Below are 61,910 nucleotides of genomic sequence, written 5' to 3' on the forward strand. Positions count from 1 at the left end.
AGCAGGCTGGTGGCGTAAGATCAGCATTTTAATTTAATTTTAAATGACTCTTCTTAAACATTTTGAAAACCTTGTTTACTTTACATACAATAGTTTAGTTATATAATATAGACATAGAAAGAGACCTTCTAAAACCGTTAAAATGTATTACTGGCACGCAAAACCTTAAATTAGAGTGAATAAATGAAGACTCGGCACACCACTTCTGAAAGGTTGCCGACCCCTCGTCTACAGCGAAGCTCTAAGATATAACCACATTTGCTCCAATCCCTCAGACAGAGACAAACACCTACAAGATCTCTATCAAGCGTTCTTAAAACTACAATACCCACCTGCTGAAGTGAAGAAACACATTGACCGAGCCAGAAGAGTACCCAGAAGTCACCTGCTACAGAACAGGCCCAACAAAGAAAGTAACAGAACACCACTAGCCATCACATTCAGCCCCCAACTAAAACCTCTCCAGCGCATCATCAAGGATCTACAACCTATCCTGAAGGACGATCCCTCGCTCTCACAGATCTTGGGAGACAGGCCAGTCCTTGCTTACAGACAGCCCCCCAACCTGAAGCAAATACTCACCAGCAACCACACACCACACAACAAAAACGCTAACCCAGGAATCTATCCTTGCAACAAAGCCCGTTGCCAACTCTGTCCACATATCTATTCAAGGGATACCATCATAGGACCTAATCACATCAGCCACACCATCAGGGGCTCCTTCACCTGCACATCTACCAACGTGATATATGCCATCATGTGCCAGCAATGCCCCTCTGCCATGTACATTGGCCAAACTGGACAGTCTCTATGCAAAAGAATAAATGGACACAAATCAGAGGTCAAGAATTATAACATTCAAAAACCAGTCGGAGAACACTTCAACCTCCCTGGACACTCAATTACAGACCTAAAAGTCACAATTCTTCAACAAAAAAACTTCAAAAACAGACTCCAATGAGAACCTGCAGAACTGGAATTAATTTGCAAACTGGACACCATTAAATTAGGCTTGAATAAAGACTGGGAGTGGATGGGTCATTACACAAACTAAAACTATTTTCACATGCTACTTTTCCCCCTACTATTACTCACACCTTCTTGTCAACTGTTTGAAATGGGCCATCCTGATTATCACTGCAAAAGTTCTTTCTCCTGCTGATAATAGCCCACCTTAGCCCACGAAAGCTTATGCCCAAATAAATGTGTTAGTCTCTAAAGTGCCACAAGTACTCCTCGTTATTTTAGGGATTAGGATGGAGTTCTGGATCTGAAGTCTAAGGGAGGCAGGAGGGAGCCATCAGGAACAAAGGGAAGGGCAGGGGGAAGGAATGGAACCATTGACAGAGCTGAGCTGTCCGGTAACGCTGGGTGCCCAGATGTGTGTGGAATCTCACAGCTGGGTTAGGGATTTCGCTGCCAGCTGACTCTTTTACCCAGCGAGGGTCTGATGAGCTGTTAACACATGAATATTGTTGTTCCCTAGCCAGAACTCAGAGAGCCAGCTGCCAAAACCTTTCTAGGAATTCCAGTCATGCAAAAAACCCACCCACTCATCCGCCTGTCTCTGGAATTGGAAACCTGCGGTGCAGAGACAGGTCACATTTTTGTTTTAGCTTTGTAGCAAAGCAGTTAACTGAATATTATGGGATGGAGCCATGCTCCACTCCTGCCCCTTTAGTTAGTGGGAGTTTCCCTGTATTGTTACTTAGCTGAACAAAGCAGCACATTTCCAGCCTGCTGTGCTGTAAGTAGTGTTGTGTTCTTGTGCATGGAGTGGTCCCTTTCCACAATGGTTTAGATGGAAAAACTCCTCCCGGGGTAAGTTTTCAGTGTGAGACCTCTGAGGAGGGGAGAAGAAAATCCCTGAGGTTTTTATCCCTGCACTTTCGGGGGGGGGGGGGGGGGGAGGAGGAGAAATCAGGCAATATCCACAAGCCACCAGCAAGGGAAAGATCTGTCAGCGGTGCCTTGGCCTCCTGGGAAGGACAACATTGGGGAAGAACCTACAACATGTCACTAGAAGCAGGCAGGCCTGCAGAATGCCAGATACCCTGAGTCGATACTGAATGTCACAGATACCCACCCACATTCCTAATGTCCGCAGCAGTGAACTCCATCTCAGTTCCATTTAAACTGAGAGTCTCGTCTATAAACTGGCTGTAAAAGTAGCAATGTGGCGTTCCCACAACCATTGTCTCAGGGACTCCAGATTACAGCGGGGCAGGAAATGATTTTCTGATCCCATGAATATTTGAGAGTTTTGGACATTTTTCCCTTTTTGCATCAGGATGAAGCTGAAGCCACGAATGCTTTTTGCAGCTGGATGGGGAGGGATAGCTCAGTGGTTTGAGCATTGGCCTTCTAAATCCAGGGTTATGAGTTCAATCCTTGAGGGGGCCATTTAGGGATCTGGAGCAAAATAATCTGTTAGGGTTCTTTGCTGCTCACCCATCATCAGCAATAATAAAGATGTTGAAGGCTCAATTCTCCCTTTGTTTGGAGAGGAGCAACTGAGGGCAGAATGACAGGTTTCAGAGTAGCAGCCGTGTTAGTCTGTATCTGCAAAAAGAAAAGGAGTACTTGTGGCACCTTAGAGACTAACAAATTTATTAGAGCATAAGCTTTCATGGGCTACAACCCACTTCTTCGGATGCATATGAGGGCAGAATGTGGCACTGGAGGTGGACCTTGCTTAGAAGTTTTGCTGATGATGCATGAGAAAAGAGCCATTTGCATTTCCCTCTCCCACAGCCACCTTGACTCTGAACTGCTCACAGTGCTCGCAATGGGTAATAATGATTATTTTGGTCAATAAACCCATCAGATCTGACTGCGAATGCACATGTGAGGACGTGGGCTGGAAAAGAAGAGCTGATTTTGAGAGTCACTCTTCAGAGCGCAACCTACGTAAGAATTAGCTTCAAGCTATGGAGTTGCTTGTATTTTACTTTCCTGCCGGAGCTGTAAGTTCTGTATATAAATGTTTTATCTCAGTGCCTGGCTGAAAAGCATTCAAACCCGAAGCTCATTTAGCACTGACGCGGCTCATATCGAGACTGCAGAAACGGCACTAATGTGGGCCCATATTTGGAGTCTGTGGCTCCATGAAAGGCTCCCATGCAAATTATTGCTGCAAAGGGCAAGAGTCATATGAGTGAGCCATGGGCTGGAGGTGAGTGTGTGTGTATGCTAAACTGGGCAGAGCATGCCCTACCACCCCAAGCCCTGTCCCAGAAGGCCCTTCCTGTAGGGTTGCCAACTTTCTATTGGCACAAACCCAAACAGCCGCTGCCTAGCCCCACCCCCTGCCCCTTCCCTGATGACCCCCCCCCCCACTCAATACATTACACCTCCCTTGGTGGCTCGCACTCCCCCACCCTCACTCACTTTCACTGGGCTGGGGTTTGGGGTGCAGGAGAGGGTGGGGCCTCTAAATGGGGGTGTGGGCTCCAGGGTGGGGCCAGAAATGAGGGGTTCAGGGTGTGGGAGGGGGCTCTGGGCTGGGGTAGGGAGTTGGGGTGTGGGAGGGGCTGAGGGCTCCAGCTGGGGGTGCAGGCTCTGGGGTGGGGCTGGGGATGAGGGGTTTGGGGTGCAGGAGGGGGATCCAGGCTGGGGGTGGGACCGAGGGGTTGAGGCAGGGGGTTGAGGTGTAGGAGGGGGTACTGGCTCTGGGCTGGGGATGAGGGGTTTGGGGTGCAGGAAGGGATTCCAGGTTTGGGGGGGCTCAGGGCTAGGGCAGGGAGTTGGAGCTCAGGGTTGGGGTACGGGCTTACCTCAGGCGGCTTACGGTGCAGCGGGGCTAAGGCAGGCTACTTTCAACCTGTCCTGGGGCGCCGCGCTGTGCCCCGGAAGCAGCCAGCAGGTCTGGCTCCTAGGTGGCGGGCCGGGGGGGAGGGCAGGAGGCTCCACAGCGCGGTGCCCCAGGACAGGTAGGGACTAGCCTGCCTCAGCTCCACAGCACTGCCGACCGGACTTTTTACAGCCCAGTCGGCGGTGCTGACCGGAGCCGCCAGGCCCCCTTTTCGACTGGTCACCCTGCCTTCCTGCCCCACTGAACACAAGCCAAATGAGAATTGACCTGTGTATTTTCTGTAGCGTATGTTGTATCAGTAAAAGTCCTAGCAGCGTGAGACCTCAATACCACAATCAGATGCTGCTCATAGTTACACTGCTGTAAACGTGGGCTAATTCCTCTGACTTCCGCAGAGTAATTCCAGCTTTACACCAGTGTAAATGCCAGCAGAGATTGCCTCTGTACCTCCTCTGAGCAACAGGGAGAGACTGCGTGTGATGGCGTGAATTTAATTTGGACAAATTAGAAGAGCTCTATGGTCTAGATTTGTGTCTTGAAGGAACTCTAAGGGCATGTTTGCTGGGCTATGTTTGCCTGAAGAATTGTTACTTTGCATTTCTTTCATTGGGGCTGATACATTCACACCACTTAAGTCATTTTGTTAAACAAAAGAAACTAGATTAAACAAGACAAGACACTGCCCCTTTGCCAGCGGCCTGGGGCCCATCCGCTCTGCGCATGTACCAGCTGCGGCTGATGAGGGTGCAGACACTCCCTATCTAGCTGGGCTGTCATTAAGGATTAGTGGGCTCAGAAGGAGCAGGTGTGACAAGGCAACCTGGGGAAACCTGCAAAGCCAGAGAGGCCGAGGAGAGAGGATGAAAAGGTATCCAGTCTACAAGAGAGGGTGAGCTCTTTTTCTGGTTCAGGAAGACTAACCTGGCCAGATTCAGAGACTTTGATTGGGAGACCTGAACTAGGATCCTCGGGAACAGTTTGTAGTAATTGCTCCTTCCCCGAAATCTTATTAAAGGAGCCATACTTACTTTGATTGGTTTTGGTTTCTACTGGCTTAGATCCTTTATAGGGAATATTTTAATGCCCCAATTGGGGCGAAGTAAGGTGGGGCTGACCTGCAGAGCTGGTGTGCAGGGATGGCACATACCCTTTTATAACGTGCTAGGAGAGAGATATTTAGGCCACCCCCCCAACTTGAATGTATAAAGCCAGGCGCCCTAAAGTGTATTTGGACCGCAAAAGAGAAATGGACAGGATTTCGCAAGTGCTCAGTGCACACAATGCCCTTTCATTGCAGCAGGAGTTGTAGGCGCTCAGGACCTCTGAAAATCAGGTTGCACGGCCTTAACATGGTAACAAAAAGAGTCAATTAAAGATCAGTTGCAGCTAGAAAAGAACCAAGTCAGGAAAAAACTTCCCCTAGGATTCCTAGCTCCCCACATGGGAACTGTAGAGCAGAGGAGTTAAATTGACCTTAAATGGGTTAGAAATAGAGTTCTCGGTTTACTTTTTACACTATAATTAGGCTGGGCAGAATTCAATTTTTATTTTCTTATAATTTTGACATGTATTTATTTGGTGTTTGTTTTAAGCATTTTTTTTTTATCAATTTAAATTTTCAGTTGTAGGAGATTTTGGGGAGGGTCAGACAATAATTATTTAATGACCATGGATGTTGAGATTCAAAAAGTTAAAGCTTTATAAAGGCCAAAACACAAACTGTCAAAACATACACAGTAAATATCCTTAAAGCAAACTGGTAAGTTCTCAAGCAGCACTTTTCCTATCTGTACATTTTGATGCTGATTGACCAGACTATTGGTCAGTTTGTGTGTGTACATTGAAATTGATATTTGCAGACATTTACTGATAAAAATCTAATCCTGTTCCAACCCTAATTATAACCGTTAGGCCAGATTCATTCCCAAACAATGAAATGTCTGTTGTCAAAATGTTACGTCTGCTATTATTCCAGATGTTGCAACATTTGTTACTCCATACCAGTCCTGTACTGAATTCGTAGTGGCATATGTACACGTCACAGTCATCTGCTGAAGCGCAAGCTGGAGGCACCAGACACAGAACACAAGACTGCTGTCTGCACAAGTACTTGAGATAAGGGAAAATAGGCTGACTCGTTAGCAGTGGAAAAGCTTTTATCGTCTGTAGGCCTTGAGCCACGAGGGGGCAGAGGTACACGTGCACATTAGCCAGTTTCTTGCAGCACAGTTAGATTAATTCTGTCTCTTAAAACTGAAATTATTACAGAAATAATAGAGCACTCAATATTGCGGGCAAGCAAATTCAGCGCAGGTTTATTGTGTATACTACGTAGTAATGATTAAAAAAGGAAACAAATTCCAGCTTATGCAAAATGGGCTGTTGGGTCTCAGTGCAGTTCCTAGTGGACAGGTATATTGCAAAACAACCATCAGAATTGGCACTTTTCAGGCCAGTCTTAACAGCCAGGGAAAGGACTGATGCATGTAGCTTTGTAACTGTGATGCTTTGGATTCTGAGCACTTCAGGGGCAGCTGCCATTTTGTGAGGCGGACCTGACATGATGCAGCATGTTACAGAGGAGATGCATACACTGTGCTCTCTGAGGGAGACTTAACTTTTGTTCTTTCTTGTTTGGTTGTCCCCTACCCCCCAATCTTTAAAAGCAAAACCACTTGGATGGAAAGTGTATGGTTATTCTTTGTACGTGTGAAAAATGTAACAAGACTCCTCTCATCCCTCCAGGGAGCTCTTTCCAGCACTGGTCTGGGACATATTGGCTAAGCAATGTATGGAAGCTTGCATTGCTGCTGCCTATGCTGGACCTATGCTGTGGATAGGTACTTGGCTTCAGTTCCCCATGTTTCCTTTATTCCCTAAAGAAAGAGCACAGGTTCATATCCTTGTTTCACTAGATGATCACACCCTGATCAGATTGCCCAGTTCTGTTATTGGTTTTAATTATGCACTGGTAGAAGAAAATACTCCAATTCCTCATCCAAACTCCATTATAAATATACTGTCAGTCACGCCAAAGCATGAACCTGGCACAGATGATAGAGTATGTAATTGATCTGGGTGATGTATTTGTTATGAATTTAATAAATTATTTGGAGTCTAAATCTGTTGCCTAGCAATCCTAATTTCTACACAGGGATTTGTTCTTTGTAACGGATTCAGTGAGTAGTTTGAAACAATTGTCAGGTGACTGATCATTAAATTTTAATATTTGTTATTTATGCTGTGACAGCTGGTCATGCCAAGTCACATGATATTGTTTCTGATCTTTAATTGGATGAATGAAATTTGAAGAACAGTCAAATGATGATCTGGGTTTTTTAAATATTTTACCAGCTGTAGTTGTAATATGGATCTGCCCTTTAACTTGTATAATAATAGTGTATTGAAGTAGTGTCTAGGAGACAGACATGGACAGACCCCAATGTGCTAGGTGCTGTACAAACACAGAACAAAAAGATGATCCCTGCCCCAAATTGCTTATAGAGATATACAGGAGCTATACAGTCTAACCTATGGAATAACTGAAGATCCCTGTTCTGTACATTGGAAATGTGCATCAAGAAGTCAGAATTTACAGAAATTTCATCTAGCTGTTAGGGAATCTTTAAAAACCACTCGCTGTATCATGATTGTTCTCTGCTAATGCTCTCATCGTCTCTCCATTGCAGTCAATGGCACCACAAAAGCAGGTGCAGATTCTGCAGTGAGAAGTATTAGCCGAGGTCTCCCACCTTTTGGTGCAGGGGCCCATTATCACCTTTTTCTCCCGATTGGAAGAAAATGGGAAAGATGCAGCTGGACTGGAGTAACCTGCTGGCTCGTTAGGAGAATGGAGGCTCTTCTGAGCTACACATTGTGTATATGTGCTGTGCAGAAGTATCACGGAGGCAATGTACAAGCAAATGGATAATGGAAAGAAGAGATAGCTAAGACGCCTCTTATATAAAAAAATCCCCATTCATCTAAATTGAGCTGGATCCACCAATGTACATCACGTGAAGTGGTGCAAGTGGATTTTAACTCTTAGGCTACGTCTTCACTACCCGCCGATCCGGCGGGTAGCGATCGGTTTATCGGGGATCGACTTACCGCGTCTCGTGAGGACGCGGTAAAATCGATCCCTGATGGCTCTACCGTTGACTCCGGAAATCCACCTCGACAAGAGGCGGTAGCGGAGTCGGCGGCAGCGCGGCAGCGGTCGACTTTCCCGCGTCCTCACCGCCAGGTAAGCCGACCTAAAATACGCAACTTCAGCTACGGTATTCACGTAGCTGAAGTTGCGTATCTTAGGTCGGAAGTCCGCTGTAGTGTAGACCTAGCCTTACTGGTACGGTACTGACCCTGCCAGCCCTGCCCTGCACCCTCACAAAAAAATGTTCCATGACTAGAATCCTGCGTGGATGCAAATTTATATTCGCGGATAGAAACCGCAGGGCTCTCCCAGGAACCGCAGCGGCGAAAGGAGCAGAATGGGGGGCTGCCACTCCCAGGAGTCAGCGCCCTGTGCTGCCAGCTCCTTTGTACCACGCCCAGCCCATCCACACGGCTGCATCTCCTGTCTGGGGTCTGGACAGCCCTACTGGAGGACAGGGCTGGGGGCAGGGCTGTGGATGGTACAGCTGCGCCGGAGGAGCTGCTGGTGCAGGGTGCTGGCTCCTGGGAGTGGCAGCCCCACATTCTGCAGTTCGCCGCTGCGGTTCCTGGGAGAGCCCTGCAGTTCAGCAGATACCGATTTCTATCCGCATCCCCCTGTCTGTCGGAAGAAAGGAATGAATAATGAAAGTATTTTGTAAAGAGCTTTGGATCTGGAATGTTTCCAAGAAACATGTAAACTTGTGCATCTGTCTCTTTGGAACTTATTTTCCAGTTAAATGAGTCTCTTCAATTTAAGCATCAGGTGGATATTTAAAATGATCGTCAATGTTCCATGTAGCCACCAGATGGGCCCAGTACAGCAGGGATGGGGGAACTTAACAAGTTCAACTATATTTTAGAAATGGAGAGGAGACCAATGTGCAGAGAAATCCATGCTCACAGCAGGATAATACTGAGCTTTAAAGGACCAAGATACATGGAAACTGTGTGCCACAAAGTGTGAAGAGTCTCTTTTGAAAGAGGAAAGGGAGGCCACGAGATTGAAGGAGCGAGACAATTCTCAAAAGCAGGTAGGAGAATAGAGCCTGCTCCGTAGCCTGTTGAAGACAATGGGAGCCTTGCTATTGACTTCAGCGTGCTCTGGGACAGGCCTGTAATTCTAGATACCATCCATGGCTCTGGGGAGTGCAGGCCGCAGACGAGGCTCCACCACCCTTTCAAGGAAAGCGGGATGCCTTTCTTCTGCAGCAGCTCAGCTCTGCAGTCCCTTTAAGATCAGTGAGCCGGTCTGACAGTGCCACCAGCCTGGAACAGTGAGGATGGTTGGTACTCCACAGGGCTGTGCTAATGGGTGGCTCCTGGCCCCTGACCCTCTTGACTTCAATGGGACTTAGGCACATGTTTAAACACAAGCACTTGATTAAGTGCTTTGCTGAATCAGGAGCTAAGCAGGGGTTTGTTACACAGTGGGTCTGAGAGTCCTGATCCAAAATGTATTTAAAACATGAGGAACTAACCTCTCAACTTCATTTTTGGACACACAGAATCTCATAAATTGTGCATTTGATATTTCCAACGTGGGGATTAGTCAGATCCAGATAGCAAGTTTGTCTCTCGCTCACCTGGGCAGGTGTCCTCAGCCTCTCAAACTGCTGCTGCTAGACAGAGGGTTTGCTGGGCAGCTCTCCCCAGGGCTGGGGCTGGTCTCCGCAATGGCAGCTCTGCTCGTCTTCTACTCCTTGTTGCTGTGTTAGCATCTCAGCCCTGTGAGTGGGGTTTTTTTTTTCTTAAACTATATTTCAAAAATGAAATACACTTTGCTTCTGGACTGCCATCAGGCTCCATTCACTGGCGCCTGCTACCCAGCTGTTTCTCCTTCGCACTGTTGGATGGAAAGTTTCCCATCTTTAAAAGTGTGTAAACATCAGATTGTGTCACCTCTAAGATTCTTGCATAACTGTCAATGGATTAGGAGCCCGTATCCTCCTGAGTTCTCTTTAAGGGTTGGCTTCAGGGACTTTTTTCATTTAGATCCTGATCAAACTCTGACTGAGGTAAATGGAAAGACTCCCATTAACACTGATGGGAGTTGGATGCGGCTCCAAACTCCCTTATGCTGCGGAGTTAAGGTTTCATTCAGATGTGTCTGTGTGAAGGATCATTAACAGAACTGCAGTAATAAGGCATGGAAAGCAGGACACCAAATGACTAACCCCTGAAGAGAGATACTGAGGGATTCTGGGGCACACAAAGGGAGCTCTATACATGAGGTAACTAAATCAGGAAGGTCTTGTCCTTCAGCCAAATGAGGGGACACCTCAGACTTTAAGATTTCAGACCATGAACCTTGCCTACACCACACCATTGTAAGTCCCACTTGCCATGGGGACAACATAAATGAACTAATCTCCTTCAGAAGCCCCAGCATTTTTGCAGTAAATTTCCCCCCTTCCACAGGTAATTTTGTGGAAGTGCAAGTATATGACCAGGGGAAGAAGGAAAAATAGCTTCTCTTGGAACTCTGCGGGGTGGGACTCAGACTGCAGAATGGAGTTGGCCAAGTATGAATTTGGCCAGGGTGCCAGGGATAAATATTCTGTGCTTTAGGAAGGAGCCAGGGAGTCATTTACTCAACATGAGCTACCAGGGCCTCTGGTTTTTGTCTCATCCAAAAGATGGGCCCTTTGGAAGTACAGCGATTCTTCAAACAATACTCAGGCTTTGGTTCATTTCTAGACGTGTGGTCAGTACAGATGCAGAAAAATAGTTCTCTCATGCTTGTGCTGTGAGGAAAAAACCCCTAACGTGTAGACAAACTCACCCATGTTTATTGTACCTGGAGTGTGATGAGGGCATCAAAAACACAGGGCAAAAATACAGTCTTGATTATATGGTATTTACTGGTTCTTCCCTCCCACCAGTGTAATGCCTAGAGCTGGTTGAGAAATTATTTTGTCCACTCAAAAATGTTGAATTTTCCTTGAAAATTGTCATTTTCATCAAAAACACAAAAACTGAAATTGAACACAGGAAAAACTTTGGTTTTGGGATTTGACAAAAAAAGACAATTCTGACGAAACGGAAATATTTCCACCAAAATTTCCATTTGACCAAAAAGTCATATTCTGTCCAAAAAAACCCCCCAAAAACCCTAACATTTCCAACCAGCACTAGTCATTGCTTTGATATTGACAGTTACTCCTGACTTACACCAGTGTGAGGTGAAAATCCAGACCTATAGCTCAGGCAGGCCCTCACTCAAACACACCTGCTGCAGGGGTGTCAGGGGTTGTCTGTGTGCTCTGTGCTGGTAGCGGCAGTACCACCTAATGGCGATACTCCAGGGAGTCATGCGTCATAGCGAGAGTCCAAGGGTCAATTTACCTTGTAGTTACAGGGGTTCAGGGGAGTGTCACCCACTGGTGAGAGTCCAGAGGCCGCCTCGCATAGCAGCTATGATTCAGGATGCTGCTGCCCACCAGCGAGCGTCCAAGGGCCACTTTGCCTAACAGCTATAGTTCGAGATAGCGTCGCCTACTGGCAAGAGTGCAGGGGTTGGTAGGGGAAACCTGGCCCAACCTATCCACCAGGCTCTGATCAACCCTCACACAGGGCTCAGGGCCCGATACCCCTAAGTGTGCTCCCTGGGTCACTTCTTACCCTTGTTCCAGTCCCTCTGCCATTGTTATGAGTCAGACTTGGGGTCCTCACCGTGTTCCCCTCTGCTCCGTCTCCGAAGTCTCTTCCACTAGCCACAGCGAGTTATCACCTTCTGCTCCCGCAGTCGTCAGGCTTCCAGCGACTTGTTTATGAGGCTTGGTCCTGGCAGAGTGGAGCCCTGGTGGCTTCCCGGAAGGAGTCTGCTGCACTCTACTGCTCTCCTCCACCGTCAGCCCAGACTGAGCTGAATTGCTCTCTTTTAAATGCTCCCTCCACGGAGAGCATGCCCAGCAGTGGTGAGGGGGCGTGGCCTCTTGGGCCCAGATCAGTTCTTTAACCCTCGCTTCACCAGTGCAGGGTTGGTACATCTCATCACAAAAGTTAAAAGCATGAGGGAAAATAGGATGTTTTACACTCAAACACCTTTATCAGCTCATCCAGTCTGACAAGGGAACCTCTTCTCACATTTTCCTCAAGAGTCCTGGACAATGAGGACATTTTCCAGTTATTATCCCTTTGCTTTCCCCCCCCCCCTCTAGCTTTACTGATGAATTGGTGATTGGTTGATTAATATTGATCTCTTAGACCCCAGTGGACCATAAGGGTTTGGTGTCCTGATGGCTACAGCATCAGGAAAATTATTCTCAGTGTCATTAGAATGAAACCCTAGAAGCACACAAGAAACAATTGCAATTTAATCACATGTCCCTTTATTAACAAATCCACTTAGCAGGAAAATAATCCCACAAACACTGAAATATAATAGCAGAGAGAGAGAGAGAGGGCTGAACACTTCGAACTATGGCTGGCATCACTTGCATCTCCTGCTGGGGGACCATGGACTTTATTATCTTTCTCATCATCATCACTTGTGGGTGTCATCCTGGCATCTTTCCGGGCATGTTTCCTCCACAGCACACAGGCCAGGCAACACTTTCTTATCCTGAGTTATGCTCAAGCCTACTAAGGCTCATACATATACATAAGAACGGCCATACTGGGTCAGAGCAAAGGTCCATCTAGCCCAGTATCCTGTCTACCGACAGTGGCCAATGCCAGGTGCCCCAGAGGGAATGAACAGAACAGGAAATCATCAAGTGATCCATCCCCTGTCGCCCATTCCCAGCTTCTGGCAAACAGAGGCTAGGGACACCATTCCTGCCCATCCTGGCTAATAGCCTCCATGAGCGTATCTAGTTCTTTTTTGAACCCTGTTATAGTCTTGGCCTTCACAACATCCTCTGGCAAGGAGTTCCACAGGTTGACTGTGCGTTGTGTGAAGAAATACTTCCTTTTGTTTTTTTTTAAACCTGCTGCCTATTAATTTCATTTGGTGACCCCTAGTTTTTGTATTATGGGAGGAGTAAGTAACACTTCCTTATTTATTTTCTCCACACCAGTCATGATTTTATAGACCTCAATCATATGCCCCCTTAGTTGTCTCTTTTCCAAGTTGAAAAGTCCCAGTCTTCTTAACCTCTCCTCATACGGAAGCCGTTCCATACCCCTAATCATATTTATTGCCCTTTTCGGAACCCTTTCCAAGTCCAATATATCTTTTTCGAGATGGGGTGACCACATCTGCACGCAGTATTCAAGATGTGGGCGTACCATGGATTTATATAGGGGCAATATGATATTTTCTGTCTTATTGTCTATCCCTTTCTTAATGATTCCCAGCATTCTGTTCTTTTCTTTTTGACTGCCGCTGCACATTGAGTGGATGTTTTCAGAGAACTATCCACGATGACTCCAAGATCTCTTTCTTGAGTGGTAACAGCTAATTTAGACCCCATCGTTTTATATGTATAGTTGGGATTATGTTTCCCAATGTGCATTACTTTGCATAAGGGTTCCAATCCCTTTTTCCTTATCCATAGTTTCACACCCCACTAATTTAGGGGTGCCCCATTTCTCATGGGCTATCCCCTTAGTTCCACCTATTCTCATTAACATCTGTGTCAATGAGTTACCATAGAAACTTGAGGTTATTATAGAATCCCCATAAAATGTTACTACCGGCATATAGTGGTATTAAGTAGCACATTGCGGCATATTTTCCAGTCTATTGCTTCATAGTTTCCAGAACATCAGCACTTAACAAATCTTTTACTGTAATCTTACCAGGGCCGGCTCCAGGCACCAGCCGACCAAGCACGTGCTTGGGGCGGCACCTTAAAAGGGGCGGCCAATGTTGGGGTGGCGGGGGGCGCTCACAGTGTTTTGTTTTTGTTCGGTGGGGCGGTGCTCAAGGGGTTTTTTTTGTTTCGGCCGGGTAGCACGGGGGGTGTTTCGGTGGCGGGGCGCTGGGGGCGGGGGTTTGGGCGGCCCAGTCCGGCCCGGCGCTGCGGGGGTTTGGGCGGCCTGGCGCGGCGCTCGGGAGGGGGAGGGGGTTGGCTTGCCCGGCCTGGCGCGACGCTGGGGGGTGGGAGGTCGCCGGCGCGGCGCTTGTGTGTGGGGGGGTGTTACAGCGGGGCAGCGCTCTTCTTTTTTGCCTGGGGCGGCAAAAAAGTTAGAGCCGGCCCTGAATCTTACCCTACTGGTACAGGGTTATCTTTTGGCCAGGTAGTCATGCCAACCTGTTTCAGACCTAAGACATTGTGTGGCTAAGCTGTAGGCCCTGTGTTACCACATTCATTCTTATATTTAGGGTATAGAGATGAAATATACTTCATATCTTTTATTCTTGGCTACATCTCCTTGACTTGTTAACAGTGCTCCTGTGCTGACTCAGATTCCTAGAAGCATCATCCTCACTGGCAAAGTGAAAATTAGGTTTGGCAAAGAAAGTTGAAAATTAGACTTTATTCAGTTTTAAAACCTCCCAGAATCCTTTGGAGTTCTGGTTCCCCTGATTTTGACCAAGCCCTTTTCCAGGTTTATACAGCTCTCCTTGCCTCATGTAAGTAGTGTTTGCCCCTTATCTGCCTCTCCTCCCATTCCTCCTTCACATCACAGGACACCACTACAGACATGCTACTGTACAGCTTGTGGGCAAGTGTTTCCTTGAACGGATTCCCTGCTCTCGCGCTGATCCCAGGCCTGCTCTCTAATTGTACTTGATCCCTGGAAGAGATGGTATTTGAGCAAGGCAGCCCAGTAGCTACCAGAACATCACAAGAGGAAAAGGGAAGCCTTAAACCATGAGGAATCCAAGAGGCATCCAGAAAAAGTGTTGCCTGAGGAGATCCCTGAGGAAGCTTGGTCAACAGCCATTGGGGGTAAGCAGGGGAGAATGACTATTGGTGGGGAATGTTGTGGTCCTCAGAGACAGGGTAACCACCCATGGCTTGTTTTTCCTGTGGGGTGTTTTCCTGTTGACTTCACATCTCTTCGATAACATCTGACTTTGTATGTAAATAGGCATCCATTGTCTTAGCATACAATGCTCAATTTACATCCCAACAGAAAGACACATTACTGACCTTCTGTCTGGAAGAAAACCTGTTCTCCACCTCTGCTAGAGACTAATGCCTTGATACAGACTTTAAAAACATATTTTCAGTATACATACCTAACTCCTTATATAGTATCTGCACATACCTTTCACAATGATATTAATGACCAGTGTGACCCTGGTTTTGCTTGAAGACCTCATATGACATTCTCTGGCCTACCAGAATGTACGTACCAGAATCAAGATATTTTTGTAATGCCCTTGCCAGTTGGCATTAGGGAGTTCTTGGGTCATACAAAATTGGGTTTCCCATACAGAATGGATCATTAAAGGCTCTCCTGGGCTTGTTACCTGAGCATGCTAACTGCCTGATGAACAACAGTGTGAAGGTAATGCCAAATACATTGGAAGGGCTGGACTTTACAGGGAAATTAGTGAAAGGGCAAATGGGGATAGTCAAGTCAAAGGTCACGATGGCCAAAGAGAAGATGCACTTAAAGCGGCTGAGGGGATTTCTGGTAGAATCATTGTCTCATTTACTGGCCTGAGGCTGTGAGGGGCTAGAATCTGAGAATCTCAGGGGTCGCTGTTGACTGACTGAGGGACGGATTAACCATTTGTGTTACTCACTGTTGGAGTTCATAATGTTGTCCCCTGGCCTGCTCATCCTAAAAGCAGGAAGTAAAAATCTTGTCCCCACCTGTGTCTGGCCGCAATGTTCATAGGAGCAATGGGGCTCCCTGTATTGGATCTTTTTTATTGTTGCCACCCAGTCCCTAAGCAAATTACCGCACTGAACTCATCCGGGGGCTGTTGAACTTCTGCACAATGACACTGAGAACAATGCTCTGCTGCTGGAGGATTAGAAAGGTGGATAGTTAAGGAACTTTAACCATAGCAATGTGATATGTAACTGATCAGTGCAGAGAGATGGGAGGTGGGAAATGATCTAAATGGAAATACATATCTCATGAACGTAACTTGGAGAATGAGGCTTCCACTGCAAGTGTGAAGGCTGCAATCCAGGCCAACACACCCGTGACTGAAACAGGGACCTCCAGAGATAACAGCACGAGCTGCTATAGCTTGAACTAATGAGCCAAGGCTCCCCAGCCGCTGTTGTAACAGACTCTTATCCTCTGTGGGTTGGGCATGGAGAGGGACCTGTATCACACACTCACCAGTAGGTTACACAAGCACACATTGTAAAGTGGTTTTCAGTGAATATTCACTCACAATCCTTTTCTGAATGTTCCTGAGAGTAAACTCATTCATCATGATATTCGGGGAAAGCTAATAAATTAATTCCTTTCTAAATGCAATAAATATCTGTGAACATTTTTTTTCTCATTTCTTAATTTTCTTATTTTTGAAGAGTTTCCACTTTTTAACAGAAGGTGGCGCTGAGCTCACTTTGCTTACCCAGGCACAGCATGGAATGTGTCAATGATTCTCAAATGTGTCAGAGTTTAACAAAACAAAGAACAAAGCCCATAATACAGAGTGGACAAAAGATACAATCTCGGTTACGTTTCCATATCACCGCTTCCTCCTGTATGTTGACGTCTACTCAGAACCTTACATAATCTTCCATAAACAATGCCTATCAGCATAATATTTGTAGTTTTCCCCCCCATTATTAAAGTAGGGCTGTTAAGCGATTAAAAAATTAATCGCACAATTTAAAAAAATCACGATTAATCGCGTGATTAATTGCACTGTTAATAATAGAATACCATTTATTTAAATATTTTTGGATGTTTTCTACATTTTCAAATATATTGATTTCAATTACAACACAGAACACAAAGAGTACAGTGCTCACTTTAGTTTTGATTACAAATATTTGTGCTGTAAAAAAACCAAAAAAAGAGTATTTTTCAGTTCACCTCATACAAGTACTGTAGTGCAATCTCTTAATCATGAAAGTTGAACTTACAAATATAGAATTATGTACAAAAAATAACTGTATTCAAAAATAAAACAAAGTAAAATTTTAGAGCCTACAAGTCCACTCAGTCCTACTTCTTGGTCAGCCAATCACTCAGACAAACAAGTTTGTTTATATTTGGAGGAGATAATGCTGCCCACTTCTTGTTTACACTGTCACCTGAAAGCGAGAACAGGCATTTGCATGGCATTGTTGTAGCCGGCGTCACAAGATATTTACGTGCCAGATGCGCTAAAGATTCATATGTCCTTTCATGCTTCAAGCATCATTCCAGAGGACATTCGTCCATGCTGATGAGGGGTTCTGCTCAATAACAATCCAAAGCAGTGGGCCGATGCATGTTCACTTTCATCATCTGAGTCAGATGCCACCAGCAGAAGGTTTTTTTTCTTTTTTGATGGTTCAAGTTCTGTAGTTTCCGCATCGGAATGTTGCTCTTTTAAGACTTCTGAAAAAATGCTCCACGCCTCGTCCCTTTCAGATTTTGGAAGGCACTTCAGATTCTTAAACCTTGGGTTGAGTGTTGCAGCTATCTTTAGAAATCTCACATTGGTACCTTCTTTGCGTTTTGTCAAATCTGCCGTGAAAGTGTTCTTAAAATGAACATGTGCTGGGTCATCATGCAAGACTGCTGTAACATGAAATATATGCAGAATGCGGGTAAAACAGAGCAGGAGACATACAATTCTCCCCCAAGGAGCTCAGTCAAAATTTAATTAATGCATTCTTTTTTTAATGAGCGTCATCAGCATGGAAGTATGTCCTCTGGAATTTTGGCCGAAGCATAAAGGGGCATATGAAGGTTTAGCAGATCTGGCACGTAAATACCTTGCAATGGCAGCTACAAAAGTGCCATGCAAACGCCTGTTCTCAGTTTCTGGTGACATTGTAAATAAGAAGCGGGCAGCATTATCTCCCATAAATGTAAACAAACTTGTTTGTCTTAGCGGTTGACTGAACAAGAAGTAGGACTGAGTGGACTTGTAGGCTCTAAAGTTTTACATTGTTTTGTTTTTGAGTGCAGTTATGTAACAAACAAAATCTACATTTTGCAAGTTGCACTTTCACGATAAAGAGATTGCACCACAGTACTTGTATGAGGTGAATTGAAAAATACTATTTCTTTTGTTTATTCTTTTTACAGTGCAAATATTTGTAACAAAAATTATAATATAAAGTGAGAACTGTACACTTCGTATTCTGTGTTGTAACTGGAATCAATATATTTGAAAATGTAGAAAAACATCCAAAATATTTAATAAATTTCAATTGGTATTCTATTGTTTAACAGTGCGATTAAGACTGCGATTAATCATGATTAATTTTTTAAATCACAATTAATGTTTTTGAGTTAATTGCGTGAGTTAACTGCGATTAATCAACAGCCCTATTAAAGTCGATAAAGTGCAGCTACTTTCCTGAGAGTTTCTTCTGCTCTCCAGATCTTCAGCACAGAGTGCAACCGTTCCGAGGCAGACAGTTGGGGCTAGTGGCTGGATCACAGAGCTACAAACCAACGTCTATCCCTGACTCTTTTTGATTCGATACATATAAATTTGGACAAATCATCTAAACTATCAATACATCAATTTCCCCTTCTGTAAAACAGGAATAATGCTACTTGCCTGCTTTTGTCAAGCCCTTTGAGATCTTCTGATGAAAAGAACCCAGTATTTATTTTCATTTGTTTTATGTTATTAATATAATAATCCCCGCAAATGACTGGGAGGGCCATGGTGAATAAGCCAGTAAGAAAACTAGTGCAATGCAAAAGATGTAATCATGCCACACAAAATGTACTTCACATGGCTGGTTAAACATACTTTATTAATTTATTGTGACATATGGCGTTTTCTTTTAACCAGTGAGGATTATGCTTCATAGTATAGCATAGCACTACTGCAGAGATAAAGGGGTTTTAGTAATCTAATACTTCACTATAGAGCTCTGGGTGCCATCCTGGCCCCACTGAAATCAATGGCAAAACCTCCATTGATTTCATTGGTGCCCGGATTTCACTCCTGGTATTCAATCTTTGCTGGGAAGTGGGGAGAGCTTAATATCCTTGGTGTAAATGATAAATGGTGTAAATATCCTTGGTGTAAATGCAAATTAGCAAGGGGCAAATATATTGCTTTCTCCAGGCTCATGATCTTAAAAAAAAAAAACAGGTTAAAATTTTTTGATCTTCTGCAATTAACTGCAGACGCATCATCATGCTATGACCTCTGACGCAATAACGTATTGAGTCACCAAGTGCCAAATCTTAAAACCTTTACTCAGCTCTTACTATGGCAAAACTTTCACTGAAGTCAGAGGGATTTTCCTTTAATTTAGCAGGAATGAAAAAAGGGACGTCAGGATGTGGCTCAATAATTGTGACGAATGATCAGCGGCCGCTCACAGCTTGGCCGCTGCCCTGCCTTTTGGCCACGCTCTCTCTCATCTGTGCCAGCAGCGCTGGCTCTGCTTTGGTTCTAACAGAAGTAGAATGGAAAGGGCTGGGCTGTAAGGTACCTGCCGTCACATTTGAACCGAGAGCTCCTGACAACTCAACGTGACCAGGAAAAGGAAAGGGTTGGTATTAAACGTCAGTGTGTTTGCTTGGGTGCTTCCAGCTATGGGCCTCATCTGATGTCAATGGAAAGACTCCCATTGACTTCACTGGGCTTCAGATCAGGCTCTAAGGCCCAGATCCTTTAGGCACGTCCATGGAACTTCCATGGAAATTAATGGGCTTTAGGCATCTAACTACCTGTGAGGGTCCATTCCCATACGTTGCTGGAGAGCGACCTCGCGCTGCACTTTCCTTGTGCTAAACTGGCCTGAACTTCATCTCTGAGACTTTGTAGGAGTAGTGAGCCCCTTTGCCTGTTGCCCAGATGACACTATCTGCGTAGCTCTCATGGGGCCCCAGCAAGTACAGCCCGTTCAGATTGGAACCGTGACACTTGTTGTACCACCAGCCTCCCTTGTACAGCAGAGCACAGTTCCCCGAATACATATCATTGTCGTTGTCTTTGGTTGTAAACGTCATATTTCTATGGCCAGACAAGGAATCACCTGTTAAAACACCGGAAGCAAGAACATGATTGTGTGTACAAAGCACTGTCAGGTTCCGATAGATGTCCTGCTCCCCTGAATGTGACTATTAAGTAACAGGGATTCTCTATTCCACACTTTGACTCTACAACTATGATTCCTTTTGTTTAATACGTAATGTGCCTCTAACAGCTCCTTTTCCCTTCCCAAACAATATTTAAAAATAGGAGGCTAGCTGTGGGAAAAGACCTCCGACCCAGCAGGGCCTCACTTTATTAAGTTCCCCCAAACCAAACATCCTCTTTCTAGACTCTGGAGGACCAAGAATTCTGAGTTCAACTCCAGTTAACATTCTGATTCCACTGTGCACAAGTGTGGTGAAAACATCATGCCGATGGCCTGCGTTGGAATGTCACATGGACTTTCTTCCCGCCTCCCCTTTCAGGTAGTCTCTGAGTTGGTAGAACTGCCAGAGATACTCTGCTTTTGATGGTTGTTCATGATACCTCCTTTGTACACAAGGTGCAGGATGGGCCCCAAACTTACCTGCAGTGCCTGTAAGAAATTTTCCTAGGTTCAGTCTGTATTTGTCAGATTGTCCTGAAATGCTGAAGGTCTCATAGTGGGCAAAGGATTTATTGTTTTCCACATCACTCAGATCGACACGAAGTTCACAAGTTTCTAGAGGCAAAACGGAAACAAAAATGTCAATCACTTTCCATTAACGTTCTGCCTGATCTTTGTAAGGAGGGGTTGAGACATGGAATACAAGCAGATTAATCACTTTATGTATCCTGTCTCCAAGGAGATGGTTTGGCAGAGAACAAAAACCAGAAAAGAATCCATCCGTGATTTTGTTACCAAAGGATGTTAACAGGTGGATATTGTCATTCCCCAGCCAGAATTCTGTCAGCTGGTTCCCAAAACCCTTCTTGTATGAATCCCAGTCGCGGAAAAAATCCACCGAACCATCTGCACGTCTCTGGAAAACCTGCAAGGAAATGAGAGGGTGTGAGGTGGAAGACTGCACCATGGTTTCTATCCATCATAAAACAGCTGCCTGACACACCATTACTTCATACCTGCTCATGCAGCCACTACACTTCGCATTCACGTAATGCTTTCCAATATATCTCCCTGCAATAGATCCTGCTCTACAAACATGGGCACCACTACCTTCATCTGTAGAGAAGGAGGAGGAGGAGGCTCAGAATGCAATGTGACCTGGCCAAGTTCAAAGAGTGACTCTGGCTCCCATCAGCTCATTTAACTGGGCAAATCCATTTCTATCTACTTCTTTTAACTGCACGTTAGATGGCTGGAGCTAACTCTTCAGGCTAGGAAGTGTTGCAAACCCCCTCTTAGCTGGTAACCTCTCTGCTCCATGGCCCATCTCTCTTTCACTCCGTGGCTTGAAGAACATAAAAACCCTTCAGTAGTTGGGATATGACAGAGTTACGGCCTTGCAGTCTTTTGCCATCACATAAGGGTCTTTCACGCCTCGGCCAGGCTGTCCGGTGCTGACAATGCTGTGTAGGCAATGTGCTTAACCTCTGGGGATGTCTGCATGGCTCCAGCCAAGACTCGAGCTAGCCATCCGAGCTCAGACCTTGGGGGGCCAAGCTGCCACCTGAGCCGCTACATCTCACTGCTAGTTGTAGTGTGTTGGGAGGCTCGTTCCCAGCTACTGTGTAGACATGCCCTGGGAGTGCCCACACTTCATAGGCTGATGTAAGGAATGACCAGCTCCAAAGGAAGCCAGGTCAGCAGATAAAGGAAGCCCGGTGTAGCCCTCCCAGCCACTAGAGGGAGACATGGTCACATGTACTAGGCAGGTTATTACACCTAAAGTCACCTGTAGAGTCTTCCAGGCTAGACAAGACCTAAATACCAAATGTGAATAAACCAAAACCTAACAAATAAGGAAACTTCCAGGTTTCCACAAACCCAGTTTCTCCTCTTTGAACTGATGGGCTGGCCTGGATATGAAATCTGTGATGACATATTTGGGGCATAACTGGATGAATTATTTCAGCTCTGTCTCAACATTTCCTCAATTTAGGACGGATTTACAGCTGCCAGCAAGTGGCAATCCTCGCACCTCTGATTAAAATCAAACGTGTTCTCTATACCACCCTCCTCCCCGCCACACTCCCTCTCACTTACAATCCAGCCTCCGCCATCTGTATCCATGTCACAGAAGACAGTGATGGAATCAACAGCAACTCCTGGGTAGATGGCGTACCAGCCGCTCAGCGTTCTCCCTTTGGCTAACAGCTCCTTGCAGTTTCTGGGTCCTAGACAAAATGGAAAATTAAACATGCATTGATTGAAAGCGCGGGACTGGATCTGATCGGGCAAGGGATGGGTGAAGAGTCAATGCGATCTTGGGGCCTTCAGAACTAAAAGCAGGCCCTGCTATGCTTTGAGCTAAATGGTCAAGGCCCCTGACACCAGACCCCTACTCCTATCCTGTGTGGCTCGGGCACAGAAGGGGACCTGTGACACGCACTCGCCAGGGGGTTAACTCAGCAGAGTTTGTGCTTTTTTAGACAGCTGATTTGTTTCATCTCTTTTCATTAGGGAGAGGCTGTGCCTGGCCCTGGCAGGTGAGTAAGGGCAGGGGAAGGCACCTGGACCGTCATGCCCTACTCCTAAGCGCCGTCCCTGCCCCCCTGCTCCCAGAGCAAAAGGGCTGCTCAAAGCTAATGCCAACAGTGTCCACAAAGGGCGTGGAGAAGAGTGGGGTTACTCTGCCACCCATCAGTGGGAACGGGCTGGCACTCCCACACAGGCTGGAGGAGCGTCCAGGAGGCACCTTTCACAAGGGCATCAGGGACTGCTCCGGCCACCTTAAATAATATCATGACTTAGTGGGTCTTTCTGAACTATGACTCATTCTGTGCCTGGGGTCACTGTCGTACTGGGGCAGGGGAGGCGGCATGGGAGCAGTAGTTCCTACACTGAAGAGGGAGAAGGAAATGTTTTGGTAATAGGTTGTTTTGTTTTGAAATAGCGGCTATTTGAGAGGTTAACCATCCTCCTGAAGGAGATGGATCGGAGACAGACTGTAGCTCACAGGTGCCTGATAAAAGAATGTATCCCGTGGCTAACACAGCTGCTACGGTCAGTTAAATCATTCTTCTGCCATATGGGAGAGTGCCAAGGTTCTTACCTGTTGTTTCTGGTTCTCCGGGCTCTCCTTTCTCTCCTAAAATGGAGCACAGGGTCAAACCCTTGCATTAGTTGGAGATCACACTCTAACCTCAGCACTCATGGGGTGTCAGCCTGTCTTGTTGCAGGAAAATGCCCTAATGCCCTTCCAACATCTCCAGAGCTGCATGAATTTGGCATTGATGGTACAATACAGAATATGAGGGCAGAAGAGGGGCATTACATTTAGAGGCGTGTGAAGTACATAGACATTTTTTAAAAAAAAGTTAATATTTGGGGGTTTATTCTCCGTTTGTACAAATTAATTCACTTGGGAAAACAAGATGAAAGTAGCTTGGTGCAGAATTGCTCCTGGCTGACTGTCCAGGGACTTCAGGCAGCCAGATGCAATGAGTAACATTTTCAAAAGCACATAAGTAACTTACGAGCCTACGGCCCATTAAAAAGCAGAGCTGTCCAAAGCATGACAATTCCATTTCGCGGCAACTTTGGAGGTTTTGAATTTTGGTTTCGTTCCACATTAGCATGAAAAAAAACCTTTTGAAGGTTGTTTTGTGAAAATGAAATTGTGTTGAGATGTCCATGTTCCGATCGAAACCTGAGCTTTTCTATTCGAGAAGGTTTTGGGGTACAAGGCTCTCTGGTTACTTCTGACAAGAGAGACTCTCTCACACTTTACAGCGTGGTGGTTAAGACACTGGGATGTGGGAGAAGGGAGTTCAAGTCCCTTTTCTTCTTGAGTCAGGATGATCTGCGATGAAAAACTCTGCTCTTAATCAGCCAGAGAAGAGACTTGATCCTGGCTCCCCTACATCAGGGCTTAAATTCAGCTGGAGCTGTCCAGAGCTCTGCTCTGGTAAATAGGTCTGAGCCCCTGTGCACCTTGCAGGGCTTCAGCCCCGAGCCCCAGTGCCCCCACCCCCGTGGGGCTAAGCCCCGAGACCCCCCTCTCCTCAGCTGAAGCCCGCAGCCCTGCCACTGCTCAGGGCAGAAGCCAAGACCATAACAGGGTTCAACAAAGAGCTAGATAAGTTCATGGAGGATAGGTCCATCAATGGCTATTAGCTAGGATGGGCAGGAATGGTGTTCCTAGCCTCTGTTTGCCAGAAGCTGGGAATGAGCGACAGGGGATGGATCACTTGATGATTTCCTGTTCTGTTCACTCCCTCTGGGGCACCTGGCATTGGCCACTGTCGGTAGACAGGATACTGGGCTAGATGGACCTTTGGTCTGACCTAGTAGGGCCATCCTTATGTTCTTATGTAGAAGCCCTGAGCTCCCCCCCCGCACCAGCCCAGTGGCTGAACCCCCCACTCCCTCCGGGGCCTGGAGTTTTTATAGCATGTTGGGAGAGGGTGCATGGGGGACTCCGGGAAATAATGTATGAGAATATGAGCTCTGTCCCACATCACAGGCCAGTGCGATGATCACCAGCCTATGAGAGTCTTGCTCTCTAGAGAGCCCTGGCCCGTTTCTAAAACGTCATTTTGGTGAAAATATTCCAACCGGTTCTATTTCTTAGGCGCTTTTGAAAATTGTACCTGATGTTCCTTCAAAACCCAAGGAGTCTGGTGGCACCTTAAAGACTAACAGATTTATTCGGGCATAAGCTTTCGTGGGTAAAAACCTCACTTTGCCAATTCAGAAAAGGATCGGGATATTCTGCAGGGAGACTTGGATGACCTTGTAAATTGGAGTAATAATAATAGGATGAGATTTAATAGTGAGAAGTGTAAGGTGATGCATTTAGGGATGACTAACAAGAATTTTAGTTATAAGCTGGGGACGCATCGGTTGGAAGTGACGGAGGAGAAGGACCTCGGAGTCCTGGTTGATCGCAGGATGACTATGAGTCGGCAATGTGACGTGGCTGTGAAAAAAGCGAATGCGATCTTGGGATGCATTAGGCGAGGTATTTCTAGTAGGGACAAGGAGGTGCTGCTTCCGTTATACAAGGCGCTGGTGAGACCTCATTTGGAGTACTGTGTGCAGTTCTGGTCTCCCATGTTTAAAAAGGATGAACTCAAACTGGAACGGGTACAGAGAAGGGCCACTAGGATGATCCGAGGAATGGAAAACCTTTCCTATGAAAGGAGACTCGAGGAGCTCGATTTGTTTAGCCTAACCAAAAGAAGGCTGAGGGGGGATATGATTGCTCTCTTTAAATATATCAGAGGGATAAATACCAGGGAGGGAGAGGAATTATTTCAGCTCAGTACTAATGTGGACACGAGAACAAATGGATATAAACTGGCCGTGGGGAAGTTTAGGCTTGAAATTAGACGAAGGTTTCTAACCGTCAGAGGGGTGAAATTCTGGAACAGCCTTCCGAGGGAAACGGTGGGGGCGAAAGACCTCTCTGGCTTCAAGATTAGGCTAGATAAGTTTATGGAGGGAATGGTTTGATGGGATAACGTGATGTTAGTCAATTAGGCAATAACGTGCCATCGCTGGTAAAATGTGGGTCCGGCTGGAGAATCTTGCCTGTATGCTCGGGGTTCTACTGATCGCCATATTTGGGGTCGGGAAGGAATTTTCCTCCAGGGTAGATTGGCAGAGGCCCTGGAGGTTTTTCGCCTTCCTCCGCAGCATAGGGCAGGGGTCGCAAGCTGGAGGATTCTCTGCGACTTGAAGTCTTTAAATCACGATCTGGAGACTTCAAAAGCTGAGATAAGGGAAATTGGGTGGGTCAGCTTTTGTGGCCTGCATCATGCGGGAGGTCAGACTAGATGACCATAATGGTCCCTTCTGACCTTAAAGTCTATGAGTCTATGAGTCTATGAGTCACTTCTTCGGATCCTTGTTGTTTTTGTAGATACAGACTAACACGGCTACCCCCTGATACTTCAAAACCCAGAGCAAGTTCTAGATGCAGACTGGAATAAGGGCAGCTACCTGAACCAAAGCAGTGGGTGGCTGCAAAGAAAGATGAGGGTAAAATGGTATTTATACCAAGCCTCAATCACAGTCCCCCTCATGTACAGGATTGGATTAGCTGAGCATGAATTCCTGGAAGTGCTAAGAAATATTTGTAAGGACACGCAGGCCTTTGTGAACCAGCGGGCACTACAGAACTATTGCACCTTACGTGCCTGTCACTGTGGGTATGTCTACACTGCTGTGATTTGCAGCTCGTGTAGACGTACTTATGCTAGATTTTAGCTTGCTGACAATAGCCGTGAGGATGCAGTGGTACAAGATTCAGGATAGGCTGCACAACCCCTCTGGCTACATACTCACATCTGTAGCTTAGCCCACATAGACATAGAATATCAGGGTTGGAAGGGACCTCAGGAGATCATCTAGTCCAACCCCCTGCTCAAAGGGAGACCAATCCCCAGACAGATTTTTGCCCCAGATCCCTAACTGGCCCCCTCAAGGATTGAACTCACATCCCTGGGTTTAGCAGGCCCATGCTCAAACCACTGAGCTCTCCCTCCTCCCATGTGTTCACTTCTGTTGTTAGCAAGCTAGCGAGATTAAAGGTAATGTGGGTACAGCTACATGGACTGCAAATCACACCCCCGGCTGCAGTGTAGCCATCCCCCATATGTCAGTAAAGTACAGAAGGGCCACAGCTTTGCAGTGAGAAGAATGATTTGAGATGATCAATCACCTTTCAGTCCAAGGAGGCCAAGCATCACCTTTTTTCTCTTGGTTAAACAGCGGAAAGATTTATCTGAAGTGCAACAATGTCAGTGGGGGGCTCAGAACTGAGGTTCTACTGGGGTAAAAAGTTTTCACAGATGTAACCTGAAGATAAGCATGTTCAGCAGCTGTTACTGTGATGTAATCAAAGTGACTCGCTCTTTCTTGCTTTACCTTTCTCCCCGGCTGGTCCCATCTTTCCAGGGATCCCTGGAGCTCCCTGTTCTCCTACAAACACAAGAGAGTAAATATTTGACAGCGCCAGCCCTGAATAATTCAAACATACCGACCAGAAGTGAACTGAATCCCCACATCTGCCATTTCTGATTTGACTCATGAGGCTGCAACTTAGAGTCCAGAGAGAGGATCCTGCCATTATCAGTGGCCAGTTGGGGTATCCATCCCAGAGAATGTATCAGACCCTGCTTCCACTAAGCCTTGTCATAGCTGCTATCTGAGTTGCACCCAGCTCTTAGTTTTAACAAACCTCTCTACATCAGCGTTTCTCAAACTGGGGGCCGTGAGGGTACTCCAGGGGGTCCGTGGGCCCTGCTGATCAACTCCTCCCCCTCCCTCCCTCAACTTCTCCCCCTCCCTTCCAGCGCCTTCTGCACGCCGGGAAACAGCTCTTCAGTGGTGTGCAGGAGGTGCTGGGAGGGAGGGGGAGGAGCGGGGATGGGATGCGCTTGGGGCAGGGGGCAGAAAGAGGCGTGGAAGAGGAGGGGCCGGGCTGGAGTAGGGGCGGGAAGAGATGGGGCGGGCGTGGGGCCTTGGGGGAAGGGGTGGAGCGGGGGGCTTGGGGATCCGTGAAAATTTTTAAATCAAAATGGGGGTCCTCGGGTTGCTCAAGTTTGAGAACCGCTGCTCTATAGGGTCAAATAGTTTATTGGCACATGTGAGTCCTGGCAGATAGATCTGTAACCACAGGCGAGGGAGGAGGTCAGTGTGTTACAGCAGCAGATCGCGGCACTTGGCCCTTTGGCTCCTGCTCTATCAGCTCACACTCTGAACTCTGGAGATCCCTGGTGTGCTGGCCAAGGTGGTGGCCATCCAAGATCCACAGCTGGCCTCCCTTCCACAGCAGCCCCCAGGCTACCATTGTTCTGGCCAGAGGAAAAAGAAATTGACAATGTTTCAGAGCCAGCTTCTTAGCTCTGGCCCCTCAATGTGGAGTTAGAGACTTGCATAGTGACCAACCTACTTGAGGCACCTTTTCCTCATGTTGGGGACTCATAAGGATCTCCAAGGGCTGAACTATTATAACATCCGTCATTCATTTTTCTGCCATCCAAAGCAGAGTCTCCCTCCGCCCCTGGGCACATACCTCTCATTCCTGCAGGTCCAGGGTCACCTTTGGGCCCCATGGCACCAGGAATCCCAGGGCAGCCTTGGAGAACAGCAAGCTTCTCTGAACCACTGAGACCCACTATTTTCACGTCTGGAGAAATAAATGACATGTGAGGAGGTCCCTGAGAGAAATAAATCCTGCAAATGAGAATCTCCACAAGCTAGCTTCCTTTTCCTTTTCCTTTTCTAATACAAAAACCACAGCCTCAGTTTGAGGAATTAAGAGGCTATTTAAAACGTTCATGGATTTGCACGTATTAAATTAACCACCAGAAGAGACCGGACGGCAGACACTGGAGAATCTCAACAAAGATTTTCAAGTGACACTAAAACTTGGTGGATTAGCAAGGATCTGGGTGAAAACTAATCACACTGCCATGTGATCTGGATAGATGAGAGCAGTGGGGCTGCAAGCAACAAGAGAAGACTCAAGGCTTGTAAATGTGAAGTCAGTGGGAGTTTTCTCATTGGCTTCATTGGGAACAGGATTGTACCCCTACAGCTGGGGAGAGGAAATCAAGAAAGCTACACAGGATGTAACCAAGCAGGCGCACCTACTGCGTTAAACACAAGCCGCAGTCATTGCTTTCACCTTGTCTTATTAATACGATCCCAGGGACTTTTTCCTACAACCATGTACTGCTGCAAGAAAGGGAGGTAACCAGGGTTCAGGAGGCTGGGAAGAAAGTATCTCTGAGCAGCTCTTAAGAAGTGTGAAATAAGGGAACATTTGAGAAATGCCAGAGTATTGTGCACATGTGAATTTCCATAAACTTTAGAGACTTTCTGACTTTCACATTAATTCCAAAGATCTGAATAATATCTCCCTAGGAGATATGGGTAGAGGTATCTATTCTATTCTAGTTTACTTCTTATATCAGACTTATTCTGTTCTATTCCTTACATCAGATCTGTTCTATTCTCACTTGATATCATGTGCCTCATATTCTGTTCCTTTTATTAGGTCTATTCTATTCTATCCACCATATTCTATTCCTTATATCATCTCCATCTCTGTAGTATCTGAGCTCACTGGACAGAATCAGTAGAGAATGGAATACGGCAAGATTTTCATTTAATCAGATTATTCTTTAACTGGAGAATGTTGCTGTTCGAGGACTGCCAAAGAATAAAATCAGGGCTGATGTAATAAACAGCATCTCATCTCGTGAATACCATTCTTCTCCACTCTAGTAGCTGGGGGTTTCACAGCCCCTTTGCTCTGTCTCCTACTATGCCATGGAACAGCCCAACAGCAATGCAAAGGCATTAGTTATACAGTGCATATGTGAGCCGTCTTGTTTCTTGATTAAAAGTGATTTAATTAAGGAAGAAAATTAGAAGGGCTAATATTAAACTTCATATTCTGACTGATGAGGAATTCTGTGCATTCTAAATTCTGCATCTTAAAATGGGAACCAGTCAGATCCATGTTGTTAAAAGGTAACAGGTTTGTCTGTGACTCACCTGGGCAGGTGTCCTGAGCCTCACAAACCACAGCTGCTAGACAGAGTAAGGCGAGGAGGGTTTGCTGGGCAGCCCTTCCCATGGCTGGTGCTGGTCTCTGCAACGGCAGCTCCACTCGTCTCCTCAGCTTCATGCTGTGTTAGCATCTCAGCCCTGGGAGCCTTTCATATCATATGAAAATACAAGAAATAAACTCCACCTCGGAACTCTAATCTCCCTTACACCCCAGTTCCCACGTTCCAGCTGTAAAATGGCTTCCCCTTGGCTTGTTGTGCAGACACTTTCCCAACTTTAAGAATCTGATAAGAAAGTTTCCTGTCACATTGTACCTCCTGTGTGACTCAGTAAATATTTTGGTGCCAGTGGTCTGCTTCCCATTAATTTTACTTGCTTTCCTTTAAGTGTTGGTGTCAGCAATTCTTCATTTAACTCCTTTATACCAAAGAGTTGAGATTATTTTCCAGCTAGAGCTTCATTCCACGGATGTCAGGGTGGAAGATCAATCTGGCCAAGAAGGATATGTAATTATTTTTCTTGACAGCCTAAGCATTGCAAAATCTCTGAGAGTATGTTTACACCTGCTCCAGTGGCGCTGTTAGATCATTAGATCCTGAGAAAGGATTTCACAGGGTTGAACACATACATTCATATCCTCGTTTTTGAAGAACTGCAGGTTTGATATTGTTGTAGTCTTCAGATTGATCTCAGTTCTAAGTACTTGTTTGTTGTTAAATTGTTCATAGAATCATAGAATCATAGAATATCAGGGTTGGAAGGGACCTCAGGAGGTCATCTAGTCCAACCCCCTGCTCAAAGCAGGACCAATTCCCAACTAAATCATCCCAGCCAGGGCTTTGTCAAGACTGACCTTAAAAACCTCTAAGGAAGGAGATTCTACCACCTCCCTAGGTAACCCATTCCAGTGCTTCACCACCCTCCTAGTGAAAAAGTTTTTCCTAATATCCAACCTAAACCTCCGCAACTGCAACTTGAGACCATTACTCCTTGTTCTGCATCAGGTACCACTGAGAACAGTCTAGATCCATCCTCTTTGGAACCCCCTTTCAGGTAGTTGAAAGCAGCTATCAAATCCCCCCTCATTCTTCTCTTCTGCAGACTAAACAATCCCAGTTCCCTCAGCCTCTCCTCATAAGTCATGTGCTCCAGACCCCTAATCATTTTTGTTGCCCTCCGCTGGACTCTTTCCAATTTTTCCACATCCTTCTTGTAGTGTGTGGCCCAAAACTGGACACAGTACTCCAGATGAGGCCTCACCAATGTCGAATAGAGGGGAATGATCACGTCCCTCGATCTGCTGGCAATGCCCCTACTTATACAGCCTTCTTGGCAACAAGGGCACACTGTTGACTCATATCCAGCTTCTTGTCCACTGTAACCCCTTTTCTGCAGAACTGCTTCCTAGCCATTCGGTCCCTAGTCTGTAGCAGTGCATGGGATTCTTCCGTCCTAAGTGCAGGACTCTGCACTTGTCCTTGTTGACCCTCATCAGGTTTCTTTTGGCCCAATCCTCTAATTTGTCTAGGTCCCTCTCTATCCTATCCCTACCCTCCAGCGTATCTACCACTCCTCCCAGCTTAGTGTCATCTGCAAACTTGCTGAGAGTGCAGTCCACGCCATCCTCCAGATCATTAATGAAGATATTGAACAAAAACCGGCCCCAGGACCGACCCCTGGGGCACTCCACTTGAAACCGGCTGCCAACTAGACATGGAGCCGTTGATCACTACCCGTTGAGCCCGACCCCATGGACTTGTGCAGCGCATCCGGCCCCATGGACTTGTGCTCGTCCAGTTTTTCTAAATATTCCCGAACCACTTCTTTCTCCACAGAGGACTGGTCACTTTCTCCCCATACTGTGCTGCCCAGTGCAGCAGTCTGGGAGCTGACCTTGTTCGTGAAGACAGAGGCAAAAAAATCATTGAGTACATTAGCTTTTTCCACATCCTATGTCACTAGGTTGCCTCCCTCATTCAGTAAGGGGCCCACACTTTCCTTGACTTTCTTCTTGTTGCTAACATACCTGAAGAAACCCTTCTTGTTACTCTTAACATCTCTTGCTAGCTGCAACTCCAAGTGTGATTTGGCCTTCCTGATTTCACTCCTGCATGCCTGAGCAATATTTTTATACTCCTCCCTGGTCATTTGTCCAATCTTCCACTTCTTGTAAGCTTCTTTTTTGCATTTAAGGTCAGCATGGATTTCACTGTTAAGCCAAGCTGGTCACCTGCCATATTTACTGTTCTTTCTACACATCGGGATGGTTTTTTCCTGCAACCTCAATAAGGATTCTTTAAAATACAGCCAGCTCTCCTGGACCCCTTTCCCCCTCATGTTATTCTCCCAGGGGATCCTACCCATCAGTTCCCTGAGGGAGTCAAAGTCTGCTTTTCTGAAGTCCAGGGTCTGTATTCTGCTGCTCTCCTTTCTTCCTTGTGTCAGGATCCTGAACTCGACCATCTCATGGTCACTGCCTCCCAGGTTCCCATCCACTTTTGCTTCCCCTACTAATTCTTCCTGGTTTGTGAGCAGCAGGTGTAGAAGAGCTCTGCCCCTAGTTGGTTCCTCCAGCACTTGCACCAGGAAATTGTCCCCTACACTTTCCAAAAACTTCCTGGATTGTCTGTGCACCACTGTATTGCTCTCCCAGCAGATATCAGGGTGATTAAAGTCTCCCATGAGAACCAGGGCCTGCGATCTAGTAACTTCTGCTAGTTGCCGGAAGAAAGCCTCGTCCACCTCATCCCCCTGGTCTGGTGGTCTATAGCAGCCTCCCACCACAACATCACCCTTGTTGCTCACATTTCTAAACTTAATCCAGAGACTCTCAAGTTTTTCTGCAGTTTCATACCGGAGGTCTGAGCAGTCATACTCCTCTCTTACATACAACGCGACTCCCCCACCTTTTTTGCCCTGCCTGTCCTTCCTGAACAGTTTATATCCATCCATGACAGTGCTCCAGTCATGTGAGTTATCCCACCAAGTCTCTGTTATTCCAAACGCATCATAGTTCCCTGACTGTGCCAGGACTTCCAGTTCTCCCTGCTTGTTTCCCAGGCTTCCTGCATTTGTGTATAGGCACTTAAGATAACTTGTTGATTGTCCTGCTTTCTCAGTCTGAGACAGGAGTCCTCCCCTCTTGCACTCTCCTGCTCGTGCTTCCTCCCGGTATCCCATTTCCCCACTTACCTCAGGGCTTTGGTCTCCTTCCCCCGGTGAACCTAGTTTAAATGATACTGCCTCTATAGCAGAGGAGGCTTTTGATTCCATGACATCAGAAGTCTATTCTATTCTATTCTAATACACAGTAGTGCATTATGTGACATGACTGACATCTGTCACGTGTGGTTTGTTCTCTTGTATCCCTTCCCCGGGGGAGACTGCGTGCAGTGGAGTGTTTTGGCAGTGTGTGGGGTGTTGTGGGGTGTTTATTAATGTACATGTTATTTCATATTTATATTAGAACAGGCAGGTTGAAGAAATGTACCTTGTATTTGAAGTGGAGGCTGATGACGTTCATGACGATTTTTAGTTGTGGGGGCGGGGGGAGGGAATTGACACAGTCTCAGACTGCCCCCAGAGAAGGTTTTGTCTTCCACACAGAGGAGCTTTGCTGCTGTCAGTCTGAGAGGCATGTAATGTATACACCTTAGTGTGTGTGTGTGTGTGTGTGAACTCTGCATGTTTAAACTCAAGTAGCTTCCTCTTAATTGTTGTATGGGGGGACAAAGTTGAACTGAATCTCAAATAATGCTCACCTGTTGTTGCTGGTGACCCAGCATTTCCTTTATCTCCTAAAGAAAGAAGTTTCAGATCTTGTGTTATCTGGATATCGCATCCTGATCTGAGTGTGCAACCCAGCATTGGTATTAATCCCAGGCTAGGGCACACGAATGCTGATGCTCCCTTTCACTGCTCTATTAAAAACATCTAAGCAACATTTCCAGGATGGTGAATTTGCCTCGGAGGCTCAGGCTGTAAGGCCAGCTTGCCTTTTAACCCAAGAGCTGTATTAAAATGCCTGTTACGTGCAGCATGTTGGGAATACGTGTCAGAAAAACAAGATTTCAGAAGTTCCTTCCTCGGACCATGTGAAATGACAGATATTATTATTACAGCCCAAACCCCGAAGAATCTCTTGGTGCATCGCAGCGAAATGGAGCCGATGCCATCCAACTCCAGGATGCAGCCCTGGGATGCTGCGTGACCCAATGGATGGATCCAAATGAGATGATAAGAAGAGATGGGGAAGAGGGAATAACTAAAGCAGCAGATAACTCACACAGGACACACAGCAGCTCCCCCACAGCACTGCATCATCATCAGGAAGCGATTGCAGGGGAACAGACAGCGCACAAGCTGCCGGGTATGGAGGTATTTGGAAAGCAGCCACCAATCCCATGACACTGAGTTCAGAGGCTCCTGCACGTTGCAAGTGAAGTATCAATTAATAGAACATTTGGTGCAATCTTTTGAAAATTCTAATGAGCCATTCTCAGCCTCACGGATGCAACGTGGGGTTTGTGACCGCTTGTCTTCTCTCTGTCCCTCTAGCCTGGAGCAGATGGCAAGGGCAGGTCACTTCTCCTAGGACGTGCATTTGCATGTGGGGGCCAGCAAGTGGAGCATCTCTTCCACTCCTTGCTGATCTGCCTGGTCCCGCCTTTGTTGCTCTGCTTGTGCCTCCCTTGTGGCACCAGTCCTCTGGGAACAATCCTCAGGTAATACAACCACGATGTAATAATTGCCTTGCCACGCCTCTCCTGTGCTGCCAGTGCCATGCTCCCTGTCTCTCTGGCCTCAGCTCAGCAAAGCACTGGAGAACGGGCTTAGCTTGAACCAGGTGCTTACTGATGTCAGTGGAACATAAACATGCTTAAAGTTAAGCAAGTGCTTAAGTGTTTTGCTGAATCAAGGCCTCTCTCAATGTGAGTAACATCAGAAAAGCAGGTGCACCCTCCCCCAAAAGCGCTAACCCTTATGTCCAGGGAGGCCAGTAGCACCTTTTCTCCTGGTGAAAAAGGGAACTATTGAGCTGAGATGCAGTGGCAGAGCTCTGAACCCGCTCACCTGTGCAGGAACAGGAGGGGCCTGTCTAAAGTCCGGTAGCTGGCTACGGATGCAGGGCTGTTGCTGGGAAAGGCTGCAGTCGCTCCCTGAGTGGCAAACCCGCCTGGGGGAAAGCCAGATATGGAGGAAGAAGCCCAGGGAAACAGCAGCAAGGGGTAGGATTGTATTGGACTGTGGCTGCTTGTTATAGGGTCTCTGGGCTGGAACCCAGGTGTAGAGGGCAGGCTGGGTTCCCCTACCAGCTGCCGGGAAGCGGTACAGGGTGTTGGAGGTGCCAGGCAGCCAGTGGGTCTGGAAAGATGGTGAATTCCCCAGAAGGGGAGGACATCAGTGACCTGGCCGGAGGGCCAAGCCACGAAGAGGAGACTGCAGTCCCTGGAGCGAGAGGGGCCGCAGGGCAAGACAGCACGGGAGAAGACATCACCGGAGCAGAAGCACGAGGTCTGGTATAACTAATACTCAGAGGACAGCCAGCAGGAGGTGCCTTGAGCAGTGAGTGGCCCCTGTGCCATAAGGGTAAAAAAAACCAAACCACAAGAATGTTGTGATTATTCCAAACCCAAGTCTGACAAGCCCCAAAAATTCAGAGTTAAGGTTTCATAGATTCCAAGGCCAGAAGGGCCCCTTGTTATTGTCTATTCTGACTTCCTGTATAGCACAGGCCAGAGAACTGCCCCAAACTAATTCCTAGAGCAGAGCTTTCAGAAAACCATCCAGTGTTGGCTTAAAAATGGTCAGTGATGGAGAATCCACCACAACCCTTGGGAAATTGCCCCAATGCTCATTGTCAAATATATAGGCTTAACTTCCAGTCTGAATTTGTCCAGCTTCAACCTCCAGTCATTGGATCGTGTTACACCTTTCTCTGGTAGATTGAAGAGCCCCTTATTAAATATTTGTTCCCCATGTAGGTACTTAGACTGTGACCAAGTCAACCCACAACCTTCTCTTTAAGCTAAATAGACTCATAGACTCATAGACTTTAAGGTCAGAAGGGACCATTATGATCATCTAGTCTGACCTCCCGCATGATGCAGGCCACAAAAGCTGACCCACCCACTCCTGGAATAATTCTCTCCCTTGACTCAGCTGTTGAAGTCCCCAAATCATGATTTAAAGACTTCAAGTCGCAGAGAATCCTCCAGCAAGCGACCCCTGCCCTATGCTGCGGAGGAAGGCGAAAAACCTCCAGGGCCTCTGCCAATCTACCCTGGAGGAAAATTCCTTCCCGACCCCAAATATGGCGATCAGCTGATCCCCGAGCATGCGGGCAAGATTCTCCAGCCAGACCCTCCGGAAAAAGTTCTCTGTAGTAACTTTTAATATCCCATCACTGACCATTGTTACTAATAGATCGAGCTCTTTGAGTCTATCACTATCAGGCAGGTTTTCTACTCCTTTCATCATGCTCGTAGCTCTTCTCTGAACCCTCTCCAACTTATTAACGTCCTTCATGAATTGAGGGCACCAGAACTGGACACAGGATTCCAGCAGCAGTCACACCAGTGCCAAATACAGAGGTATAATAACCTCTCTACTGCGACTCAAGATTCCCATATTTAGACATCCCAGGATTGCATTAGCTTTTTTGGCCATGGCTTCACACTGAGAACTCATGTTTAGCTGATTATCAACCATGAGCCCCAAATCTTTTTCAGAGTCACTGCTTCCCAGGATAGAGTCCTCCATCCTATAAGTACGGCCTACATTGTTTGTTAAACTAACCGAGTGCAAAGCTGAGATTATCCCAAGGGCATCACTTAGAGGTGGTTAAGAATTTTCAGTCAAAGCCATTTTTCAGAAGAAAACTGGGTTTTCAACAAAATAATATTTTTTTTGCAAAAAAGTGTCTGCTTTCAGTGGAAAATCTTGAATTTTCATTAAAAAAAAAAGGAGCGTCCCCAGTGGTGCCCCTGTGATGATGCGCTGCCTCCCCTCACCAAGACAGGAGATTGTGGTGCCTCATGAGACATGTAGTCTGATCAGTGAGTCCAGCCAATAGAGGACAGTGGGAGTATGAAACAGCTGAACCACGACTCCCAGGAGGCACCACGGTGGCATTTCAGAATTGAACTATATCATTTTTGGGGCAGAAATATTTCAGTTTTTGAGTTTTTTTGGTGAATCCTCAAAATTTTCTGTGGAAGAAACGCCATGTTCCAACCAGCTTTCGTGTCCATAGCAAACAGCACTGTGTAGATATTTGCATATGCTAATAGCATAATTGTCCTTGCCTTTGAAACCCAGTCTCACTGCATCTTTTCCATCACTAACTCGTATGAGTGCACATTTTAGGTCCAGCGTCCCACATAGTGTCCGGACCCTGGGTGTGGCTAACAGCAGCAGATAAGAGGAGACAGTTGTCAAGAGAATCTGAGACACCGTGTACTTGTTATTTAATACAGAAACAAACTTTAAAGAACCACCCCATCGGCTCTTCATCATCCAACTGGTCTTGACCTGATAAACTCTCAATTCTGTGTTTGCTCGGTAGGGTCTAGCCAGAAGGGCCATACTGTTAAAGTGACTCATCTGTCACTCACCTGGGCAGGTGTCCTCACAGAGCCCTGCCACCAAGCAGAGTAAAGCTATGAGGCTTTGCTGTGCTGCTCTCCCCACGGCTGGTGCTGGTCTCCGCAGTGTCAGCTCAATCCATCTCTGCTTGAGCAGTTCAACCCTCTCTTAGCCTTTTATATGCAATAGGAACAGCTGCCACCTTTGAACCCTCAACTCCCAGCATCCGTAATTCCCACTTTCCAGTCATTTCCCCTTGGAAGATTGTGTGGAAACATTTTATTTATTAACGAGGCGGAGGCTGTTTGTTTCCTGGGCCTGCTTTGTCATCTGTTACCTAGTTGATTGCAAAACTGCTGGGGATGTTTGGTCTTATTTCCAACTGGAGAGCTTACCTGCATGCTCACAGGGCTTCAATGCACATTGTACGGGTGCAAGTGGGGAGGAGGGTGTGTGTTGGCTCTCTGCGCAGGATGAATTTCCCCCTAAATCTTGTCTAGATAGGGGAAAAGGTTGTTTGTTTCCCGACCTCTCCATCAATGATCAGAATTAGATGGCTCCGGGAACAGTCTGACAACGCACAGAAGCCTCAGTCCTGGCTGACAATAGAGCTGGAAGGGCAAGAGAAGGAGGAGATGGGATCATCTCATTCCAAACTCAGACTGTCTCTAGCCCATCACCAAACATTTTAGTGACACACTGCGAAGGAAACGATATTAGACTGGAAACGGGGTGGTTCTGTTTGAGTGAGAGCTGCAGCCTGGCATGAGAAGTGCATGTGCCTGCACATTCTGATGAGACACTAATTGCTAAATATTCCCTCGTTTGCCCAGCCTTTGGGGAGAATACACGCTTGGGCCTGCTGCTTGGGCTCTGGGTGGACTGGGGATAAGGGTGTGTGTGGTGGGAGGGTCTTCATTCTCTGGACATCTTGAATATGCAGGCATGGAGAATGACAGATGATACCAGGCCATTTAGAATCCAGGCTGCTGGCTCATCCATAGTTTGGAACCTGTGGGTAATGGCCTAAGCCCCACACCTAGGGCCAGATTTTAAAAGGTATTCAGGTGCCTAAGGATGTAGACAGGCATCTAGTGGGATTTTCTAAAGAACCTAATGAGGTTAGGCACCTAGGCACCTGGTGGGATTTTCAAAAGTTTCTGCAGCTTCAGGCACCTAAATATCTTTAAAAATCTGGCCTTTAGGTGTTTTTCAACCTTTAGGTGTTTTATTATTTGTATGGTAGTAGCACCAAGGAACTTCAGTCATGGACAGGGCCCGTTGTGCTCGGCACTGGACAGACACAGACCAAAAAGATGGCCCCGGGTCCCTACAATCTACGTATTTTAAAGCCTGCTTCCCCTTTCTAATGTGTCTTTTCATCCCATTCTGTTTCCTTGCTTATTTTACCTTCTCGCTAATTAGTTCCAAACAGGGTCAGTGTGGAGATTAAATCAGCTTTAGAATACCAGCCCTGGCAGGCTCAGGAAACCCCTGCGAACTCCTTTGGCAGGGTGCGGCAGAACCTGGGGGAGAGAGCGTGCTGTTTTCTTTAGCGAGCAAAGCGAAGGCCCAGCCACCAGCAGCATCACAGAGCTGTGGGCTTCTTTTTCTTTAGCGTGTTGCATACAGTCGGTTCAGTTCCTGATTGGTAGAAGTGGCACAATTCACAGATGTCCTTATTCATGTTATGGGAATGTCCCAACTTCATCAATTTTCGGAGCAGCATCTATAATCACAGGATATGAACCACCCAACCTTTCACTCCCACTTTGATACGTATCACCACTACTATACGGTACAATTTATTTATGTTGTGTTTTCGATGGTCAAACATATTATTAACTTTTGGAAACACTGTTACATGAAACCGGATGGAGAACATGCATTCTGTACAAGCACAAGGGAAACTCATACCAAATAAGGGCCCAGTCATGCCAACGCTTATCAAGCATAGTACCTGCTCACATTGAAGTCAGCGGGACTATATACGTTAGTATGCAGTCTGCATGGTACTAACTGGGTGCAGCAGTGATCCCAAGAGAGAAATGGGAGGGTTTTTATTTAATTTGGCCATTTTAATTTGACATCGCTATATAGCCAAACTCCGGTTGAAAACGCCTATATGGATATTTCATATCCAAGTCCCTGCAGCAGCTGAACCTAAATCTTGCAGCAAAGTCTCTGGATTCTGCAGTGCTCTGTTGCAGCAGACTAGAAATTTGGTGGCAGTTTCATTTAAATGAAGAATGGAGGCTTTTATGATTTTGGTATGAAAATGAACATCAGTATCAATACAGCTGCCCTGGTGTTAGTTTTGACTTCCCCCCCGCCTGCAAAATCAGTTTGTTGGTTTTCAACCAGCTCTGCCATTTAGATTACCCGGTTTCACATGCATTTAGCCTCTGATGTGTTTACTTGTCCACTCCTTTTAACACTCCAAACTTTCCTTAATTGGAGGGCATCTCAGAACACCCCTTCTTTGACCAGCTCACTCCCTGCCCCAGGCCAAGACGTGCACGGCTCAGGATTCCCAAGGCAACCCAAATGAAAAAAAGATTTGCCAGCTAATAAAAAGGAAAAAAGAGAATGTAAATATGGAAATTCACTGACACTCAAACAGGCCCAGAGTTACCTGGGAACCCCGCTCCGTTCACTCACCCAACTCAAACCATCATGACTCACCAACAACACCCACTTCTGCCTCCTTTCCTGGTTCCCATCACCTTGCATCCCAAACGATCCCTTCCCACAGCATCTCCTCATTGTCTCCTCACCCCACCGCATCCCAAGAGCAGCACATGAGTGGGAAAGAGCTCCACATGCCCCAAAAGGAGGAGATGCCCGTGTCTTGGATGGGATGTGGCCTGTAGCTGTCGGCCCATGGTTTTCACATGGGTCGGGCTCTTAGACTGTGTGGATTCTCTGGTGTGTAATAAGGTTTGAGCTCCGACTGAAGCTCCGCCCACAGTGGGCACAGGTGTAGGGCCTCTCGCCCGCGTGGGTCCGCTGATGCTGGAGGAGATTGGACCTTGCGCCGAAGCTCCTCCCGCACTGGGCGCACTCGTGCTGCCGCTCCCCCGTGTGGATCTTCTGGTGCTCGCTCAGCTCCGAGCCGCGGCTGAAGCTTTTCCCACACTGGGTGCACTGGCGGGGCGCGTCCGCCGCGTGGAGTCTCTGGTGCCTGATGAGGGCGGAGCTCATGGAGAAGCTCCTCCCACATTGGGCGCACTGGTAGGGCCGCTCGCCCGTGTGGATGGTCCAGTGCTGCATGAGGTGGGAACTCAGGCTGAAGCTCTTCCCGCATGCGCAGCGGTAGGGCCGCTCGCCCGTGTGCGTCCGCTGGTGCTGCACCAGGTGGGAGCTGACGCTGAAGCTCCGCCCGCATTCAGCGCACACGTAAGGCCGCTCGCCCGTGTGGATCCGCTGGTGCCGGACCAGGTGAGAGCTGACCCGGAAGCTCTTTCCGCACTCGGCGCAGTCGTAGGGCCGCTCGCCAGTGTGGATCCGCTGGTGCCGCAGGAAGGTGGAGCTCTGGGTGAAGCGTTTCCCGCACTCGGGGCAGGCATAGGGCCGCTCCCCCGTGTGGGTTCTCTGATGGATAATCAGAGACGAGCTCTTGTTGAAGCTCTTCCCGCAGTCCGTGCACGTATTTGGTCTCTCCTGGTGGGTGAGGCCATCACCCACCTGAGCAGATTTACCCCGGCTCTGTGCTGGCGGGTTCCTCCGCCGCTTTTCTGATCCACACCGAGTCTCACGGGCTCCTCCCCACTCGGGGCTCTGGGATCTTGTGGGTAAAGTCACGGGAGGCTCCACCACATCAGGCGCTTCATGCAGGGGCTTCTGCTCCTCATTCTTTCTCGGCATCCCATCACCTGCTGGAATGAAAAGGGAATCCAGCCATGATTTGCTCCCTGCGCTGGGGAGAAAGAGACCCTCAGGAGTAGGAAGGGCAGTGGGGCTTGTCATGAATATTAAAAGTCACCAGAACTAAACTCCACAAGAACCCTTCGCCGGGAGGGGGACTTATGCTGCCTCAAAGTCCCACCTGAGCCAGAGATAAAGGATGGGCGAGGGGAAGAACCCCTGTTTCATATCAGTTTGGACGGGTGGGAAGCCCTGAATGTCTAGGATATGGTTACTGCAGTGAAGGAGGCAGGATGACATAATGGTGAGGTCTTGCAACAGCTTGGGTGGAATTCCACAATTCTCCGTTCACTGAGCTTTGGGCTCGGTGCAAGCTGCTTACTCCTCACCTGTGTGGGCACCGTTCACCATCGTCTCACGGCCTTGCATATCGGGGACCCGCAGCTCTTCTCCTTGTTCTGTCTGGGATCACAGCGGGTCTTGGAACGGGCAGTCCTGCTCAAGGGAAAGGAAGTGGGTGAGGTCAGGGTTTGTCACACGTTTGCCGAGAGTTTGTTACAAAAATGGTGCATGGTTTTTAAATGATCCGTCCTTTCTGACAGTGAGTATATCTCATCTTAACAGAGGGGAAAATGTTCTTGGAGGCCGGTGGTGTAGCTAGGAGTGGAAAGGTGAGTGGGCAGGCAATGACCGACTCGCGCTAGCTCAGCTCGAGGAGATGTTGTGGCATGGGCTAGCTGCCCGAGTCTAGGCCCACCCGACCTCTTGGGGCTGAGTTAGGGAAGAAGCAAGAGAAACTAAACTGGCTGAAGGAAGCGTCTACCCCGGATGCACGCACCGCTCCGGGAATGAAATGTGGGTGAGATGCAGCTTGCCTCCCTTGAGGCCGAGGAACTGCGCTGACACCTGCACAGGGAGCAGGAGTCAGCGCTGGGAGGGCCCTGCTTCCTGGGGGCGGCTCTCTATCAGTGGCGGGGGGAAGCGACCAGGCTCCCAGCTCTGTGGGGAAGGGTTCTGGGTAGGGCAAGTCCCTGTGGGTGAGTGGGAGGAAGCCATTCCCATTGGGGTGTCAGGCCCCACTCTCCAGTGTGTATGTCACTGTCCAGTTTCTGTCCCGGCCCGGTGTGGAGGGGCTTCGCCTGCCGAGCGGGGCAGGAGCGTGGGGTTCCTCAGAAAATGACAAGCCAGAGGTGCCGGAGTGCAGTTCAGGTCCCGGAGCGATGCTCCAGCGGTGCTCCAGCCCTGCTCAGATTTGGGTAGGGCTGGGTGCTTAGTGGGTGGGCCATAGACTGTAAGGGGGTGGTGGGAGCTCAGAGCCAGCCAACCATATTCCAAGGTACAGCTCTTTTAGGGAGATTCTGTGGTACACTCAGGGCAAGGGGTGGCTGAGGATTCAAGCACACCCCTAGACGGAGGTTTGTGGAGACCCTGCACCCAGGCTGGAAGGAATGGCTTGAGGCTGGAAGGGCCAGAAGAACTGTAAGTTCCTAAGAGCGGCAATATTATTTCAGAACTCCTGGCTACACCTCCCTTAACTGGCGAACCAAGTAGGGGACACTGAGGCGAGCTGACTGCAGTGCTACACAGTGAGGTGGTATGCTCTGCAACCAGACCGTTTGGGAACCTCGCCTCTCTGCTGGCAGATGCATTGTGCTCCCTTGTAGGAAATTTGGAGACCTCCCACTGAAGGGGACCTGATGACTTAGGCAAAAATCAAGTACGAAGCCTGTTGCTTGTTCATGAGTGCTGGAACTGGGGGGTGCTGCAGCACCTCCTGGCTTGGAGTGGTTTCCATTATACACAGTATTTACAGTTTGGTTCAATGGCTCTCAGCGCCCCCACTAGACAAATTGTTCCAGCACCACTGTGCTCATCTCCACACCTGCAGAGAGACCATGGACAGGCCCGGTGTGGAGAGGAGACAGGAATTCTATACACCTGCGTGACTGCACACACACTACAGTTCTGTCCTCACGGAAAGCTCTGAGGAGAGGGAAATTACCCTCCTATTTTATTGATCAAGTTCTGGCAATGTCCTCAGCCTGATGCAAAACACAGAGGTGAAGCTAAAGCGCTTACTAAGAGGCAGACACAAAGAACGCAAAACTGGGACTTGCCAGACCGAGTCAGACCAAAGGTGCAGCCGGTCAGACATCCTTCCCGGACAGTGGCCAACCCAGATGCTGCAGGAAAAAAAAAAAAAAACCAGGGGGGAAATTCTTGAAGTCACGGGGGCAGGATTTCCTCCTGGCTGTAGAAGTATTCAATACTGGCCTTTCATGAACAAAGCGCCGTACAACAACAGACTAAAAGGAGCCACTCTGGTGACCATGTTCCCCCGGGCCGCACATTCCCTCAGAAGCGCCTTTACTCTGAAGAGGAAGGGAACTGGCTTTGATTTTTGGTTCCCCCGCTGGTTAAAAGGAAAGCAAACTGGCCCAATGCTGATGCAGTTGCTAGATCTGGGAGCTCATATCTTGGCCCTTATTTCTCCTTCTGCCCCTTTCAGTCTCTTCTCTCCTTTCCCAGTGCCACTCGCCCGCCAGCTGGGAGGTTGATCTTGGTTACATTTCCAGTGTGATGTGATCCCTCTGCCCAGACAATAACAGCCGGGGTGGGTCTGTGCAGTGAGCGGATCTGGGGCTCAGGCACACAGGGAGCAGCAGTGGGGTAGGGGGGAAGGAAAAGGCATTTACAGATACTTTCCTGCCTTCTCTCTCAATTACCTGCAGTTCCTGGCTCAGAAGGTGACTGTAGAATCTGTTTGCTTCCCAAAGACAGTAGTTACAGCCTGGGACGGGGCCCATGGTTGGTTTGCAGTGGCACTTTAAATCATGTCTCTCAGCAGCCCAGGGCCCCTTGGAGATGGGAGATTAGCAGCTCCTTGCTCTGGGCTCTTGGACAGAAGGGAGCTGGGTAGGGACCTTCTCACCCGGGAAGCTCATCCTTAAAATCCCGAGGACAGGCAATCCAGAGGCAGAAAGAGAAGCAGCCTCTTGCCTTTTCCCAACAGCCATCACCCTCTAGTGGCAACAGCTAGGGGAACACTTGTGAATTTTGCCCGGTTCACAGGGGGCGAGGAGGCTCTGTGAGCAGATCAGCGGCACCCGCACACACGGAGCGTATGCCAGGGGTAATCCGTTATTTGTGGGCAAGGTCCAAATTTCTTGGTCAAGGTATAGTCAAGAGCCAGACTCCAGAGAGAATAATACAAAAATAATAACTCATGATAATAAGTAAATTAAAAGATTTCGAAAGCGGCTGGCAGGTAGGGCTGCCAACTTTGTAATCGCACAAAACTAAACACCCTTGCCCTGCCCCGCCCCTTCCCCAAGGCCCTGCCCCCACTCGCTTCACCCCCCCTCCCCTCCGTTGCTCATTCTTCCCCACCCTCACTTACTTTCACCGGGCTGGGGCAGAGGTTGGGGTGCGGGAGTGGGGTGAGAGCTCCGGTGGGGGGTGCAGGCCCTGGGATGGGGCCGGGGATGAGGGGTTTGGGGTGCGGGAGGGGGCTCCGGGCTGGGGCAGAGGTTGGGGTGCGGGACGGGGGTGAGAGCTCTGGTGGGGGGTGCAGGCCCTGGGATGGGGCTGGGGATGAGGGGTTTGGGGTGCGGGAGGGGGCAGGGGATTGGGATGCGGGAGTGGGTGCAGGCTCCGGTAGGGAGTTAGGGTACGGGAGGTGGCTCAGGGCTGGGGCAGAGGATGAAGGGTTTGGGGTGTGGGAGGGGGTGCAGGCTCTGGCTGGGGATGTGGGCTCTAGGGTAGGGCCAAGGATGAGGAGTTTGGGGTGCAGGAGGGGTCTCAGAGCTGGGGCAGAGGGTTGGAGTGCACAAGGGGGTTCAGGCTCCAGGAGGGATTTTGTGTGCGGGAGGGAGCTCAGGACTGGGGCAGAGGGTTGGGGTGTAGGAGGGGGTTTGGGATGCGGGCTGGCTCCTAGGCGGCGCTGACCTCAGGCAGCTCCTGGGAAGCAGCAGCATGTCTGGCTCCTAGGTGGGTGATGTTACCTCAGGCGGCTCCCAGTCGGTGGCACAGTAGGGCTAAGGCAGGCTCCCTGCCTGCCCTGGCTCTGCGCGGCTCCCAGAAGTGGCCGGCATGTCTGGCTTCTAGGCAGAGGAGCCAGGGGGCTCTGTGTGATGCCCGTGCCCACAGGTGCCATCCCCGCAGCTCCCATTGGCTGCGGTTCCTGGCCAGCTGCGAAGCCAGCGCTTGGGGCGGGGGCAGCACGCGGAGGCCCCTGGCCACCCCTCTGCCTAGGAGCCACAGGATATGCTGCCGCTTCCAGGAACCGTGTGGAGCCGGGGAGGCAGAGAGCCTGCCTTAGCCCCGCTGTGCCATCAACCAGACTTTTAACAGCCCAGTCAGCAGTGTGACCGGAGCCGCCGGGTCCCTTTTTGACCAGGTGTTCTGGTGGAAAATTGAACACCGGGCAGCCCTACTGGCAGTCCGGATTTGGCCCGCGGTCCGCCTATTGATTCCCCCAGCATATGCCATGCTCATAGCGACTGAAGCATGCGTCTCTGTCCGGAGGGCAGAGCGGAGAATCCAGGGGAAATTCCTCCTAACTCCCAATAGTTAGAGGTTGGCTTATGTCAGGGGTGGCCAAACTTACTGACCCTCTGCGCTGCATACGATAATCTTCAGACGTTCGAGAGGCAGGTGTGTCTGCCAGGGCTCAGGGCTTCTCCCTGCTGCAGGGTGGTGGGGCTAGGGACTTCTGCCCTGCGGGGCTGGGGGTCTCAGGGCTCCTGCTGAAGGAGAAGCCCTGAGCTCCCTCCCCACTCCAGTCTGGTAAGCGGAGAATGGGGGAGAGGGGTGTGGAGGGCTCTGGGAGCCACACTTTAACTGTAAAAAAACCTGAGATTTTGCCACCTCTTATACCCCGAAGCATGAGGGTTTGTATCATTTCCAAGACTCCTGGCTTTAGGGGTGATTATTTTGATATTACATCACACAATATTCTTCTTACACATAGAACAATCCTTCTTTAAATTCCGCGGAGCTATCTATTTTACACTCCTGCTAACATAGTATCTGAGTACCTCACAACCTTTAAAGTGTTTATACTCTTTGAGGTAGGGGAGTGCTACTATTCCCATTTTACACGTGGGGAGCTGAGGCACAGGGAGATTATGACCTTCCCCAGGTCACACAAGACGTTTGTGGCAGAGCAGGGAACTGGGAATTGAATCCAGCTCTTCCAAGTCCTAGGCTAGTGCCTTAGCCATTGGCCATCCTTCCTTCTCTGTTTTTTTTTAAAGCTTCTATAACATGTTGTGGCAATGAGTTCCACAGGTTAATTGTTCATTCTCTATAAAAGTATTTCCTTTTGTCAGTTTTGAACTGACCACCTGTCAATTTCCTTGAATGTCCCCATGTTCCTGTATTATGAGAAAGGATGAATAGAAGCTCCCAGTGTACCGTCTCTAGAACATTCACTAATTTTTATATAGTGTTTTCTCTTGGTTTCTCATGTCCTTGTTTAGAAGATGGGGCTCAGCTCCCATTGTTAGGCACTAGCCGTTGTTTGTTTCTCTTCCGGGGGGGACTCTTCCTCTTGCTGCTGGGTCAGGGTGTTGTTGCTCTTGAAATTCGGGATGGGGAGATGTTTGGGGACTTTACAATCTAGTTTAAATTTAAAAAATCGCATTACAAACTTTTAAAATCCAGCTTGTTACCCTGTTTCCTTCCCCCTCACCCCCCTTTCTCCAGCTCCAGGAGAGAGACTGGCTTATTTGCCCCTTATTCAGTCCCACTCAGTAGAAATCATTTGCTTCTCCAGTGGAAATTTGTGGCAGGCTACAAGAAAACAATTCCTAATGATGAGGAGACTTTGGCCATGTGAAATAGTCTCCTCCTCAAGAGAAAGGGCATCACTAGCGCTTCCGTCACTAGGGACATTGAAAATCTACGTAAAATTAGATAAAGTCCTGGAAAATAGGCTACAGACCAGGGGTAGGCAACCTATGGCACGCGTGCCGCCTTCGGCACGTGAGCTGATTTTCAGTGGCACTCACACTGCCCGGGTCCTGGCCACCGGTCCGGGGGGCTCTGCATTTTAATTTAATTTTAAATGAAGCTTCTTAAACATTTTAAAAACCTGATTTACTTTACATACAACCATAGTTTAGTTATATCTTATAGACTTATAGAAAGAGACCTTCTAAAAACGTTAAAATGTATTACTGTCACGCAAAACCTTAAATTTGCGTGAATAAATGAAGACTCGGCACACCACCTCTGAAAGGTTGCCAACCCCTGCTATAGACAATTCTACACAGACCCCCAGAAGATGGGAGTGAGGGCCTGAGAGAGTCAGAGAGGGGAACTGCTGCGGGATATACCTGGGATCGGGGGAGGCTGAGAGAAGCTTGGCAGAATTCAATTTTTTTTACAATTTTAATGGATAATATTGATTTTTATTTTTAAGCACTGTCTTTGATTTTTATCCAGCTACACTTTCGCCGTTGTAGGGAAACTAGACATGGCGGGGACCAGACAAGAATTGTTTAATGACAGCAGACACTGACATTCATAAAGTTAAAGCTTTGTAACCACTGGGAAACACAAACTGTCAACATCACGTGTCAAGATACACGAAGTAAATATCTTTCAACCAAACTCAACTAAGTCCTCAAGCAGCATTTTTCTTACTTTGCCTATCTCTACATTTTGATAATTGATGGAAATACTTTTGCGTCCGTTTGCGTGTGTCCAGTGAAATCGACGTTTATTGATGCTTGCGGGGTTGTAGCAAAAACTGAATCCTTCTAAGCCTAGTTATAGAGAACAGAGACTTTGTGGGAGACAGAGAGAGGGTCAGGTCAGAACAAAGCGACCCCTTTTAAAACCATCAGGAAGAGCTCAGCAGGAGAGATATTCACACACCCACACCCACACCCACACCCAGCCCCAGCCCCAGCCTCTGACAGAAGTGAGGAGGGGATTTGGTCGGGAGATCCAGCCCTGTTCCAGGGGGATCCTAAACTAAAAGGGACGCTGGGCTGATGGGAACCTGGTCCGGGTGAGGCTGCCCAGCCCTGGAGGACAGAGCTATGCCTGTCACATGCTGTTCTTTCCCCTCTGATTTTCTATTAGTTAAACAATGAGGAAAGGATCCTGGACCTGGACTGCTCTGTGGGGGAGGCTGTGTCCAGGTTTCCGTAGTGATGACCGCTAGAGGGTGGCGGTTATTGTGGCAGGAGAAGCTGTGCCTGTCTTTCCTCTTGCTAGTTCCTGTGCTTTGGATACCAGGGGTTGAGCTTCCTGAGATGTAGCTGCTGCTGCCTGTAATTTGCAATCGCAACAGCCTCTGCTGTGCCCAGAGGCCTGCCTGAGCTGCTCTGCTGCCTCACCCCAGGGAGAGATCTCACAGCAAGGCCCTGTTCCTAGCCAAGGTGGGGCCTGTCTCTGGCTCTGACTAGTCCTAGGGAGACACAGGTAATTGAGAGAGAGAACTCAAGCACTGACTGGCGCTGGGCAGCAAGGAGACTATGTAAAAATGGCTGTGCCTTCTCTCCATCTCAGCTCCTTGTGTGCCCCTGACACACACAGGATCTCAGTTCTGTTGGCACTCGCCGGAGCCGGTGCAGGTCCGAGAGACCAGCGCTTCCAGGAACGGAACAATAACCCAGGCTCCCAGCCAGAGGAGAAATGAGAAATGCTCCCTCCCCTTTCCCTAAGTCAGTTTTCTGCTTCTGTCTAGTAAACATGCTGATGCAACTGGTTTCACCAAAACAGCTTCTTTTCAGTCTGCCTTTGCAGGGCTGGTAAAGGGAGGGTTTAAAATATTTTGGTGTTCTTAGCCCGGTGACAGGTGCCAGATCTGCACTATCAAGCATTTTACCAGCACCACACAGCCTGCAAATTTGGCATGCAGACAGAGACTGGAGAGAGGACCGGGCTTTAAAATGGTCGGGAGCCCGACCTCATCTCTCCCCATTTGCCCTCAGTGCCCTGACAAGCTGAGGAATAAGACCCACCTTTTGATCGTTTCAGGGGGACAGAAAAGAGAAATGGCTGCACCGGAGCCAGCTCAGGTAAGGCATTTTCATGGGGCTGGGGGGGCTTGTTATGCAGGGAGAGGACTAAATACACAGGTAGGTGGAGGAGGGGAGAGAGTGCAGCCTGCCAGGATGTGTTCGGACCAGGGGCTGACTTGTAGGATCAAGGAGATGATTAGGGGAAGGGAGAAATCCCCGAGCTACAGCATATGGATCAAATCCCAGCACTTTCCTCTCTGTGCTAGGCAAGGGCTGCTGGGAATTGTTTCTGGCAGGATGGGTGAATAATAGAGCATCATTGAGAAGTTTCTGATTGAATCTCCCAGTCTTGCCAAGACCCAGACGTGAAGCCACAGATCCCAAGATGGGGGCAAATTAATGGAAAAGTGCCCGGAGCTCAGGACACAGCCACAAAGACATTCTGCCTCTGGGCTTCCCAGCGTTGGCATTTCGGAGTTCAGTGATGTCTGAGGCGGGTATGGAGTGCGGGGTGGGCTTACATCTGGGGGAAAGCAGGCCTGCATTGAGGGGTCCCGTGAGAACGTGGTGCCAGGTGAGTCTAACCGGAGCTCTAGGTGAGCTATTGCCTTGCCGTGCCATAGAGCATAAGGTACGGGAGACTGAGGCACATGGCTTGGGCGGTGGGATTGTTCATGAACCAGCAGATACTGAGTGGGCAATGCTTGTGATTTCAGGTCCCGGTGACATTTGAGGATGTGGCTGTGTATTTCTCTCGGGAGCAATGGGGCCTTTTGGACGATATGCAGAGGGCCCTCTACAGGGATGTCATGCAGGAGAATTACCAGACTCTGGTCTCACTGCGTAAGGATTAAGCTCTTCTTGTTTATTTGAAGCTCTGTGGAGGAGCTTGTGTTTGTGGCCTTGGTGTTTCCAAGCCCATGCTTGAGCATCCACACTGCATTGTAACCTAGACTTACAATTGCGAAACCCAGATCTCACAGCCATACCAACGCATTCATACTGCACCACGCAGACCTTCTGACTCGGGTCTGTGGCTTGGCCTGTGTTCAAAATAACAGGGCTTGGACCTGAGCCACAGCAGGACTTGAGCTCTGACCCGCCCCACTAGCTGGGTCTAGGACTCAGGTACTTGCTGATGTGAGTCAGACTGATTTGTGTGTGGATGGAAGTGGGGCTTGAGCTGAAACCTGAGTCAGAGCTTGGGTTTAGTGTGCAGTGTGGACATACCTTAGAAGTCTGGGGATCCAGCCAGGCCTGGAGTGGCAGGGGGAGACCCCAGACAATACCTTTCAAGTAGCCCGTAAATGAGTGAGCACTTTGCGGGGGTGGGGAGGGATTGAACCCTTGTGGGTATTCCTCCCCACCCCCTTATATGCAAATGTTATCCATGCAGAGCCGGCTCTGGCTTTTTCGCCGCCCCAGGCGAAAAAGCCTCCGGCCGCCCCCCCCCCTGTAAATAATGAAGAGGACAGGTCATTGATACAGAGCAATCTGGATCCCTTGGTAAACTGGGTGCAAACAAAATATTTATTTGAATGAGGCCAAATGTAAAATTATACATCTAGGGACAAAGAATTTAGGTCCCACTTACAGGATGAGGAGACTGTACTGGGTAGGAGTGACGCTGAGAAAGACTTGGGGATCGTGGTGGATAACCAGCAGAACGAGAGTTCTTGGTGCAATCCTAATGCAGTCCTAGGGTGTATAAATGGGAATATCAAGTAAGCACAGGGAGGTTATACTACTTCCCTGTTTGGCACTGGTGTGATCATTACTGGAATACTGTGTCTAGTTGTGGCATCCACAATTCAAGAAGGATGTTGATAAATTGGATAAGAGCCAGGAGAATGATTCAATGATTGTAAAACTTGCCTTATGATTAAGGAAGTCACATGGCCTGTGTTATCCAGGAGGTCAGATGAGATGATCACAGTGGTCTTGTCTGGCCTTATACAACCCTCATGCTTCAGGGTTTAAGCTAATCTGTAGAGATGAGGGTGAGACCTAACATGGGGAGCAGATTATTCCACATTTGCCTAATGCAAAATTGCTTGTTCCGTCCTCTGGAACAGCCGGTTCAGGTGACTGGCCTGGGCACTGGACTACATGGACCTTGAGTCTGATCAGTCTGGCAATTCCTATGTTCTGCTCTTCTTTGTATTTCACTACATCGCGTCTCCCTCTTTCTTTCTCTTTCTTTTTCTCTCTGGATCCCCCTTTCCCGCCCTTTGCGGTGCTCTTTGCCTTCTCTTCCACTGTTCTCCCCTTGCGTCTCCTCCTTCCTCCCACAATCCTTCTTTTCAATCATCTCCACACCTTCCCTCCGCCTCCCCTCGGTCCAGTGTCTCCCACAGCTCTCCAGTCACAGCCACACACCCTCAATCTAACCCTCACACACCACAGTCACTCTCTGTCCCTCGACAAGCATATACAGCACCAGTCGCACGCAGTCAGAGAGACACGCCCACTAGTCACTGGCTTCTCTGTCCAACTCACCTTCACCGGACACCCCCACCCCCATCAAGATAGTTGCAAAAGCCTCTTGAGGCGACGCTGGGTTTGCTCCGGGTCACAACCCTCCCCGCCCTGCAGAGCAGCTGGAGTAAGCAGCGCAGGGAAGTCAGAGTCCCTTCTTGAAGACGGGGGTGGCTGGGCAGGATGCATGAACAGCAGCAGATGTGATGGCTGCCACCTTGGCCAACACGCCAAGCTGCGGGAGAGTCTGCCACCTCCCCGTCTTCTCCCATAGGGAAGGCTGTTCAGAGACAGAACACCGTCCAGGGCTTTCAGTGGGGAGAGAACGGTGCGATTCCCCTATACATAGGCACTTCTACAGAGGCTCACCATGTCCCCTCGCCTCCTTGGCCTGGTTCCATGTGCTGAGAGGCCCCGGTCTCACTGCAGTAGACATAGCAGCAAGTACCAGGCTTATTAGTTTCTCTTTGCCTAAGTTATGTGCAGGTCCCTGAATCAGCTATAAGGGGCTCAACACATCTCCCAGACACTGTGTGCCTTTCCCAAGGGCCTCGGGGAACATCCCCCGTCTATTCAGGCGAAACGGCTCCTCCCAGCAGAAAGAGGAGCTGGGTTTAAATCAGGGGCCATTCTTTGTAATAAACAGTCGAGGAATATTTGACAAACGCTGATTTCCTTTCTCCCTGAGCAGGATCTTCCATTCCCAAACCTGACGTGATTTCCCAGCTGGAACGAGGGGAAGAGCCCTGGGTCCCAGACCTCCAGAGCTCCCAGGAAAGGGAGGTCCCAAGAGGTGCCCGAACAGGTGAGAAATAGGCTAAACCACCTCAGGAGCTGTCAGTGGAATGAAGATCTGGGAATCCAGCAGCACTTTCATATAGACTCATAGACTTTAAGGTCAGAAGGGACCATTATGGTCATCTAGTCTGACCTCCCGCATGATGCAGGCCACAAAAGCTGACCCCCCCACTTTCCCTTAACTCAGCTGTTGAAGTCTCCAGATCGTGATTTAAAGACTTCAAGTCGCAGAGAATCCTCCAGCAAGCGACCCCTGCCCCATGCTGCGGAGGAAGGTGAAAAACCTCCAGGGCCTCTGCCAATCTACCCTGGAGGAAAATTCCTTCCCGACCCCATATCTTCTCATCTCCCTCTTATCTCTTCCACTATTGTATCTGGTGTGGATGATGCCCACATGGCTGATGTCAGTCAGGGCTGTCTACCCATCCTAACTCACATCTGGCAGGGGTCTGTCCCCTCACCCATCCTTTCCCTCTGTCTTCGGGGGACAGTTCAGGGATTCGATTCCTGATTTTCAGTCTCATTGCAAGAAACCCTGCTTGTCACTAGACATTGCCAATTGGAGTTGCTTTTTAATAGACGAATTTAAAAAAACCAACAACCCTTTTTCTGATCTAGCCTTCTAGCAGTATGTCCTAAAATTGGAATATAGGGTTTCCTGCTCCCCTGGTTATATCTTGAAGGATTTTTGGATGGGCCTGCGAGCAAAACAGCCAGAGATTCCCAGGCCCCCTCGCTCCTCTCTGTGCACACCCCTACCTGCTGCTGGCGGCCTGTTCGGTGTCATGTCTGCTCTGCTGTTCCTGGTAAACAATCTCTGGCAGCGATGTCAGACTCTCCCCTTCTCATCTCTTTCTGTTCTGATTGACGACTGGATTGCAATAGCACCCAAGAGCCCCTGGCATGGGCTGCTCAACCCCCATTCAGCCCCGGGTCCTGTCCCCACCTCACCCCCTCCCCCAAGGCCCCACCCTGGCCCCACCTCTTCCTGCCCCCGCCTTGCCTCTTCCCGCCTGGTTCCGCCCCCCTCCCCCGAGCGCGCCCCGCTCCTTCCCCTCTCCCCCCAGCGCCACCTGCACGCTGCGGAACAGCTGATTGTGGCAGGCAGGAGCCGCTGGGAGGCAGGGAGAGTAGTTGATCAGCGCATGGGGCTGTTGGTGGGTGGGAGGCGCTGGGGGGAGGGGAACTGGCTGCCGGTGGGTGCTAAGCACCCACAAATTTTTTTCCGTGGGTGCTCCAGGGCTGGAGCACCCATGGAGTCGGCATCTATCAGGAAATGACTCATGTCTGGATTCTCTTCTTATTCCAGCAGGGGACGACGTCATCACCCAGAGGAATCCCGCAGGCGATAGGCCGACCATATGCAATGAGTGCGGGAAGAGCTTCAGAGGGAGCTCAAACCTCGTTCAGCATCAGAGGATCCACACGGGGGAGAGACCTTACAAATGCGCAGCCTGTGCGAAGAGCTTCCGCCAGCGCTCACACCTCCTCCAGCACTGGAAGATCCACACGGGGGAGAGACCCTTTGAATGCCCCGACTGCGGGAAGAGCTTCAGCGTGAGCTCCGCCCTCATTAGGCACCAGAAAACTCACACGGGCGAGAGACCCTACGCATGTGCCGAGTGCGGGAAGAGCTTCAGCGTGAGCTCCGCCCTTACTAGGCACCAGCGCATCCACACGGGCGAGCGGCCCTACGTCTGTGCCGAGTGCGGGAAGAACTTCAGCGTGAGCTCCCATCTCGTGCAGCACCAGCGCATCCACACGGGGGAGCGGCCCTACGTGTGCGCTGAGTGTGGCCGGAGCTTCAGCCAGAGCTCCCACCTCCTCCAGCATCAGAGGGTCCACACGGGCGAGCGGCCCTACGAATGCACCGAGTGCGGGAAGAACTTCAGCCAGAGCTCGGACCTCATCAAACACCAGAGAACCCACTCGGGAGAGCGACCCTACGAATGCCCTTGCTGCTTTAAAAGCTTCACCTGGAACTCAGTGCTCATTAAACACCAGAGAGTGCACATGGGACAGAGACCCTATGCGTGTGGCCAGTGCGTGGAAAGCTTCAGCCCTCATCATCCCTCAGAGAAACCCACACGGCACAAACCCCACTGATGGAGCATCAGGACACAAGCCACTGTAATGCACTTGCTCTTATGAGCAAGTCACTTCAACTCTCTGTGCTGCGTCTTCCACCTCTGCCTAAAGGAAAATGGGAATAATGGGATTCTCTGGTCCTTGTTTATAGGAGAGGGCTCTGCTCACCCATTACCAGCTGGGACTTTTCCTGGAATTATAGGGTTTAGGAGGTTTCTTTTCCTTTTACTATAGAGTGGGTTGAGTGCTGTTTCTGGAAATTCAGGTTTAGGAGGTTTTCCAGTGAGTTTAGTTCCGGTTTCAGTAAAGTCTTTATTTGTAGCAGTGGGTCCTTGGAATTTGGGTTTGAAATGTTAAAAATTGTCAATAAAAGTTTGCATTAAGATACCATTGTCTTGTAAATTTTATTAGTACTCAGAGTGCCAGAGGCTAATTTCTCCAGATAGAATTATTCCCAGTTTTCGGTATGCAGCTCATTTACCAATAGTGTCTGTGAATGTCCAGGAGACAGGTACGTGAGACCCCCAACGTGGTGACTCAGAGAAATGTACACTCTTCCAGCAGCAGATCCACTCTTGCTCCCTGGTACCAACTCGAACTTTCGTCTTTTTTTTAATTATTATATTATATTATATTATATTATAGTCTCTCCTCTCCGGATCATATTTAACTTCTTTAGATCCCATTTCAACAAAGCTCTTCAAATGCTTATGTCCCGTTGACATCAGTGAGACTTTAGCAACTGTTTAAAGTTAGTAAGTGGTTTGTTGAGTAGAGATGAACATAAGCATGTGTTTTAGAGTTTTGCTGAATCAGAGTTTAATTCCCTAAATTCCAGGACTGTCAGTTCGACAGTGGGATTGTTTATTCAGGGTGGGTTTTCAAAAGCACCAGAAGGAGTTATTGAATTTCAATGGGAGCAGGGCACATAAATCACATCTTAATAAGGGTAGTCGGCGCCAGGTGGCAGCGAGGTTTGGGCTTCCTTCACAGAAGAGAGATGGATTGGAGCTACATTTTTAAACCACTGCGCAAAGAATTACATCCTCTTACTTGTTGATACCGGTTGTTATGCTTGTAAATTTGGAGATCATTGTGATGAGTCACAGAATTCCTATTAATTAATTAAACAAACAAACCAAACCAATTAAAAAAACAAAACTAAAAACAAATCAATGGCCCTAGAAAATAACCTTTGTCTACCCCAGTGGGATGCAATCTGGGGGATTGTGCTTGTGTGACTCCTCAGTAGACAAGGTAAGACAGTTAGCCCATGTTTTTATGTCAATAAATAGACTAAGCCTTGGACGCTCTGCACTTCCTGGGACAGTGCGTCTGAGAATTGTTATGTTGTATCAATACAATGTCTGTTGTTATAGTGGGTGAACCTGAGGCTCTAGCCCAGAGCAGGTATTAATTTTGTATCCTATCTCATCCTCTCCAGAGCTCATAAAGTAACAATACATCGGTAAACTGGTGGAGATCAATGGAGCTTTGTTGATATATACCAGCTAAGAATCTGGCCCCAAACATTTAGTAGCAACAAGGTGGAATTTCAAACTAGGTTCAGAAAGCTTGAAAATGCTTTTGAAATGTCCCTAGTGAAAACAATCCAGGGAGATTTGGAGGCAAGCTAGCAAAGCAAAAGATATAAGCATTTAACCCCTCAGGGGTTCAGGTGGGATTTTCCAATACAGTGTACGGGGCTCAGTTTCTAGTTTAACTGCGCATTTTCCCTAACAGATTAAACATAGTTGTTGCAGATGAGGAGAAATATATTTTGCTTCTGCCACAGGACGTTGTACATCTTTCTTTGCTTTGGATTTTTTTCTTCTTTTATGAAAGGGACAGAATATGACGAGAACCTCCCTGTATCACCACTAAGAAAGCCTCAAAGAATCAGCATGTAGTTGAATGACTTGTAATTGACAAAGTATTTGTTGTTTTCCAGATATCTGTGATTGATGTGCAGTTCATTATTTCCTGGTGGAAATGAAAAATTCAGCATATCCCAGTAACTATTTGCCCAATCTTTGTTTTTCTTTCTGGTGGATTTGAACACCTGAGTAAGGGCAATCTTTCAGCTACTCTGTACGGATTCCTTTAGCAGTCCAATTTCCATCCCTAAAATTTCACCTGCCCATTAGCAAATGTCGTAGAAGCACCGTTCCCCAGCTAGAAAAAGAGAATCTAGGGTCTGATTTTTCAAAGGTTTTGAGTACCTCTAGACACCACTGACTTCAAGGGAAATTGAGGTGCCTAAGATCTCTGAAAAATCTTTTAACCTCAAGTAGTGTCATTCCTCACAAAGTAAGGTACCATTCAGTGTGAGTATAGGTGGAACAAATGGACATTAAAGGAGTTTGCAGACATTGTCACCTATCATTCCAGTTGCTGAGTCCAGAGTCTCCTGTATCTCTTAAAGGAAGAACAAGGGTAAGTATTACTTGAACATCCTACTCTGATCTGCGTGTTTGCCTCAGCAAATCCTGCCCCTTCCTTCAAGGATAGAGAGGGAACCTTTTGCAGTGAAACCTATTCTAAGGCTTATTTTTTCGCAGTGTAGACATACCCTAACTTCCTTGCTGGTTTAGGTTTTCAAAGCAGAGTAGAGTCCTGATCCAGCCTCCATAGAAGCCATAGGAAATCTAGCCTCACAACTTGTATCCCAACCAATAGCTGTTGTGTGGCTGAATACCCTAGTTGCTTTTGAAAAATTCAACCTTCTACACCTCTACAGAGCTTTCCCCACCCCGCCAAATGAGTTATTTTCCTTCCTTCCTGCAGGAACAAACTGCCACAGGGTGGCTGGCCCTTGTAACTGAAGTAGGTCCAGTGCCCCTGGGCCAAAACAGGTGTTCCCACTTGCCCAAATTAAGGGCTGCACCTGGGGCTATAAAGGGTCAAAGAGCGAGCAAATAAATGAGAGCTGCTGGAGAGAGAGGGAGCCAGGAAGCTGCAAGAGGCAGGGCTGCTATAGTCCCCTGGCAGGTGAGGCAGTGAGAATGCCTAAAATGTCAAGGGTCAGTTGAAGGCCTGTGTTTTGTTTGTTTAAGATTGTGGATCTGCTTTAAAGAGATCATGGGTGTGGCAGTGAGGCCTTAGCGAGCTGGGGAGATGCCCTGCCTGGTTGCAAACACGTTAGCTGGGTATGAATGATAAGGACCATCTTGTGGGGTTTTGGAAGGGTTAGCAAGGGCCTGGTAATAGCTGGGAACATTCAGCATGGTATGAAACTGCTCCCACCAAGCCAATGTTGGCTTACTGACTTGGCCTCATTTCACTGGCTGTGGGCATTTTCCCTACGGTGTTGTGTAGGGGGCTGCTGCTTGATATTTGCTTGCTGGAGTGTTTGTGAGGCCCTCAAACCAGGGGCAGAGATTTTAAAGCTCAATAACAATTGTGGAAATTCAAGAAGACAAGGACCCTCCTCCATTGCTATGGTCAGAGGGGTGTGATTGACTTGTGGGATTCAATCAACCTGTCAAAAGAGAGATCTAAGCAAATGCTGCTGTTGGAGAATCCTTAGTAATAGCAAAAGAGTATTTTTACCAAACTAGGAAGGAATGAGACAGGCCCTGATTCAGCAAATCTGGAATATCCGGCCTTTTCTAAAAATCACTGATTCTGTTAGGTCTGTCTCTGTAATGTGTCTTGCTCTGAGCCTTCTCATCTGGTGATCCAGGCCAGGAGGTCTCTGTTCTTAACTCCCCGTTTGTAGGCTCATTGCTTGGCGTGTAGAATACAGTTTGGCTCGCCATCAAAGCTATGTATTTTGATATTCTCTATCACGTCTCTTCTACGTGCTAAGGCTCACTGAGCTGTGGGCACAGCAAATGATCACATTTAGTATCAAGAGGATGTGGGTGTGATGAAGTGGGACTGTTCTTAATATTTGCTCTGAATACTGTGTGGGTGCCTCAGTTTCTGACTGACACTCTGTTGCCTAGCAACTAATGGCCAGGCCCCTCCCCCCCCCCCCCCCCCCCCCCCCCCCGCAAGGGGATGCTAGAGGTGTGGGAGAACAAAGAGGTCAGGTGACCTCCTGGCCCGGGAAAGGAACTCCACAGAGAAGGAGGGGCTGGAGGGGGTTGGAGTTTGAAGCTGGCTGGGGACTAGGAGTGAGGGCAGACAGGGGCTGTCTGGCTCCCTGGGCCCCAGAATGGACCCGGCTGAGGGGTCTGGTTCTCTGAACCTACAAGCTCTGTTTTAGACTGTGTTCCTGTCATCTAATAAACCTCTGTTTTGCTGGCTGAGAGTCACGTCTGACTGTGAAGTGGGGGTGCAGGACCCTCTGGCTTCCCCAGGACCCCGCCTGGGCGGACTTGCTGTGGGAAGTGCACGGAGGGGCATATGCTGAATGCTCCAAGGGCAGACCCAGGAGGTGAAGCCGTGTGAGCTTCTTGCCCTGAAGACAGTCTGCTCCATGGGAGAGGAGGCTCCCCAAAGTCCTGACTGGCTTTGTGGGGAGCAGTTCCAGAGCATCACCCGGGGACTCCATGACAGTGAGGTAGGCAGGAAGATATCCAGGGACAAGCAGTGGCCCCATCATATAGGTACTTGCCACTCTCAGACCTCGGCACTTTCCACACAAAAAAAATATGAGCTACAGATGAACTGGTCCCAGTAGCATGATTGGAGATGAATGTTCCCTACAGCACAGTCAGTCGTCTTACTCATCTAAGCAGGTGTACATTTCATCTCTGACAGCTGGTAAGAATCTATGTACCCTTTGCCTGTCTTCCAGCATCTGCATTGCTCTCCTTGGCTTTCAGGCAGTACTTCCTGTTCAGGCTGGTGAAATGACAAGAATTGTACCACCAGGCTCCCTTAGAGACCCAATTGCGTGACTGTTTAGCATTGTTGCGGTCTATGGTTGAAAGCTGTGTGTTCTTTAAGTTACTAAAGGAATCACCTGGATTAAAACAACATTAACGACTTGCTACAAATGGTTACAAGTTGAATTGCCCCAAAGGCCTGACCTTTCAGGTAGATTGTATCTGCTACTGAAGAACCCCTTTAGTACGGTAGATAGGCGTAACAAGAACACATGGCTGGAAATTAAGGCCTGACAAATTCAAATTAGAAATAAGGCACAAATTTTTACAGTGAGGGTGATTAACCAATGGAAAAAACTACCAAGTGAGGTGGTGATTCTCTCTTGCTTGAAGTCTTCAAATCGAGACTGGGGTTTGTCTACACGGCTCTGTAGTGAGGACTACATGGGTGTGATTTGTAGTGCACACCGAAGTGTTGCTCTATAACTGCATCATGTAGACGCTGCTCGCTCACACTCAAAGGTATCTAGTTCATGTTAACATGGTCCTGTTTCTGATAGGATTGTTATTGTAAACTAGGCACTTTTAGCTCACGCTAGCAGGTCTAAGTGATTAAAGCACAACACTTCACTGCGCACTGCAAATCACACCCGTGTGGCCCTCACTATGGGGCTGTGTAGACAACCTCTGGATTACTTGCACATCCTTGCCTTTCAATCCAAAGGAGCCAGCATCAGCTTTTACTTCTGATAAGAAGAAAAGATGACCAGAATTAGCAGAGATGCAGAAATATCAATGAGGGAAGGGGGAAGGCTCAACTGAGGTCAGGATAAATCTTTCAGGCTAAATCTTCATGCCAGGACCCAGCCGGAGTAGCCGGGCAGGAGATCCAGGGAACCAGAAGATCCGCTTCCCAAAGAGTATTTCAGGTCTCCACTCAGGTTGTGGCCCTGCCCATGCTCTGCCCCAAGGCCCTGCCTCGCTTCCCTGAAGCTGGGGTGGGCTCAGCTCCAGCCAGCAGCCTGGAGCTTGGGGTCAGGCCAGCCATGTTGGGGGGGGGGGGGCAAGACCTTGGGTGGAAGGGGCATGGCCAGGGGCTGGCCTCCCCAAAGGGGGGGAGGTGGCTCACCTGCTGTCCATGTTTCAGACTATTGGCTGATGTGGCCCTCTGCACCTTAGCTGCAGGGTGGAAGGCCAGGGAATCAAAGCAGCAGCAAATGAACTGTCTGCACCCTGAGGCTGTCGCTGCCCCACGACCTGCCTCTCTGCACCTCTCCGAATCTTACCTCCTCGCTGAGGGCTACTGCGGTGGTTCTGCTGCCAAGCAGCCCTCCATGGCCACCAGGGGGAGGCTCTGCCTCACTGAGGATAAAACACTTCACAGAAATGTGCCCTGAAGGGTGCATCCAAATATTTACAAATCTCTCCTGGTATTTCAAGCAGGTACTGCACAAACACCGTTATTAGCTGTTCTTTGTTACTTTACCTTTTGGCTCTGCTGGCCCCACTTGCCTGGGATCTTCTGAGCAACTTTCTCCTGAAAGGCAGATGAAGACTTGAATATTTTATGATGCTTGTGATGTATTGAAATAATTGTGACCTATCACTTTCCAGGGGTTTCCTGGTCCTGACATGCTCTGTAGGGAAGTGTGCAATCTAGGCCAAGCATCAGTCCGCTTGCAGATAGACCACCGAGAGCAAGGTGGGGTGCATTGTGCCTCTGTTTTAGGGAGCAGCCTGCTTTGTCTTTCTCTGTTTTGGGGTTCTTGTGGTGGTTTGAATTATTTGAAGTAATGTAGTGATGTTGCAAGAGTCTTGTTTTTATCTAAGTTCTCTGTGTGTAAGCTGTGGAAAATAACAAAGCTGAAAACTTTACATGCACCAACTGAAAATGAAGCACGCTCCCACATCTGCTGTCCCCTGGCCTCACTCTGGTCTCCTTTACCCAGTATAACTCCACTGTAAAAACCTGTGCAAACCACTATGAGCTAAGGATGAGCCCCTTGAGCTGGGAGTCCTACAGACTAACTGCTATGAGAGTCTCTAGCAGACTGATGACATTTCAGTACATGCTAATGCTACAAATAAAGGCACATGAGGAGAAGAGCAGGGATGTACGTCTAAGACTGAAATACAGTAGACTTGGGGAAGAGCCCCTTTTAAAAGAGCAGGTTGGAAAATGGTAAACAACTTGTTAAAATAGAGAATGTTCTTCTCAAAAGGCACAGCCGTTAGCACATTTGTGCAACTACCTTCCTGTTTTGTCTAGTCTTCTGCATGATAACTTGTAGGCAGGAATCTTCAGACTCCATAGGTTGCTCTGAAAACCCTAGCCAGAGTGTCCTGGTATCAGATACGCAAGTAGCCCGCCTCTAAACAGCACCCCCTCATGCTTCTATTGTTCTGTGGCATGATAAAGGAAAGGAAACGGACAGTGTTTCAGAGCAGGGTCATTGTGCAGTTTGTGTCCTTCGCTGCAGGGTGAGAGAGGCTTGTGCTGTGATCAGGATGTTTTTTAGCATTCCCTGCACATCTTATTTCCAGGGTCCTTGTGAGGTTCTCTGGATAACTTGTGTTAAATGGAGTTCCATGACCGGAGAACTTGACATCAGCATTCTGGGATCCGGCCTAGCTTCTGGGTGGAATTCAAAGTGTGTGTGTGTGTGTGTGTGTGTGTGTGTGTGTGTGTGTGTGTGTGTGT

The 61,910-nt window shown here is 48.2% G+C and overlaps 3 protein-coding genes across 8 annotated transcripts; 1 reads left to right on the forward strand and 2 right to left on the reverse strand.

Annotated features, from left to right (window-relative positions):
• Positions 1–18,784: 18,784 nt before the first annotated feature.
• On the reverse strand, positions 18,785–29,856 carry LOC112106814 (ficolin-1-like). 2 transcript variants are annotated; one of them, XM_024200261.3, is made up of 8 exons: positions 29,620–29,856; positions 28,130–28,243; positions 26,980–27,033; positions 23,159–23,194; positions 22,150–22,280; positions 20,845–20,974; positions 20,530–20,664; positions 18,785–20,004 (listed from the first exon to the last, which is right to left on the reverse strand). In XM_024200261.3, the coding sequence occupies exons 1-8, from the start codon at positions 29,750–29,752 to the stop codon at positions 19,757–19,759; spliced, it is 981 nt and encodes a 326-aa protein (XP_024056029.2). In that variant the 5' UTR covers positions 29,753–29,856; the 3' UTR covers positions 18,785–19,756. The 2 variants fall into 2 exon arrangements, with proteins under 2 accessions (XP_024056029.2, XP_024056030.2); XM_024200262.3 differs by lacking the exon at positions 23,159–23,194.
• A 9,174-nt stretch (positions 29,857–39,030) lies between these two features.
• On the reverse strand, positions 39,031–44,012 carry LOC112106815 (zinc finger protein 436-like). Of its 3 annotated transcripts, none has more exons than XM_024200264.3 (3): positions 43,815–44,012; positions 41,478–41,583; positions 39,031–41,096 (listed from the first exon to the last, which is right to left on the reverse strand). In XM_024200264.3, the coding sequence occupies exons 2-3, from the start codon at positions 41,515–41,517 to the stop codon at positions 40,129–40,131; spliced, it is 1,008 nt and encodes a 335-aa protein (XP_024056032.2). In that variant the 5' UTR covers positions 41,518–41,583; positions 43,815–44,012; the 3' UTR covers positions 39,031–40,128. The 3 variants fall into 3 exon arrangements, with proteins under 3 accessions (XP_024056032.2, XP_024056031.2, XP_029768962.1); XM_024200263.3 differs by having other exon boundaries at positions 39,031–41,099; XM_029913102.1 differs by having other exon boundaries at positions 39,031–41,583.
• Positions 44,013–48,364: 4,352 nt separating this feature from the next.
• On the forward strand, positions 48,365–54,786 carry LOC112106816 (zinc finger protein 436-like). 3 transcript variants are annotated; one of them, XM_024200265.3, is made up of 5 exons: positions 48,365–48,525; positions 49,084–49,124; positions 49,784–49,910; positions 52,237–52,350; positions 53,653–54,786. In XM_024200265.3, exons 2-5 carry the CDS (start codon positions 49,101–49,103, stop codon positions 54,447–54,449), a joined length of 1,062 nt encoding a protein of 353 aa, XP_024056033.2. In that variant the 5' UTR covers positions 48,365–48,525; positions 49,084–49,100; the 3' UTR covers positions 54,450–54,786. The 3 variants fall into 3 exon arrangements, with proteins under 3 accessions (XP_024056033.2, XP_024056034.2, XP_029768967.1); XM_024200266.3 differs by having other exon boundaries at positions 53,656–54,786; XM_029913107.1 differs by having other exon boundaries at positions 48,365–48,482.
• The last annotated feature ends 7,124 nt before the right edge of the window (positions 54,787–61,910 follow it).

This window comes from Terrapene carolina, unplaced genomic scaffold, assembly GCF_002925995.2.
Source record: "Terrapene carolina triunguis isolate 2854851 unplaced genomic scaffold, T_m_triunguis-2.0 Scaffold449, whole genome shotgun sequence".
In the NCBI taxonomy this organism is placed as follows: Eukaryota; Metazoa; Chordata; order Testudines; family Emydidae; genus Terrapene; species Terrapene triunguis.

Bases quoted from the DNA above. Each gene is read 5' to 3' on its own strand.
- LOC112106814 (XM_024200261.3), bottom strand. From the start codon at position 29,752: ATGAAGCTGAGGAGACGAGTGGAGCTGCCGTTGCAGAGACCAGCACCA. The intron at 23,195-26,979 runs GTAAAGCAAGAA...GCTCCATTTTAG, and splicing joins GGGACCAGCCGGGGAGAAAG to GAGAGAAAGGAGAGCCCGGA. The intron at 22,281-23,158 runs GTAAGAACCTTG...CATTTTGTCTAG, and splicing joins CGGAGAACCAGAAACAACAG to GACCCAGAAACTGCAAGGAG.
- LOC112106815 (XM_029913102.1), bottom strand. From the start codon at position 41,190: ATGACAAGCCCCACTGCCCTTCCTACTCCTGAGGGTCTCTTTCTCCCC.
- LOC112106816 (XM_024200265.3), top strand. From the start codon at position 49,101: ATGGCTGCACCGGAGCCAGCTCAG. The intron at 49,125-49,783 runs GTAAGGCATTTT...TTGTGATTTCAG, and splicing joins CTGCACCGGAGCCAGCTCAG to GTCCCGGTGACATTTGAGGA. The intron at 52,351-53,652 runs GTGAGAAATAGG...TTCTTATTCCAG, and splicing joins CCCAAGAGGTGCCCGAACAG to CAGGGGACGACGTCATCACC.